The 57,577-nt window shown below is 45.0% G+C and overlaps 1 protein-coding gene, 4 long non-coding RNA genes and 2 pseudogenes across 6 annotated transcripts; all 7 read right to left on the reverse strand.

Moving 5' to 3' along the window:
* Nucleotides 1-3,452: 3,452 nt before the first annotated feature.
* On the reverse strand, nt 3,453-16,803 carry LOC115541318 (zinc finger protein 845-like; annotated as a pseudogene).
* Nucleotides 8,951-11,136, reverse strand: LOC115541322 (uncharacterized). 2 transcript variants are annotated; one of them, XR_003976320.1, is made up of 4 exons: nt 10,855-11,136; nt 10,087-10,180; nt 9,632-9,764; nt 8,951-9,010 (listed from the first exon to the last, which is right to left on the reverse strand). It is a non-coding gene; the product is annotated as an uncharacterized LOC115541322 (long non-coding RNA). The 2 variants fall into 2 exon arrangements; XR_003976321.1 differs by having other exon boundaries at nt 10,101-10,180; nt 10,855-11,134.
* Nucleotides 16,804-29,010: 12,207 nt separating the features above from the next.
* On the reverse strand, nt 29,011-36,290 carry LOC115541764 (zinc finger protein 431-like; annotated as a pseudogene).
* Nucleotides 36,291-42,495: 6,205 nt separating this feature from the next.
* LOC115541319 (zinc finger protein 271-like) lies at nt 42,496-47,771 on the reverse strand. The gene is made up of 2 exons (XM_030353009.1): nt 47,181-47,771; nt 42,496-43,544 (listed from the first exon to the last, which is right to left on the reverse strand). The coding sequence occupies exons 1-2, from the start codon at nt 47,745-47,747 to the stop codon at nt 42,711-42,713; spliced, it is 1,401 nt and encodes a 466-aa protein (XP_030208869.1). The 5' UTR covers nt 47,748-47,771; the 3' UTR covers nt 42,496-42,710.
* A 293-nt stretch (nt 47,772-48,064) lies between these two features.
* On the reverse strand, nt 48,065-48,909 carry LOC115541335 (uncharacterized). Its single transcript, XR_003976335.1, has 3 exons — nt 48,866-48,909; nt 48,621-48,684; nt 48,065-48,103 (listed from the first exon to the last, which is right to left on the reverse strand). It is a non-coding gene; the product is annotated as an uncharacterized LOC115541335 (long non-coding RNA).
* A 141-nt stretch (nt 48,910-49,050) lies between these two features.
* LOC115541328 (uncharacterized) lies at nt 49,051-52,308 on the reverse strand. The gene is made up of 3 exons (XR_003976328.1): nt 52,019-52,308; nt 51,399-51,531; nt 49,051-49,149 (listed from the first exon to the last, which is right to left on the reverse strand). It is a non-coding gene; the product is annotated as an uncharacterized LOC115541328 (long non-coding RNA).
* A 2,638-nt stretch (nt 52,309-54,946) lies between these two features.
* On the reverse strand, nt 54,947-56,029 carry LOC115541325 (uncharacterized). Its single transcript, XR_003976325.1, has 2 exons — nt 55,725-56,029; nt 54,947-55,195 (listed from the first exon to the last, which is right to left on the reverse strand). It is a non-coding gene; the product is annotated as an uncharacterized LOC115541325 (long non-coding RNA).
* Nucleotides 56,030-57,577: the final 1,548 nt, after the last annotated feature.

Below are 57,577 nucleotides of genomic sequence, written 5' to 3' on the forward strand. Positions count from 1 at the left end.
TAAACCGCTCGGCTAGAGCGGTTCCCCGGCAATTTATCCTATGGAGCAGTTCACTCGCCGTGTGCCTAAGCTTTCGTTAGTCCCTCCATCGCCTTGCTCACTCCCGGAGTAACAACATTTACACCCTCTCCATCATTCAACATATGTTTTACTTTGTAACTACTTCCAGGTGCGGAGTGATATGCAAACTTTCACAAAGTGATTGGGCGTCATAGCAGTTATGTATACGCTCATTATACACAACCCGGTATCACCCGGTATTATACAACAGTTAGGTACCAATCATATCGCTGGATTTAAGCCACCCGTTGTATAAAGGCCTAATAATAATCGTAGTTTACCATAAAATGTAGGGTTATATTCTTCCGTACTATTACCAGTTATCTGTATTCACTGTCTAACCCCTACCTGCTGCTTAATCGCATGGGGCTGTATTCACTGTCTAACCCCTACCTTCTCTTTGAATCACATGTATCTGTATTAGCTGTCTACCCCTACCTACTGCTTCATCACATGTATCCTTAATCACTGTCTTATCCCTACCTACTGCTAAATCACATGTATCCTTATTCACCGTCTAACCCTAGCCTGGTTCTACCAGACTCTCATACTTCACTTCATTTCATTTAATTTGTACAGAGTCTGGACCTAATCAATTGACAAACGTTAACTCACTTGAAGGCGGGTGTCTGTTGAAGTTTAAAATGATTGGATCTGCCCAGTGCCACTCTGGATCTGCCATAACCAATCGCTAACGTTTGGTTGTGACGTATGTCATGCGCCGGGAATCACGCGCAGGTTGTACACAAACCAAACACCTTGCGCGTCTGCACGAAAATGTCCGTCAACGACAGCTGCAGGTTTTGTTCATCGAATTTAATTTATCAGGGAAAAATTGCACATTGTAAATCAACTACCGATCTACAACAACAACTCAAACTGGCGCACGACTTTATCGTCATTGTTCTCAGACACGCCCACTGTTCGCTGATTGGGCGCCACTGTGGCGGCACCAGAAAACCAAATTACATACAGCAGGTCCAGACCTAGTACTGGAAGGGAAAAATCAAATTGAGGCGGAAGTACTTTGGCGGGCGGAGCCAGGCTAGTCTAACCCCTACCTACTCCTTGAATCACATGTATCTATGTACTGTAAGTCGTTTTAGGGTGACGGGTCTGAAGGGTATCAACCACCATAGAAACGATCGAAAACGTTAAATTCAAACAATTTTCTGTTGAGATCTGAAAGAAATTAACTGCCTATTGTGATTCAAGGTATGAACTAGGAAAATAATGGCAGTAGAAAGACAGCAATTAGAAAGTCAAAACAAGAGGTAGTTGGCATTAAGGACATGCCAAAAGGTAAGTGAAACGAACACAATCATGTATAATGTGGGGTTTAATTGCAGTCTATTTCACAGGTCAACTTTGCAGGCTTTTTCTAATAACCAAAGGTAGAGGTAACGACAGTGTCGAAATATCAAGCGTAAGTTTAATATATACAATTATATACAAATGATATAAACCCTGTTTATAGAATAGAAATACTTTGTCATTATACAATGTAGAACAATGGCTATGGCGTCCTCCGTTGATCCATTTGATCGATAGGCAAACTGGTGGGGGTCGAAGCTGGGTGGGAGCGGGCTTTAAAGATGAAACTGAGCTGAGATCTGAAGTTTAGTTGATGTAAACAGATGTATCGTCTGCCCTTCTCATTGGTACAATAAATAAAAAGGGCTGAACTTGCTAAAAGAGAATTAAGATTGTCCGGAAAAGGGGTGAAAGTGTTACAGGGCGCCACCATGTTGATTTCAACAATCAGCTACGTCACTGGCATGGTAACCTACTCCTACTCTGTGGCTCTAGCAGCCATAGCTGGTAATGAGTCAGCTCTGAGGCTCGCTGAAATGGCTACGGAAAAGCAAAACACCATGTCTACAGGAGGATCATACTGCATTGCCCCTGGCTTCATTAATGAATTATATAGGCCAAGGCAGCTGGGGTAATCATACATTTCCGCAAGGCTACCTTTGAATAGGAAACCAGCCCTAAATACATGGCTGGCATTCTTAAAAACTGACTAACCCTCTGAGGTAAAATCAAGCCCCTGTCATGTCAATCTCCACAAGCTAGAACTCCGACCATGAAAGTGTATAAACTGATTACTCTGCGATATCACGAGATCTATGTTTCCAAGCTGCTAATTAAACTACGGCGGGTAGTAAACAGAAGTTCCACAAATGTCCCTTTCTACTCACCCTGTTGTTCCGCCGACTTACCCGATTGCCGATCTAGAGGGAGGTTAAACTCGAAGAAGTAGTTTTCATAGTAAGATTTCTCTGTGCAATATCACTCAACATCCCCGAAAGTAACCTCCAACATCCACCTAAAGTAACGTGACACTCGTGAATCCGCCTCGCATCTATTTAATTACTAACTACATTAAAAAGTATTTATACTCAATCTAAAAAGGTTAAACAACTATCTCCGCCTCCACCGTGAAACTTTTTTATACAGCGCGCAGGCTGGATGCGCGCAGGCTTGATGCGCTCCTCTTATTTTTGTGGAGAACCAGCGCCTTGAATATGTAGGTACTACAGCGTTTGTACAGCTCGTTGCGTTTCCGCAATGAGTCCGTCTTTACAGAGATATTCCTCAAACGCATCAAAGGAAAACGGAGGGGGAGATTGTTTTCGCCTTGCTACTTGGTTGCTATTTATGGGGCGCTCCAGTGCTCGTCTCCGCTCGGACGTCCCGTAGAGAGAGCTTGGCCAGCTTCCAAAACCTCTCTCGCCGCACAGCATCCGAGATGCCCTATGCATGGTTATGCAACCTAATCCCACCATTAGAATGGTCAAGGTTGACCGGGACCTCTCTGCAGCAGACCGATTCAATGGCAGTGTCCATGCTCCGCGCGCCTCAACGCACACCAGTCACAACCCACGATGAGCCGAAGGTGAGCTGGAGCCTGAAATTGATCCCTCTCCAACGGTGGCAGTCGGACACTACAGGCATGTCACTCACAGGCCCAAACTCGTAACCAGCCATATTAAAATCACTATTTCAAACCGTGGAGTGAATAAGACATTCGCGAGTCTGCAGCAACGACCTGAGTTGTACCATGGCAAGTGACGTCATCAGCGCTCTAATACTAAAAGGATGCATTATCTTAACCCTAACCCTATCTAAAAAAGAAAGCTACATAAATTTTTTCATTTTTTTATTTTTAGAATGGTCATAACTAAAAACGTTAAACGATGTTGATTATTTCAGTTCAGTTCATCTTTAATGTGGTGAAAGACCAGCCTTTCACAAGCATTTCATGATCACAGGTGTTCGAGCTACTGGGGCGGTAGTAGACACACGCAGGGCTTCTCCCCGGTGTGAGTCCTCAAGTGGATCTTCAGCTTGGAGCCATGACTGAAGCGCCTTGCGCATTGGTCGACCCATGTAGGGCTTCTCCACCGGAGTGAGTCCTCATGTGGCAATTGTCGTGCTCTTGTTGAAAGTAGTTCGAAACGGGTGGCTTTTAACTTACTTTATTTGTTTAAGTATTTCGGTATGGTAACTATGAAGCAAAAGGGAGGGAATTGTATCCAACACTAGCAGAGAGGAATTACCGTGAGCTACTTCGAGCCCCGGGCTTAGGCCCGACTCTCTCTGCGGGGCGCCTATGATTCTCTGACCTCCGCTGGCTCCGGTCGCTGAAAAATGGACCAAGTAGGCGTGGCTTATGTGAAGTGGGCGTGGTCTAGCTCTTAGCTTCAGCTTCCGCGTCTGTCTTAAAGATGTTGCCTTCTTGGTTCCTGGCTGGGCATGCACATTCAGCAGGACCTGACCTGGACAATAAACACCAAGGCGCTTCTGAAAAAGGCCCAACAGAGATTGTATTTCCTAAGGATCCTCAGGAAGAACAATCTTCAGGAGAAAATGCTGATGAGCTTTTATCGCTGCACCATTGAGACTGTCCTAAGGTACGCATCTCGCTGTGTTTGCCAGTTGCCCTGCAGCTGAGAGGAAAGCGCTCCAGAGGGTCATAAAAACGGCACAAAAAGTCATTGGATGTCCTCTTCTCTCTCTTGAGGATGTGTACAATAGACACTGCCTCAGGAGAGCTCATAGCATCCTGAGACTCATCCCACCCAGGCCATAACCTGTTTGAACTGTTGCCCTCTGGGGAGGCGCTACAGGGCAATCAGGTCAAGAACAAATAGGCTTAAAAACAGTTTCTACCCCAGAGCTGTTATTTCTCTAAATAATGCAGAATTATAAATGACTGCATTATCATACCAATCTGACCTTTTAAATTGGCTGATATTTTAAAATGTATTTTTTTTTTTTTTTGAGTTCAACATTCTAAATTTATTTTCAAAAAATACACTCAATTTCTCATTTAGTTTTTGTTTTAAAAGCACTTATTTTGAGAGCCTCAACCCCAATTTCGTTGCACTTTGTGTAATGACAATAAAGAGATTCTGATTCTGATTCTGTGGCTGGGGTAGATATTACAGCTTGTGTGTTCGATCCTGCTTCCTAGTGGCTATGTGGGGGCAGCTTACGTGCCTAAAATACATAACACATGTGGTCCTCCAGGTGCCTTTTCTGACTGAAGAGCTTCGTGCATTTGTTCAGGACCTGTCGGGCTCTCTCCGGTGTGAGTCTTCATGTGGCTCTTCAGGCAGGCTTTATAATGAAGCGCTCCGTGCATTGGTCACACTTGTAGGGCTTCTCGCGGGTGTGAGTCTTCATGTGTCTCTTCAGGCTGCCTCTCTGTCTGAAGAACTTCGTACATTGGTCACACTTGTAGGGCTTCTCGCCGGTGTGAGTCCTCATGTGTCTCTTCAGGCTGCCTCTCTGTCTGAAGAGCTTCGTACATTGGTCACACTTGTAAGGCTTCTCCCCGGTGTGAGTCCTCATGTGGATCTCCAGCTTGTCTTTCCGAATGAAGAGCTTCGTACATTGGTCGCACTTGTAGAGCTTCTCCCCGGTGTGAGTCCTCATGTGGGTCTTAAGGTGGCTTGTCGTTAAGAAGCGCATTGCGCATTGGTCGCACCTGTAGGGCTTCTCCCCGGTGTGAGTCCACATGTGGATCTTCAAGTGACAGTTCAGACTGAAGAGCTTCATGCATTGGTCGCACTTGTAGGGCTTCTCGCCGGTGTGAGTCCTCATGTGTCTCTTCATGCTGGCTATCTGTCTGAAGCGCTTTGCGCATTGTCACACTTGAAGGGCTTCTCCCCGGTGTGAGGTCCTCATGTGGATCTTCAGCTGGTCTTTCCGAACGAAGAGCTTCGTACATTGGTCACACTTGCAGGGCTTCTCCCCGGTGTGAGTCCTCATGTGTCTCTTCAGGTGTCCACTTTGACTGAAGCACTTTGCGCATTGGTCACACTTGTAGGGCTTCTCTCCGGTGTGAGTCCTCATGTGGATCTCCAAGTGTACTTTCCCACTGAAGCGCTTCGTGCATTGGTCGCACCCGTACGGCTTCTCGCGGGGTTTTGTCCTCATGTGAACGACCATATTGTCATTATTGGAAAAAACCTTGCCACACAAGACACCGGGCCGGCCCTTGCGGCCGCCCCGATGCCCAGTCAGCTCCTCAAGGCGGACCAACCGCACGCTGCAGTTCAGGCTCTTGGCCACGCTGCGGTCCACGGACAGCGAGCTCAAGGCCTCCGGTTCTGACGTGGTGAAGAGGGTGTCATGGACGTCCACCGCCAGTGGGCCCTCCCCTTTTCCGTAGGACGCTCAGGATCCGCAGCTCCCCGTTGTGACCGGCCATGTGGGAGGAGCCAGGGGCGTCCACACCCAGACTCTCCGAGGTGTCGCCGCGCTGCGTGCTACAGTCTCTGATTGTCATTGCCGTTTTCTTCAGAGAGGAAAACAAAGACAGAGAAAGTAATGGTTTGAATTCATGATTTGCACAAAGGGATACAGCATGTACTTTTACACACTGATGTATTGGAAGAAGTATATTTTGACACTTTCTTTCTAACTTATTTTTGTTTATTATGCATTTCCCTTGTTCCCCTTGGGGGGTCAAGGGTCAAAGGCTCCAGCTGAGAAGGCACCGCTACGTCTCCACCTTTTAAGGATGTGGGGAGGTCATAAAGACACAACCCAGGTCATCTGTTGTTTCCGATCACCTGCTTTACCAATACTGTAGTTATACTGGGAATCAGAGCGGATTCTGCATTCCTGACACCTGCCATGAAGAAGATGTAAATCATTCTACTATAAACTGTATAGTAGTCCTTGTGTTTTAGGAGGGCTTTGGTCATGATTCTTTTCAAAGAGGACCAGGCTTTTTAGCGTAGTAGAATCGAGTACATTCTCAGTTGGTAGGTCGTTTGCTTGCATGGATGCAATGTGTATTACTAACCTACAGCGGGCATGCCTCCACCAATATCCTCTTCAACCTTGATTGAAATGGTGTCTGGGGTCTCCGGCTTTCCAAAAAGAGGGAAACGCACACACAAGACAAAATTCTTTCATTTGCACAGAATAGTTGTTAATCCCCACCTACGATAGACAGCCTGTTCTGCCGGCGATTTGAATTCGCCCTGTAGAAGGGTCTGGAGAAGATCAATTCATATCTTTCTGCTTTCCGATACGTTTTTGGAAGGAGCCAATCACCAAGTTGGTTAGTTCTCCCCCTGGCGCCCTATTGGCTGGGTTTAACAAAATGACGACAGGGAAGCGAACGGCAAGCAGACAATTTGCGTACAGAGTCAGTTGAACAAGTTGATCAAGCCTCTTGTGCTGAAGACAATGACAGCAGCTTCCCAGACCAAAGATCAATCTACGATTGAGCTTGGTCTGGCAATAGGCAGGCTACACGTACGGAACATTAAATCATAAAGGATTGTGCTTTATAAGGGTGTGTACTGGAGTTGTAACAGAGGAAGCCTCTCATTTGGATGCTGAATAAGAAGATGATTTCCAACCTGCACACTCAGCTCCTCGTGGCAGACCAGCCGCTCGCCGCGCTCCAGGCTCTTGGCCGCGCTGTGGTCCGCAGACAGCGAGTTCAGGGCCTCCACTTCTGACGCGGTGAAGAGGGTGTCATGGCCTTCAACCGCCAGTGGGCCCTCCCCTTTACCGTAGACGCTAAGGATCTTCAGCTCCCCGCTGTGACTGGACATGTGGTAGGAGCCAGGAACGTCCATACCCAGACTCTCCGAGGTGGCGCCGCGCTGCGTGCTACGGTCTCCAAAGGCATCGCAGTCTTCTGCAGAGGAGGAGAAAAAAAATGTGTATTTGTACACATGAAATCAATTATTTAAATGTACCATTGTCACAGAGGGTTTAAAATGTGTACTGCAGACAAAGATTCAGAGTTTTGGAGAGGGATGTCTCCTCCAGCACCCTCCCCCCTAGACTCAAAGCTCAAGCGGGGGCCAGGTGGAGGACACTGAACGAACACCAGCGCAAAAGGATCTGAGCACAACATGACATGCGAGACAAGCACAATCATTCTATTTTGACAATAACAAGCCACAATGTATCCTTCCCTGTAAGCTGATCAGCTAACAGATACATTTTGAAATCATTGATGTTTGAGAATGATAAACCAGCTTATGGGGAATCTGTCTTGAAACCCTTCTGGGCCCTTGACTGATTTCATCTTTGAAATACAACTCCCAAATTTGACTTGTGTTTAACAGGGCGCTGGTCATGATGCTTTTCCAAAGAGGACCAGGCTTTTCAGCGCAGTTAAGTAAGTACATTCTCAGTTTATCCAGGTTGTTTGCTTGCATGGATGCAATGTGTGTTACTAACCTACAGCGGGCATGCCTCCACCAATATCCTCTTCAACCTTGATTGAAATGGTGTCCGGGGTCTGCTGCTTTCCACGTAAAGAAGGAAACACATACAAGACATATTCTTTAATTTGCACAGAATAGTTGCCAATCCCCACTAAGGACACATTATGCATTTTTACAGTGCCAACCCGGTTCGTTCGCGGCTTTGCACGCCCTGCAAATTCATTGTCTTGCCTGTGTACAACAGAGTGGGTAAAATCCCCCTTCGTAACGGAGCCAGCTTTCTTGGTTCACTGGAGATGGCGGGGCTATGCACGGAGAGTACACGTCTTATCAATAAATTGCATACTCCGAATGTCTTTTTTCTTTCGATTCACTCATTCTCGCATGCAAGAATAAGTTGATGAGTGTAGACTAAAACGCGATTCACTATTTACAATCGCAAAATCAACAACATATTCTTTATTTGGCTGACCGCTTTGCTGACCAAGCATCGTAAGGAAAGTTCTTCTGGTATTTTCTCTTAGATCGCACTCTCTCCCCGTCTTCGTTAAATGCGACTGCATCACCTTCCCTCCCATGACGGTCAGCAGCTTGCAGATATCAGTATCCCTCCAGTTATAACTACTCATGTTGAAATCACTGCGTTGTCTCTGTTGTAGAGACAGTGCAGCAACACCTCTACCCAAGTCCCTTCCCTGGAACCTCAAAGCTGTCTAATCACATTTACATCTAAATGAAAAGCGCCAATATGTGTAAATTGGGGTGCGAAATCAAGCCGGTAAATTACCACGGTCAGTGTAAACGCGCGGACCATGCAAGGAAAAAGGTGGGCATAAGACGGGCATATTTGGCAGCGTTTACTGAATCATAAAGGGGTGTGCTTTCTAGGGGTGTGTGCTGGAGTTGTAACAGAGGACGCCTCTCATTTGGATGCTGAATAAGAAGATGATTTCCTACCTGCACACTCAGCTCCTCGCGGCAGACCAGCCGCTCGCCGCGCTCCAGGCTCTTGGCCGCGCTGTGGTCCGCAGACAGCGAGTTCAGGGCCTCCACTTCCGACGCGGTGAAGAGGGTGTCATGGCCGCCAACCGCCAGTGGGCCCTCCCCTTTACCGTAGACGCTCAGGATCTTCAGCTCCCGACCGTGACTGGACATGTGGGAGGAGCCAGGGGCGTCCACACCCAGACTCTCAGAGGTGGCGCCGCGCTGCGTGCTACGGTCTCCAAAGGCATCGCAGTCTTCTGCAGAGGGAGAAAAACAATGACAGAAAGTAATTGTTTCGGTACACTGTTTGCATAAAAGGAGGAACTGTGTATTTGTACATTTTAAACTATTTAAATGTATGGATATACCATTGAGACCGAGGGTTTAAAATGTGTACTGCAGACAAAGATTCAGAGTTTTGGAGAGGGATGTCTCCTCCAGCACCCTCCCCCCTAGACTCAAAGCTCAAGCGGAGACCAGGTGGAGGACACTGAACGAACACCAGCGCAAAATGATCTGAGCACAACATGACATGCGAGACAAGCGCAATTACTCTTTTGACAATAACAAGCGACAACGTGTCCTTCCCTATAAGATAATCAGCTAACATTTATACATTTTGAATTCATTGATGATTGATGATTCATTGAGAATGATTAACAGCTCATGTGATATCAGTCTTGAAACCCTTCTGGGCTCTTGACTGATTCCCTCTTTGAAATACAACTCCCAAGTTTGTCTCTTTGCAGGGCGCTGGTCATGATGCTTTTCCTAAGAGGACCAGGCTTTTTAGGTAGGATCTAGCATCAGCCTAGAGTCTTTGCTGCCTAGAATCTACTACATCAAATGTAAATGTAGACATGGTGGAAAGTACATACCTTTACTTGTGAAGTGGGGCCGGAAAGTCTTTAAGGATAGCTGTGTGCCTACAGTATGTGTTTCCAGGTGGTCTGTATGGCAGGCAACATCCCTTGAGAGAAACACCTGAAAGTTACCAATTGATGGGCTGGCCTGTGTAGAGACAACAAGGTCAAATTAGTACTCAATGTATTGCTTTGTATGTATTCCAGGTGCAAGTTGTAAGAACATATAAGGTACGCATGTTTAGTGAATTACATTAGCCAGATACTTAAAATTAGATATATGAAGTGATCAAATGATGTTACATTCATTTGTTTGCATATTTCATACAACGTAAAAGATCATCTCATCATCTCACTACAATTACATCAAGCTCTGCAGAAGTCTGCTAATAACCCATTGATTTGAATCAGGTGCGAAGGGGAAAATATGAGTGGGCCCTGGAATGGCAGTCCAACCCGCAACTCACTACCTGTGAACTCGTACCAGATCGATGTATAACATTCTGCTGCATCCGGGGACACATTTCAGACCGTAAGTTGCGAGCTGTAACGGAGGTCATCGATCTGGTAGAGGGTTGTGAAAACAAACACGGGTTACGGGTTGCCTGGATCGCACCATATGTATGATTATCTCCTCATCAGTAAAACGCTAGAACTACTGCGGTCACGTCGCTGTTAAAATACAGCTGTATTAGTTTGTAGTAGAGCCCGACCGATATATCGGCAGGCCGATATTAACGGCCGATATTAGCCCTAACCCTAACCCTGGAATAACAGGGCATTTTCTTTTACATAGAATCCAAAATCATATTTAATATGTCTCAGATTGGAATGTTTGGTGGGCTTTTATTTTGAAAGTAAATACCACAACGGCCGTACACTTCCTTTGATAGTATTTGCTTTTATTGACTGTCTTTTTGTATGTACCCGACGAATGCTTTTACTTTAAACTAGTTCCGAGACGCTATTACCGTAATGGCTAGTATATACAGGTACGGCAAAAAACTGGGTCGGCTGGCTTGACCGCCGATCTCGATGAGTGGGCTGGCATGACCGCAGTGCTTGAAGGTAGGTTTGCAATGTTGACACTAGACCGGTAGACCTCGGGAGGTTGGCTATTTGAAAAGTAGATCTTGGGTCAAAAAAGGTTGGGCAGCCCTGCTGTAGAGCTAATGCTAGGGTAACAAGGTAACCATATACAGTAAAGCAACACGATGATATAGCGGTAGTTTACTTACTTGTCCGAGATTTGTCGCTGAGCCGAGGAGTGTTGGTACTAATCCGGACTCCATTTCCAGACGTTCCGCAAGTCCAGCTTTGTATTGGACCAAGTTGAGGAAGCAGTCGTCGGTGAAACTTCCTATATGTAGTGATGTTATGGTTTGCGTCGAGGCATCGGGGCGTGTGTCGAGTACCTCGGCTCCTCCCCCCAGCGAAGCTCCCTATCGAGCAGGCTTCACGTAGGCGAAATGACGTAGCGTGTGACGTTCGAGGCTTCATCTCGGGCTGTGTAAAAGGTAACCTCTCCCCGTATTTTTCTTATTCTTTTTTATTGAACATGTTAATAGATGATAATAAAAAACAAAAGAATGACCGATAAAAAACAAGAAATAAAATAAAAACGAACAAATGAGATCCTCAGGATCCTTAGGTAATACAGTTCAAATAATACTTTTTTTTTTTCATTATTTCCTTTTTGAAGAGTTTTGTTAGATTTGATATAGTGGTACATTTTAACCCTTTGCATTGGTTCTTATTGGACACACACACACACGTCTTGACACACGTTTTTGTTGGAAGAATTACTTTACTACTTTATTACTCTTGTTCCCTGTATCAATACCCGCCAAGACGTCGTACTAGTGCAACTATCTTGCAGTTATTAACAAAGATCCTTTATCAACAGTCTCTGTTAATGTTAAAAGTAACTCGTTCTATCAATCACATGCACATTCTGAGTGCAGAAACTGACGATTGCAGATCGAAAATCTCATCCTAACTTAAGTTAGGATGAGAATTTAGGATTTTTTTCTGTAATGAGGCCCCTGGTGTGTAAAAAGACTAACTCTGCCAACTAGCCACTGTTATTCACAAACGTTAGTAAGTAAACAATGTGGAAATTAGAGTCAACTCGGCTGATACTGTGCTGAATTTCACACACTAACAACATGCCGACAAGCTGTTGCGGTCTGGGATTATACACAGCGTTATAACAAGGATTCAGGAGGTTATTTCTGATGCCCTGTTTACACCTACCCGATAGTGGGCCCCGATGGCTAAATCAGCAGCTATCGTTATAACATCGGCAAATAGCGTGGTTGCATCGGGAAACACCGTTACTCTTCCCGGGAACATCGTTAGACAACGGGAAGAAACGGGAAGAAATGCTCAATGATCGGGCAACAACGGGCAACATCGGCAAAGAACGAACATGTTTGTTAATTTTGGGTCAATCGGGGTAGAATCGGTTACCAGGTGTTGCTATGGGCTAATCGGCTATAATCGGGAATAGAACGGGAGTATAACGTAAGACATCGCAAATCGTTCGGGAATTTTCCTGGGCACATCGGCTATATTCGTTAATCTTCCGCGCTTTATCGTGTTTTATCGTCTTTATATCGGCAACCTCAACACACGAAAGACCCTCGAGAACCCTAGACAAATAACGATTGTGAGTGACCAGATTGTGTTAAGGAAGACCCTCAATCTGCCACTTGTGTATAAATAGGGGGTGATGGATGGATGTCCTACTTTTATAATTACAGGGTACTTCGCCCATTTAGAACCGGCGTTCTATTATTATAAAATCGCTATTGTAATATAAATAAATATATAAATAAATATCAGTCTAAACCAGTCTCCCCTTTGCCTTCTCCCGAAATGACGCCAAATGACGCCAAACGCGTCATTTGACGTGTTTGGCGTCATTCGAAATGACGTCAAATGACGCCAAACGCACTTAGGGTGTCTTCCCTGGCATACATCGTTATGTTATCGTTATAACATCGGGTATGTGTAAATGCTACCCCGATAAATTGACCCGATCATACATTTTTAGCCCGATGTCACCCGAATCACCCCGACTTCCACATCGGTGGTCTATCGGCCATTAGTGGCCATTAGCGGGATGGTGTAAACGGGGCATAAAGGTTTACAAAGGAAAGTGACAGTAAAAGAAAGCCTTCATTTTCATCCAGAGTTACGAGTTGTCTGACATGAGGAAAGTGACGATTTCTCCGTCAAACGAACCGTCCGTCTTTGCTCTTTTTTTTGCCAACCAGTTTACGTGCGGGATTCCAGAATCAAAACGATAACGTTCAACGTGTCTATTAATATGGCCAGCAACATTTTACACCAGTTTTAGAATGTTCACTACAACAGATGTTGAACACCAACATGCTTATGTAAAATCAGCATAGTACCATATTCAGCTATGGACAGATTACATACGGAATGTAGGGAATTGGATGTCCGGCTGGTGTTTTGATCGCGAAGTTTTGCCTTCTTGGGGCCAAAAAAATCGGAAAAAAAATATTTTCTGTGACACATAGCACTTGTAACAAGCTTGACTTTTGGAATTTTCCCGCCACGCACATAGCATTGTTCTGCGTTGTGCGTCATAGCCTTCGTCAGCCTACACAGACTGTCCTAAATAAAATGAAATGCTAATATGATAAATATAACAAAAAGGGTGGATGTCAATAATTTCAAGAAAAATCATGTTGTATGATAAAATTCTATCAAACGTTCTCACTTGCAGTTACAGCCAGGGACCGCCAGGGGGGTACAGCAGCACCCTAAGCACCCCCACTTCCCGCGTCCCTGAACACAGCCAAAGATGACACAGTTTTACGGCTACTGTTGGTGATACAGACAGGAACAGCAACGTCCAAAGCGTTGAACATGCCGCTTCAGCAGCAGCAGCTAGCTGGGAAGTGGCGCTAGGTGAAGACCTGTGAGAAGACGTCAATGACATAGGACTCTGTTATTGGCGGAATTATTGGCAACCCCCTTTACAGTGGTATAATGAGCACATACCACAGACTGAAGTGAGCTATTGCTTTTATTCAACGGTTACTATTATGGCAAAACGAAAGTCACACGGTAGGTAGCCTACATAAAACCGCTCGGCTAGAGCGGTTCCCCGGCAATTTATCCTATGGAGCAGTTCACTCGCCGTGTGCCTAAGCTTTCGTTAGTCCCTCCATCGCCTTGCTCACTCCCGGAGTAACAACATTTACACCCTCTCCATCATTCAACATATGTTTTACTTTGTAACTACTTCCAGGTGCGGAGTGATATGCAAACTTTCACAGAGTGATTAGGCGTCATAGCAGTTATGTATACGCTCATTATACACAACCCGGTATCACCCGGTATTATACAACAGTTAGGAACCAATCAGATCGCTGGATTTAAGCCACCCGTTGTATAAAGGCCTAATAATAATCGTAGTTTACCATAAAATGTAGGGTTATATTCTTCCGTACTATTACCAGTTATCTGTATTCACCGTCTAACCCCTACCTGCTGCTTAATCACATGGGGCTGTATTCACTGTCTAACCCCTACCTTCTCTTTGAATCACATGTATCTGTATTAGCTGTCTACCCCTACCTACTGCTTCATCACATGTATCCTTATTAACTGTCTAACCCCTACCTACTGCTAAATCACATGTATCCTTATTCACCGTCTAACCCTAGCCTGGTTCTACCAGACTCTCGTACTTCACTTAATTTCATGTCATTTGTACAGAGTCTGGACCTAATCAATTGACAAACGGTAACTCACTTGAAGGCGGGTGTCTGTTGAAGTTTAAAATGATTGGATCTGCCCAGTGCCACTCTGGATCTGCCATAACCAATCGCTAACGTTTGGTTGTGACGTATGTCATGCGCCGGGAATCACGCGCAGGTTGTCCACAAACCAAACACCTTGCGCGTCTGCACGAAAATGTCCGTCAACGACAGCTGCAGGTTTTGTTCATCGAATTTAATTTATCAGGGAAAAATTGCACATTGTAAATCAACTACCGACCTACAACAACAACTCAAACTGGCGCACGACTTTATCGTCATTGTTCTCAGACACGCCCACTGTTCGCTGATTGGGCGCCGCTGTGGCGGCACCAGAAAACCAAATTACATACAGCAGGTCCAGACCTAGTACTGAAGGGAAAATCAAATTGAGCGGAAGTACTTTGGCGGGCGGAGCCAGGCTAGTCTAACCCCTACCTACTCCTTGAATCACATGTATCTATGTACTGTAAGTCGTTTTAGGGTGAACGGGTCTGAAGGGTATCAACCACCATAGAAACGATCGAAAACGTTAAATTCAAACAATTTTCTGTTGAGATCTGAAAGAAATTAACTTCCTATTGTGATTCAAGGTATGAACTAGAAAATAATGGCAGTAGAAAGACAGCAATTAGAAAGTCAAAACAAGAGGTAGTTGGCATTAAGGACATGCCAAAAGGTAAGTGAAACGAACACAATCATGTATAATGTGGGGTTTAATTGCAGTCTATTTCACAGGTCAACTTTGCAGGCTTTTTCTAATAACAAAGGTAGAGGTAACGACAGTGTCGAAATATCAAGCGTAAGTTTAATATATACAATTATATACAAATGATATAAACCCTGTTTATAGAATAGAATACTTTGTCATTATACAATGTAGAACAATGGCTATGGCGTCCTCCGTTGATCCATTTGATCGATAGGCAAACTGGTGGGGGTCGAAGCTTGGTGGGAGGCGGGCTTTAAAGATGAACTGAGCTGAGATCTGAAGTTTAGTTGATATAACAGATGTATTGTCTGCCTTCTCATTGGTACAATAAATAAAAAGGGCTGAACTTGCTAAAAGGGATTAAATTGTACTGTAGGAATTCTCTCCGGTGTGAGTCTTCATGTGGCTCTTCAGGCAGGCTTTATAAATGAAGCGCTCCGTGCATTGGTCACACTTGTAGGGCTTCTCCCCGGTGTGAGTCCTTATGTGGACATTTAGGCTGCCTCTCTGTCTGAAGCGCTTTGCGCATTGGTCACAGTTGAAGGGCTTCTCCCCGGTGTGAGTCCTCATGTGGATCTTCAGCTTGTCTTTCCGAATGAAGAGCTTTGTACATTGGTCACACTTGTAGAGCTTCTCCCCGGTGTGAGTCCTCATGTGGATCTGGATCTGAAGGGTGCTTGTCTGTTCGAAGCGCATTGCGCATTGGTCACACTTGTAGGGCTTCTCCCTGGTGTGAGTCCACATGTGGCTCTTAAGGTGGCTTATCGTTAAGAAGCGCTTTGAACATTGGTCACACTTGTAGGGCTTCTCCCCGGTGTGAGTCCACATGTGACTCTTAAGCTGGCTTGACTCTCTGAAGCGCTCTGCACATTGGTCACACTTGTAGGGTATCTCGCCGGTGTGAGTCCTCATGTGGCTCTTAAGATGGCATGTCTGCCCGAAGCTCTTTGCGCAATAGTCACACTTGTAGGGCTTCTCCCCGGTGTGAGTCCACATGTGCCTCTTAAGCTGCCTTGGCTGTCCGAAGCGCTCTGCGCATTGGTCACACTTGTAGGGCATCTCGCCGGTGTGAGTCCTCATGTGGGTCTTAAGATGGCTTGAATGTCCAAATCCCTTTGCGCAATGGTCACACTTGTAGGGCTTCTCCCCGGTGTGAGTCCTCATGTGGCCCGTAAGCTGGCTTGTCTGTCTGAAGCGCTTTGCGCAATGGTCACACTTGTAGGGCTTCTCCCCGGTGTGAGTCCTAATGTGGATCTGAAGGGCGTTTGTTTGTCCAAAGCGCTTTGCGCAATGGTCACACTTGTAGGGCTTCTCCCTGGTGTGAGTCCACATGTGGCACTTCAAGTGCGTTTTCGAATTGAAGAGCTTCATGCATTGGTCGCACCTGTAGGGCTTCTCCCCGGTGTGAGTCATCATGTGACTCTTCAGATGTCCATTTTGACTGAAGCACTTTGCGCATTGGTCACACTCGTATGGCTTCTCGTCGGGTTTTGTCCTCATGTGAATGATCATATTGTCATTATTGGGAAAAACCTTGCCACACAAGACACCGGGCCGGCCCTTGCGGCCGCCCCGATGCCCAGTCAGCTCCTCAAGGCGGACCAACCGCACACTGCAGTTCAGGCTCTTGGCCACGCTGCAGTCCGCCGACAGCGAGCTCAAGGCCTCCACTTCTGACGTGGTGAAGAGGGTGTCATGGCCGTCCACCGCCAGTGGGCCCTCCCCTTTTCCATAGACGCTCAGGATCTGCAGCTCCCCGTTGTGACTGGCCATGTGGGAGGAGCCAGGGGCGTCCACACCCAGACTCTCTGAGGTGGCGCCGCGCTGCGTGCTGCGGTCTCTGATGTCATTGCCGTCTTCTTCAGAGAGGAAAACAAAGACAGAGAGAGTAATGGTTTGAATTCATGATTTGCACAAAGGGATACAGCATGTACTTTTAAACACTGATGTATTGGAAGAAGTATATTTTGACACTTTCTTTCTAACGTCTTTTTGTTTATTATGCATTTCCCTTGTTCCCCTTGGGGGGGGGGGGGTCAAGGGTCAAAGGCTTCAGCTGAAAAGGCATCGCTACGTCTCCACCTTTTAAGGATGTGGGGAGGTCATAAAGACACAACCCAGGTCATCTGTTGTTTCCGATCACCTGCTTTACCAATACTGTAGTTATACTGGGAATCAGAGCGGATTCAGCATTCCTGACGTCTGCCATGAAGAAGATGTAAATCATTCTACTATAAACTGTATTGTAGTCCTTGTGTTTTAGGAGGGCTTTGGTCATGATTCTTTTCAAAAGAGGACCAGGCTTTTTAGCGTAGGTAGAATCGAGTACATTCTCAGTTGGTAGGTCGTTTGCTTGCATGGATGCAATGTGTATTACTAACCTACAGCGGGAATGCCTCCACCAATATCCTCTTCAACCTTGATTGAAATGGTGTCTGGGGTCTGCTGCTTTCCAAAAAGAGGGAAACACACACAAGACAAATTCTTTAATTTGCACAGAATAGTTGTTAATCCCCCCCTACGATAGACTGGGTGCCCCCAGCCTGTTCTGACGGCGATTTGAATTCGCCCTGTGGAAGGGTCTGGAGAAGATCAATTCATTTCTTTCTGCTTCCGATACGTTTTTGGTGGAGCCAATCACCAAGTTGGTTAGTTCTCTCCCTGGCACCCTATTGGCTGGTTTAACACAATGACGACAGGGAAGCGACGGCAAGCAGCCATTTGCGTACAGAGTCAGTTGAACAAGTTGATCAAGCCTCTTGTCCTGAAGACAATGACAGCAGCTTCCCCAGACCAAAGATCAATCTACGATTGAGCTTGGTCAATAGGCAGGCTACACGTACGGAACATTAAATCATAAAGGATTGTGCTTTATAAGGGTGTGTACTGGAGTTGTAACAGAGGAAGCCTCTCATTTGGATGCTGAATAAGAAGATGATTTCCAACCTGCACACTCAGCTCCTCGTGGCAGACCAGCCGCTCGCCGCGCTCCAGGCTCTTGGCCGCGCTGTGGTCCGCAGACAGCGAGTTCAGGGCCTCCACTTCTGACGCGGTGAAGAGGGTGTCATGGCCTTCAACCGCCAGTGGGCCCTCCCCTTTACCGTAGACGCTAAGGATCTTCAGCTCCCCGCTGTGACTGGACATGTGGTAGGAGCCAGGAACGTCCATACCCAGACTCTCCGAGGTGGCGCCGCGCTGCGTGCTACGGTCTCCAAAGGCATCGCAGTCTTCTGCAGAGGGAGAAAAAAAAAGACAGTCATTGTTTTGACACAGTGTTTGCATAAAAGGAGGAAGTGTGTATTTGTACACATGAAAAAACTATTTAAATGTACCATTGACACAGAGGGTTTAAAATGTGTACTGCAGACAAAGATTCAAAGTAATAGTTTTCATACAGTTTGCACAAAAGAAGAAAGTGTATTTGTACATTTGAAACTCTTTAAATGTATGTTTATGTAACATTGAGAGAGGGTTTAAAATGTGTACTGCAGACAAAGATTCAGAGTTTTGGAGAGGGATGTCTCCTCCAGCACCCTCCCCCCTAGACTCAAAGCTCAAGCGGAGGCCAGGTGGAGGACACTGAACGAACACCAGCGCAAAATGATCTGAGCACAACATGACATGAGAGACAAGCGCAATTATTCTATTTTGACAATAACAAGCGACAACGTGTCCTTCCCTGTAAGCTGATCAGCTAACATTTATGCATTTTGAATTCATTGATGTTTGAGAATGATAAACCATCTTATGGGGAATCTGTCTTGAAACCCTTCTGGGCTCTTGACTGATTCCATCTTTGAAATGCTACTCCCAAATTTGACTAGTGTTTAACAGGGCGCTGGTCATGATGCTTTTCCAAAGAGGACCAGGCTTTTTAGCGTAGGTAGAATCGAGTACATTCTCAGTTGATCCAGGTTGTTTTCTTGCATAGATGCAATGTGTATTACTAACCTACAGCGGGAATGCCTCCACCAATATCTTCTTCAACCTTGATTGAAATGGTGTCCAGGGTTTGCTGCTTTCCACATAAAGAAGGAAACACATACAAGACATATTCTTTCATTTGCACAGAATAGTTGCCAATCCCCACTAAGGACACATTATGCATTCTTACACTGCCAAGCCGGTTCGTTCGTGGCTTTGCACGCCCTGCAAATTCATTGTCTTGCCTGTGTACAACAGAGGGGGTAAAATCCCCCTTCGTCACGGAGCCAGCTTTCTTGGTTCACTGGAGATGGCGGGGCTATGCACGGAGAGTACACGTCTTATCAATAAATTGCATACTACGAATGTCTTTTTTCTTTCGATTCACTCATTCTAGCATGCAAGAATAAGTTGACATCTGAGTGTAGACTCAAACGCGATTCACTATTTACAAGCTGAGTAAATGAAAAACAAAAGGTTTACTACACATGAACCCAAACATGTCTTGGTCTCAAATGAAAGGTTACCTTCTGGGCTTTCTTGTGAACCATTTAGATAGCATACCAGATGTTCTGATATGTAATGAGACAAGGATTATCACACAAAAATCATATTTTTAGCTATTCCGCCTATGCAACTTTGACCAAAAAAAGCTAAAACAAAGTGTTTTGGCAATTATTTTTACTTAAAAAGTGCAAACTGCATTGGTATAAAACACCAAAACTGAAATAGTGAAAATACTATATATAACTGTACAAATAAACAAATAAGTAAAATTACAATAACAATGTACAAATAAACAAAAATAACTATTTACATGATTCCCTCCCTCCCTTTATCAACTCCCTCCCCCTCCTTACTTCTCCGGGCGTTTGGCTATCTTTCAAAATGTTCATAAAACCAAACTCAGAATACTAAATAAAAATAAAACCACACACAAGCGCGCAAATCAACCTCCTGCTCCACACTCGCACTCTGGCGATGACGAGCCTGCTACTTTACGCACACCCCTGGCGCATTTGTTTTCTCACTCACACGTGAGAAGGTGTTTGACATGCTGGATATCGTCAGAAAGGTCTCTTCATTAGCTATTAGGATATCTAAGGTCCGCCCCGGAAACTTGCTGTTTGCTGGTGAAGCTGTCAATCAAAGTATACATACCCCGTTTCGATAGTGATCGCCTCATTGGCTTGTAAAGGCTTGTTTACAAGGAAGTATTGGTCTTACGGACATGTGTGGGGGCTCTACGTCATTGTGAGACCCTGGCGAATAATAGCGGAATTCAAACCCTAAATCGCAGTTCTCTTCAAAAAACATTGCAGCGTTTCGGTTTTTCTATTTTTCGGCTGCTTTGTATAAGATGGCTTGTGCATATACACAATGTAATTAGACTAAAATAATATTGATATCCGATTTCTGTGGACCCTTATGAACATTTCAAGACCCAACATGAAGTATAAACTCATTGCTAAGGATATCCACAATGACGATTTTTCTAACCTGTATAGATGACATATCCAGTTAGAAAAGAAGCGTCACTCTCCACGGTCACTAGTAAGTGACACAGATTGATGATGGGAATGACAACGAGGGGGCGGGGAACTCAAGGGGGTTGTCTCAACTTGTCGTTGAGAGAGTTGTCTCAACTTGTCCTGAGGGAGCTGCGGTCACTGCTGAGTCATTAAGTTTGTCGGCCGTTGGGGGGCCCCCTGGCGGCTCGGGGCCCCAAGCAGTTGCCTGCCTTGCCTGTTCACAAGCTGCGCGTCTGACAACATATTCTTTAATTGACTGACGACTTTGCTGACCAAGCATCGTAAGGAAAGTTCTTCTGGTATTTTCTCGTAGATCGCACTCTCTCCCCGTCTTCGTTAAATGCGACTGCATCACCTTCCCTCCCATGACGGTCAGCAGCTTGCAGATATCAGTATCCCTCCAGTTATAACTACTCATGTTGAAATCATTGCGTTGTCTCTGTTGTAGAGACAATGCAGCAACACCTCTACCCAAGTCCCTTCCCTGGAACCTCAAAGCTGTCTAATCACATTTACATCTAAATGAAAAGCGCCAATATGTGTAGGGTCTGAGAGGGTAAATTGGGGTGCGAAATCAAGCCGGTAAATTACCACTTTCAGTGTAAACGCGCAGACCATGCAAGGAAAAAGGTGGGCATAAGACGGGCATATTTGGCAGCGTTTACTGAGTCATAAAGGGGTGTGCTTTCTAGGGGTGTGTGCTGGAGTTGTAACAGAGGACGCCTCTCATTTGGATGCTGAATAAGAAGATGATTTCCAACCTGCACACTCAGCTCCTCGCTGCAGACCAGCCGCTCGCCGCGCTCCAGGCTCTTGGCCGCGCTGTGGTCCGCAGACAGCGAGTTCAGGGCCTCCACTTCTGACGCGGTGAAGAGGGTGTCATGGCCGTCAACCGCCAGTGGGCCCTCCCCTTTACCGTAGACGCTCAGGATCTTCAGCTCCCCGCTGTGACTGGACATGTGGGAGGAGCCAGGGCCGTCCACACCCAGACTCTCCGAGGTGGCGCCGCGCTGCGTGCTACGGTCTCCAAAGGCATCACAGTCTTCTGCAGAGGGAGAAAAAAAAGACAGTCATTGTTTTGACACAGTGTTTGCATAGAAGGAGGAAGTGTGTATTTGTACACATGAAAAAACTATTTAAATGTACCATTGACACAGAGGGTTTATAATGTGTACTGCAGACAAAGATTCAGAGTTTTGGAGAGGGACGTCTCCTCCAGCACCCTCCCCCCTAGACTCAAAGCTCAAGCGGAGGCCAGGTGGAGGACACTGAACGAACACCAGCGCAAAATGATCTGAGCACAACATGACATGCGAGACAAGTGCAATTATTCTATTTTGACAATAACAAGCGACAACGTGTCCTTCCCTGTAAGCTGATCAGCTAACATTTATACATTTTGAATTCATTGATGTTTGAGAATGATAAACCAGCTTATGGGGAATCTGTCTTGAAACCCTTCTGGGCCCTTGACTGATTCCATCTTTGAAATGCTACTACCGAATTTGACTCTTGTTTTAACAGGGCGATGGTCATGATTCTTTTCCAAAGAGGACCAGGCTTTTCAGCGCAGTTAGAATCGAGTACATTCTCAGTTGTTTGCTTGCATGGATGCAATGTGTATTACTAACCTCCAGCGGGCATGCCTCCACCAATATCCTCTTCAACCTTGATTGAAATGGTGTCCGAGGTCTGCTGCTTTCCACATAAAGAAGGAAACACACTCAAGACATATTCTTTCATTTGCACAGAATAGTTGTCAATCCCCACTAAGGACACATTATGCATTTTTACACTGCCAAGCCGGTTCGTTCGCGGCTTTGCACGCCCTGCAAATTCATTGTCTTGACTGTGTACAACATAGGGGGTAAAATCCCCCTTCGTCACAGAGCCAGCTTTCTTGGTTCACTGGAGAAGGCGGGGCTATGCACGGAGAGTACACGTCTCATCAATAAATTGCATACTCCGAATGTTTTTTTTAAAATTTAAGACACTCATGCAAGAATGAGTTTACATCTCAGTGTAGGATAAAACAACAAGTGCAAAAACGACAACATATGCTTTATTTTGCTGACCATGCATCGTAAGGAAAGTTCTTCTGGTACTTTCCCGTAGAAAGTACCATCTTTCCCCGTCTTCATTAAATGCAACTGCATCACCTTCTCTCCCATGATGGTCAGCAGCTTGCGGATATCAGTATGCCTCCAGTTAGAACAACTCATGTTGATATCGCCGTCTTGTCTCTGTTGTAGAGACAATGCAGCAACACCTCTCTACTACGGGTGTAGCGAGACACGTATTTGTACCGAACCGTCACGGTACAGGCACCTCGTGCGGTTACAGAGGTGTACCGCGGTTTGTAAAGGCGGCGTGCATAGCGTTAATATGGTCGGAGTTCCACCCGGACCGTTTAACCAAAGTATACAACTCCGACGCCGTAATACGACTCCGTAACTACGGAGACCCCTCAGCAGTTCTCCGTCGGGATGTCGGATACGCAATGCAATACGCCGCCCGATCTATCTTATATGTTGACTACAGTACAGACCATGTAAGCAGTAACTTCGGACCTTTCTTGGAAGGAATTTTTAGTTACGGGACCTTGTTCAATTTTATAGGCGCGTTGTCTTTTTTTACAGTTTAATAAAATGTTTACAACCCTCCAGCTCTCGTTGTGAAGTCACCATGCCATTCGTTCAAATGGGAATAGTGACGGTATATAATTTCAACATAAAATGTACATATTTGTAATTTCAAAGCCGTACCAGCCTTTATACCACAGATACTATAGGGTCTATAGCATATAACTGCGTTTTCCGATTACAGTTTAATGCATTTTTCAAAATTTACCAGCTCTCATTTTGAAGGCAGTGTTAATTTTGCCATCCATTGTAGATTTAGTCTTGGGCTGCACAGGGTTCTGTTTATGAGAGCATAAAACACCCGGGACCCCCACCATCATTGCTAAATCAAGTCTAGTATCTTGCTGATATGTTAAACATTCAATAATCAACTACACTCCCAATCCCGCTTTGTTTGGTTAAAGTTATAATGTCGACGATTGAGAATGAGAACGAGGGAGGAGCTGAGTTTGAGAACCGTGCATTCCTTGATTCGATTCACCGCTACCGGAAAGTCGACTGAACGAACGAACGATTCCCGATCGACTCGTCTTGGCGAACTGACCGAAGCGAACTGAATCACGGAAACGAATCAATACTAAATCCCCCACTACCCGTGAACAGGCAACACACAGCCTCCGAGTGGTTTGCAAAGTCACTGCCGATGTTCTCGACTTCGGCTCCTTATATATCCAATCCTTACCCAACATTATTGATTTACATAACATGATTTTTTCCAGGTCAGAGCGTACATTGATCACAATGCATGCAGAACACACGAGCAGCGTTGGTGTGTGTAGTGTGTGCTTGTCAGCACATTTTTCAAAGTGCAGCCGAAGTTGGAAGTCTGTTCATCTTGACCCCTTGGACCCTACACCTGGCAGTAGCTACACAAGATAGGAACAGAGGAACCCGACTCCGCTGCGCCGTTTAAAACCTAATTTCCACTGTTAATGTATTTATATGATATAGGCCTGATAATAATCATAGTTTGTTAATTTATTCAATATGAGCAGACATTCTTAAAGATTCGAGACATTCTTAAAGATTCGGGACATTCTCTTGGTATCCAAGCAGTAGAGATCAGTGCCTGTACCCCCTTTGCTAAACTTTGCCCATTCTCGTGTGATCCCCCTGGTTTGCAGAGGTGCCCACTCAGACAGAACGGTTATCCAAATAACAAAGAAGAGTACAACACTTGCATTACAGTGTGTGTATTCAAACACATACCCGATACCATCTACCTTTGCATTAGACAGTGAAACAGTAGCTGGGCTGTTAGCTGTAGAGCTAATGCTACAACAACATTATAAGGGTAACAAAGTAATATACAGTAAAGCAACACAATGATATAGCGGTAGTTCACTTACTTGTCCGAGGTTTGTAGCTGAGCCGAGGAGAGTTGGTACTGAACCGGACTCCATTTCCAGATGTTCCGCAAGTCCAGCTTTGTATTGGACCAAGTTGAGGAAGCAGTCGTCGGTGAAACTTACTATGCGTGCTGAGCTCACGCGGTCGTAGCTCATTTTCTCATGGGCGGTCGGGACAAATTCTCTGGGCGGGCAAAGTAGAGAAAGGGGAGGTAACCTCTCCCCGTATTTTTCTTTTCTTTTTTATTGAACATGTTTATAGATAGTACAAACAAAAGAATGAGCGATAAAATGCAAGAAATAAAATAACAAATGTAATGAGGATCAATGAGATCCTCAGGATCCTTAGCAACAAATATAAGGTTAGGTAATACAGTTCAAATAATACATTTCTCTTTCATTATTTCCTTTTTGAAGAGTTTTGTTAGATTTGATGTAGTGTTAAATGTTAACCCTTTGCATTGGTTCTTATTGGTGGTTGGTTGAAGGAACCACTAGGGGGGCGCGCGCGCGCACACACACACACACACACACACACACACACACACACACACACACACACACACACACACACACACACACACACACACACACACACACACAGCGGCGGTCTTGACATAGAGGCATAGGCCATCTCACTAATGGTCACTTAAATGTATTTAAGCTCACCATGTCCAGTATTCAGAATTCAAAGCATTCACACATTTGCCAAGCGGAGCCGACAGTCCTGTGCTAGACTAGTATGCAAATTAGCCATGTGCGGCATACAGAAGATAGAAGCAATGTATAGAACTGAGCCCTGTTTCAGGTAGCTGGTTTTGAGGCAACCCCGAGTTTGTTCGCTCTGAGTTAGTGGAAACTCTGGGTTTTCCGTTTCAGGTAGCAGGTTCAGCGCAACCGAGAGTTAAGGCGGCTGCATGCTTCAGCGTTGGTGTTACGTTGTTGCGCAAAATTTACTCAAAGCAATTCATGCTCCCTTTTAGGTTGCGCGTGTTGCGCGTGTTGCCAAGCAATTTACCGCCAGAACAGTAGGTGGAGTAATATGTGGAGTAAAGTTTTTCGTTGAAGACGACCTCGAGAATGACGTCTTTGTCTGTGGGAGTCGTTGGTTTGTTTATGTGCCAAAGTTTGATGATCTCCTTTCGCGAGTCATCCGAGGCCTGTTTCAGGTAGCTGGTTTAACATGCTCTGAGTTTAATCCTGCGCTCTGAGTTGGTTGACTCAGAGTTCAGGGTTGAAAAGCAACTCTGGGTTTTCGGTTTCAGAACAGGTGATCAGCGTTGGGTTAATCAACTCTGAGTATGTTCACTCTGGGTTGAGGGCGTGCCTGTTGACTATGAAAAGCCATCATCAATGGATCTCTGATAACATGATCAAACATGGACCAAAAGCGTAGATCCACTTACTTTTCCCCCACGGAATTGGAAATTCTAATGAACGTGTATGCCGAGCAGTTACCCATTTTAACAAAAAAAAAGCAATACCGCCGCGGCAGCGAGAGCGCGAGAGAGAGCTTGGCAGGAAATAGCTGAACAAGTCAATGCGTGAGTCAAATAAATTAGTAAAATAAAATAAAATAAGAGGAAAGTTTAATATCTTCCACTTATTCAATATGTAAATTGTGTGTGTGTGTGTGTGTGTGTGTGTGTGTGTGTGTGTGTGTGTGTGTGTGTGTGTGTGTGTGTGTGTGTGTGTGTGTGTGTGTGTGTGTGTGTGTGTGTGTGTGTGTGTGTGTGTGTGTGTTTCAATTTACGCAACCCCGAGTTGCCCCACGAGGACTTGGCAGCAAATGAAGTACAAAAATATAGTTTAAACAGGTAAACTAATGTTTAATTGAAATCAAATCAATTGTGCTGTTTTGCCTGCTCTACCTAATTTAACAGCTATGTTCAACATGTATTAGGCTATATATTTGTATACTATATTTAAGCAGTAAATGTAAGTAGTAGGCCTACATTTCCCAGCCACCCCTACACTGCCAATATTTAATAGGATTTAGATGTATTAGAAGGCTACACCTAGGCAAAATGCATTATAAATATATGTGTCTTCAAAATAGCGCTTACTGAATATTAGGGTAACATTTTCCTCCATGTTAGCAAATCGAAAAAATGCAGAGGCCCGGCAGACTGGAGGGGGTCCACCACCTGCAGCCCTCAGAGGCTGAGGAGATGGCCCTCAGCCAACAGAGTATGCGTCCTGTGGCTGAGGGCATCCCTGGGGGGAGCTCCTCTGATCCCCCCCACCCCCCAGGATAGAAGTGCCTTTACAGTATAAGAGGTTGGTCATTCAAAATAATTAAATATGTACACGCAACCCAGCACGTTGCAAATTAGATGGGGCAATATTCTGGCTCAAGTAATAATTGCACTGTCTAATCATCTTCTTCCAGTTACTGATGGCGTCATCGCCCTACTTGAACCAGATGCCCTCACCAACCTCCATGCAATTGTAACAATTCAAAAGATGCAAAAGGATGCTTTGGAGATCCAAATTTTGGAACATAAGTTATAGGTGGTGCAAACTGGGATAGGCTACTGTTCCCTGCTCTAAAAACATACCCAATATAAAATACTTTTTTTTTTGTGCTTTCAGGAAATAAAAAAATCCTCATAATAAGTAGATTGTCTTTATTAGAACACGGGCTGTGGTGGGACAAGTTATTTTGTTGAACAGTTTACTAAAAGGGTTTTACTTCAGTGAACAATGCAGACGATTTTGCTGAGCATGTGCATGTAGAGAAGAACAGCATCTGGTTAAAAGCAGTACCAGGGTCTTTTCTGCCTTGCATTCTTAAAATGAGTTTCTTGACTTGCAGCAGTTATAGGTCCGTGGTTAGTCAGCTACTCTGATCATGGGAAAGCCACAACGTTGAAGTGACTGTAGTACAGAGCGGGTGGGATGCACGGGGCGGATCATTCTGCACATGCGTTAATTGCGATAAAAAATAAAAAAATAAACTTAAAGCATGCCCCCGGTGCGTTTGACAGTTAACATGGGGGCTGAGAAGGTGGTCTAAATAAATGATAGATTGCGCTGAAAAACGATAGCGCTCGTGAAGAAAATTATCAGGAAAATAAAGTATATCCAACCGGGGTCTTAATAATCGTTCCTCACGGAGATTCCTTCTGAGGATCGCAGCCTCTACGTCCACAGGCTCTCGTAGAAAAGGACATGCCATTTCTAACACTTCCTTCTGTCGGAGAGCTGCCTTCAGCCTTATAGACAACAAACTCAGAGTAGGTCTAACCACCTCCCGAGCAGGTTAGGTCCACGGCGTGTGTGTGTGTGTGTGTGTGTGTGTGTGTGTGTGTGTGTGTGTGTGTGTGTGTGTGTGTGTGTGTGTGTGTGTGTGTGTGTGTGTGTGTGTGTGTGTGTGTGTGTGTGTGTGTGTGTGTGTGTGTGTGTGTGTGTCCAAATTTGACTCAGATTATCTTGTTCGCCACCTACAGAGCTGCTATGTACGATGAGGGAACCGGAGCCTCGGATGCGGGACTTACTCTTCAGAGGTCTATTGTTTTTCATATTTTATTAACACCAAATGATTGGACCATTCAGCGAATCAATCAAATAGGCTACCTCCCTCAGTAGCAATCGCGCAACACAACTGCATGCAGAGAAAAGAGATAGATAACTAGCAGAGAGTTGCAAATTACAACTCTGCTAGAGTTGTAGCAGAGAGTTGTAAATTCTCTGGTGGGTGGAAAGGAGCTTTTCCACCCATTTCAGTGGAGGAATTGGACTCCCAAAGAACTTAAAACGGGCAAGTAAGTTACATATTAATTTAGTCTTTTGGCCCATAGCCTATAAACAAAGTGAAGCAACAATCCCATACTTCTAACTGCATTTGAAGTAGACATTGAGACTCACAAAAAAATGGAGGCTATAGGACAGTGATCATGATATGCCTCAATATCAGAATAACAACCTTTGGTCAAATAGCAATGGCTAGTGGAAAAAACATAAAATGGCCATAAAGTATAGGTCTGTATTTGCAGTGTAAGCTTGTCCAGGCCCTGCAAGTCAGGGTGTAGGCTATGATTTTTAAGCTAGTGGGCATCTCAAAAATGCACCAGAATACAGAAAATAAAATGTACCAAATTCAAAATTGTCTACCCCCGTTCATTACTGCACCCATCCCACACATTTGATCACCAGCCGCCACGGCAAACAAGGAGTGAAGGGTGACCAATGCTCGGAATCTTCCGACTCTGTCCCCTGAGAATAATGCTGCACTCTAGGAGGACCGGCATGAACTGACTCAAGCATCACTGAGATCTAGACATTTAACCAGGGACCTTTTTAAGTGGATCCTCTTCAACCACGATTGCCTATTGTGGTACAAGATATGAAATAGAAAATAATGGCAGCAGAAAGACAGCAATTAGAATGTCAAAACAAGCGATAGTTGGCATTAAGGACATGCCAAAAGGTAATTGAAACAAACACAATCATGTATAATGTGTGGGGTTTAATTGCAGTCTATTTCACAGGTGAACTTTGCAGGCTTTTTCTAATAAAAGGTAGAGGTAATGACATACTTGTGGAAATATCAAACGTAACTCCAATATACAATTGTATACAAATGATATAAACCCTGTTTATATAATTAATCAATTTAAAGTAATTTATATACATTCTCCTTGGACCTAGAGATACCTCCCGTCCCCTCTAATTAAAAGGCATTAAGATAGTTTGCATTTGCAACTTACTGAACGAATGCTTGGTAAATTTGCTGCCTGTTTCTTCCCATGATTAAGCTCTAAAAATAAATCAAATGTTTTGCAGTCAGAAGTGTCCTAGAACTAAGTCATTCTTCATCACAGACATCATTTCTCAAAAATAAAAACATGGCGAATCAAAGTTGGAAAGCATTTAATCATGATGAAAAAAAAGCAGCACCTGGATACAGGTGTGAAAGCATCCCTTTAAAGGGGTAGTTCCGAATTTTGGACAAAGGGCCTGATTCTCATAATGTTAGAAATAGAACTAGCCTCGCATTAGAAATTAAACTTCTAGCCGGTGTGAGTCTTCATGTGGACTTTCAGGGACGAGCTCTGGCTGAAGCGCTTCGTGCATTGGTCACACCCGTAGGGCTTCTCCCCCGTGTGAGTCCTCATGTGGCTCTTCAGGTGGTTTTGCTGACTGAAGCGCATCGTGCATTGGTCACACCCGTAGGGCTTCTCCCCCGTGTGAGTCCTCATGTGGCTCTTCAGGTGGTTTTGCTGACTGAAGCGCTTCGACGCATTGGTCATACCTGTAGGGTTTCTCGCCGGAGTGCGTACTAATGTGGCCCTTCAGGTGTTCTCTTTGACTGAAGCGCTTTGTGCATTGGTCACAGCTGTAGGGCTTCTCCCCGGAGTGCGTTCTCATGTGCTTCTTCAGGACGTTACTTCGACTGAAGCTCTTCGTGCATTGGTCACAGCTGTAGGGTTTCTCCCCGGTGTGAGTCCTCATGTGGTTCTTCAGTACGTTTAGCTGACTGAAGCTCTTCGTGCATTGGTCACAGCTGTAGGGCTTCTCCCCAGAGCAAGTCCTCATGTGGATCTTCAGGAAGTCTTACCGTATGAAGCGCTTCTTGCGTTGGCCACACCCGTACGGCCTCTCGTCTGGTCGGGTCCTCATGTGTACGATCATATTGGCATTGTTGGGGAAAACCATCCACCAACCATCCACCGCCAGTGGGCCCTCCCCTTTTCCATAGACGCTCAGGATCCGCAGCTCCCCGTTGTGACTGGCCATGTGGGAGGAGCCAGGGGCGTCCACACCCAGACTCTCCGAGGTGTCGCCGCGCTGCGTGCTACAGTCTCTGATGTCATTGCCGTCGTCTTCAGAGATGAAAACAAAGACAGAGAAAGTAATGGTATTAATTAATTATTTGCACAAAGGGATACAGCATGTAGTTGCACACACTGATGTATTAGAAGAAGTATATTTTGACACTTTCTAACGTTTTTTTGTTTATTATGCATTTCCCTTGTTCCCCTTGGGCAGGTCAAGGGTCAAAGGCGTCAGCTGAGAAGGCACCACTACGTCTCCGCCTTTTAAGGATGTGGGGAGGTCATAAAGACACAACTCAGTTTACTAGCTAAATTCAATACATTACAAATATAAAGTAAAAAAAAGTGTTGTCTATTATTTACTGTATTATTTACAGTCATTTCTTCTTTGGCAACATCAGCGCGAAAGTTTTTTGAAACCCGCCTAGCAACGGGACAATCGTGTCGAAGGATGACGCAATGTTTCGAACGCGAATTACGTAGGTGGTACAATTTTCACCCCCGGTACAATTTTGGTGCGACAGCGCCAATCAACTAGTTGGCCTCTCCCCCTGGCGCCCTATTGGCTGGTTTAACACAATGACGACAGGTAAGCGACGACAAGCAGCCATTTGCGTACAGAGTCAGTTGAACAAGTTGATCAAGCCTCTTGTGCTGAAGAAAATGACAGCAGCTTCCCCAGACCAACGAGTCTGGAAATAGCCAGGCTACACGTACGACTAATTAAATCATAGAGGAGTGTGCTTTCTATGGGTGTGTGCTGGGGTTGCGACAGAGGAAGCCTCTCATTTGGATGCTGAATAAGAAGATGATTTCCAAGCTGCACACTCAGCTCCTCGTGGCAGACCAGCCGCTCGCCGCGCTCCAGGCTCTTGGCCACGCTGTGGTCCGCAGACAGCGAGTTCAGGGCCTCCACTTCTGACGCGGTGAAGAGGGTGTCATGGCCGTCCATCGTCAGTGGGCCCTCCCCTTTTCCGTAGACACTAAGCTGATCAGCTAGCATTCATGCATTATGAATTTATTGATGTTTGAGAATGATAAACAAGCTCATGTGGCATCTGTCTTGAAACCCTTCTGGGCGCTTGACTGATTCCATCTTTGAAATGTAACTCCCAAGTTTGACTCGTGTTTTAGCAGGGCGCTGGTCATGATGCTTTTCCAAAGAGGATCAGGCTTTTTAGCGCAGGTAGAATCAAGTACATTCTCAGTTGATCAAGGTTGTTTTCTTGCATAGATGCAATGTGTATTACTAACCTCCAGCGTGCATGCCTCCCCCAATATCCTCTTCAACCTTGATTGAAATGGTGTCTGGGGTCTGCTGCTTTCCACATAAAGAAGGAAACACACACAAGACATCTTCTGTCATTTTCACAGAATAGTTTTCAATCCCCACTACCGACAGATTAGGCGGTTTTACACTGCCGAGCTGGTTCGGTCGCGGCTTGGCACGCCCTGCAATTTCAATGTCTTGCCTGCGTATTTTTTTTTGTGGATTCAAGAACCCTCGCATGCAAGAATGAGTTCACATCTGAGTGTAGGTTAAAACGCGATTAACTATTTACAAGTGCAAAAATGCCAAAATATTCTTTATTCTGCTAACCACCAGTTCCTCACTGTGACTGGACCAGTGGGAGGAGCCAGGGGCGACCACCGCCAGAATCTTTGAGGTGGCGCCACGCTGAGTGCTACGGTCTACAAAAGGCATCTCAGTCTTCTGCAGACGGAGAAAAAAAGGAAAAAGTAATTGTTTTGATACATTATTTGCATAAAGGGAGGCATTGTGTATCTGTACAAGTTAAATAAACTCTTTAAATCTATGCAACATTGACACAGAGGGTTTAAAATGTGTACTGCTTGCTGACAAAGATTCACAGTTTTGGAGAGGGACGTCTCCTCCAGCACCCTCCTCCCTAGACTCAAAGCTCAAGTGGTTGGCCAGGTTAAGGACGCTCAACGAACACCAGCGCAAATTGATCTGATTGCAACATGACATGCTAGGGAAGCACAATAATTCTATTTGGACACTAAAAAGCAACAATGTGTCATTCCCTCTAAGCTGTTCAGCTAACATTCATACATTATGAATTCATTGATGTTTGAGAATGATAAACCAGCTCATGTGGCATCAGGCTTGAAACCCTTCTGGCCTCTTGACTTGATTCCATCTATGAAATGCAACTCCCAAGTTTGACTCGTGCAGGGCGCTGGTCATGATGCTTTTCCGAAGAGGACCAGGCTTTTTAGCGCAGATAGAATCTAGCATCAGCCTAGAATCTATGCTGCCAAGAATCTACTATATCAAAGAAAAAAAATACTCAATGAGGAAAGTAAACACCTTCATTTTTAAAATGGGGCTGCAAAGTCTTTAAGGATAGCTGTGTGCCTACAGTATGCGTTTCCAGGTGCTCTGTCTGGCAGGCAACATCCCTTGAGAGAAGGGATAAATCCCATGAATTTAGGATGAGTTTAACAGGTCAATCTCCTCATCAGTAAAACGCTACAACTACTGCGGTCCAGTGGCCGGTAGAATACAGTTGTATTCGTTTGTTGTATGGTGAGCAGACATTGTAAAACATTGCATTCCCTTGGTGTCCAAGCAGTAGAGATCAGTTCCTGTAGCCCCTTTGTTGAATTGTGCCCATTCTCGTATGATGCCCCTTGCTTGCTGAGGTGCACACTCGAGTTACAGTGCGTGTATTTATAGTTATGAATGGGCGTCAATGTATTAGTCCGCTGTCCTTTCTTTAATAGGTCCATGGTATTTACACACAAAACTGATGCTATCTACCTTAACATTAGCGACAGTAGCTTGGCTGTTAGCTGTAGCGCTAATGCTAAAGCAACATTATAATGCTAACAAGGTAACCATATACAGTACAGCAACACAATGATATGGCGTTAGTTAACTTACTTTTTCGAGGTTTTGTACATCCAAACACTGAGCAACTGCGATGATTCGCTCGTTTGCAAGCCACGGTGTCTCTCAAGCAAAGAACTGTGTACACGTTCATAACTCATTTTCTCATGGGCGGTCGGGACAAATAATGTGGGCGGGCAAAATAAGAGAAAGGGGAGGTAACCTTTCCTCGTAATTTCCTTTTTTTTTTATTAAACATGGTTCAAAATAATACAAACAGAATAAATTCAAGAAAAAATCCTAAGCAATAAATAATTAAGTTCAAATGATAGCTTTTTTATTATCATGATGGTGTTCAGCTCGTTTGTTAAAAGAAATCAAAGCTTTTGGACCAAACAATTTTAAGCCTATTGCATTGGTTCAAAGTTTCCCTCTGGTTTAGGAACTTTCCACACACACACACACACACACACACACACACACACACACACACACACACACACACACACACACACACACACACACACACACACACACACACACACACACACACACACACACACACACACACACACACACACACACACACACACACAAATAATTACTAAACAGAAAAAGAAGAGACAGACCCGACACAAACCCAACCCCTGTACATGAGCATACGACATAAGGAACGATTAACACTTGACACTACACTGTGTCTTAGTTTCTACTCATTGTAGTAATTTGGAGCTGATTGGACCATTCAGCGAATGAATCAAATAGGCTACCTCCCTCAACGGCAATAATGCATTGCGCAACATAACTACATGCAGAGAGAAGTGATAGATAGTTAACTAGCAGAGGGTTGTAAAGGCACTTTCTACCCATTTCAGTGGAGGAATTGGACTCCTCAATCACGCAATGTTATACTTAAAAGGAACAAGTAAGTTACATATCAATTAAGTCTTTTGGCATGTAGCATATTAAAAATATATATACAACGGTCCCAAACTGCATTTGAAATAGACCTGGAGACTCCGGTAAAACACTATAGGACATTGATCATGATATGCCTCAATATCAGAACAACAACCATGGGTCAAATAGCAATGGCTAGTGGAATGAAAGTGAAAGCAGTGCAGGCTTGTCCAGGCCCTACAAGTCAGGATGTAGGCAATCAATCAGAATACATTTTTAGATAGTGGGCATCCCAGAAACCTATTCTATATTTTCTTGGGGAGGACCCCCGTCCATTACTGCACCCCACCCACGAATTGGATCACCAGCCGCCGCTGCAAACAGGGAGTTAAGGGGGACCAATGCTAGGAATCTTCTTACTTTGTCCCGTTAGAATAATGCTGCCTTCTAGAGGGAGGACCGGCCTAAACTGAGCATAACTGAGATCTAGACATTTAACCAGGGACCTTTTAAAATGGATCATCTTCAACCATGATCGCCTATTATGACAAAATCCATCCAAGGTAGTTAGCATTAAGCGCAGAGAATGGAAAGGTAAGTGGAATGAACACAATCATGTATAATGTGGGGTTCAATCGCAGTCTATTTCCCAAGTGAACTTTGCAGGCTTTTTCTAATAACAAAGATAACGATAATGACAATGTTGTGGCAATATCAAGCATAACTTTAATATACAAATTATATGAACCCAGTTTGAATAATTTGTCAATTTCAATGAATTTCTATGCATTCTCCATGGACCTAGAGGAACCTCCCGCCCTCTCTAATAGAAAGGTGTTAAGATAGTTTGCATTTGCTAGTGGGGGCACCAAGTTTGATAATGAGGCCCATCCAGACTTCTTTGTTGTGTAGATTCCTTTAACTGTCTTGCAGCCATGTCCACTTCACCCATATTGTGAATTGCAATTTAACTTGGTCTCTCCTCTGGCCAATCCTAAACTCCACGAAGGCCCCTCCCCCTGACCTTTGTTTCTTTTGTATTTACCCACGATGTGAACGTTTCCTATAAGAATCAAGTACACCCATCGTCTCATTGACTGTATGCTTGGTAACTTTGCTGCCTGTATCTTCCCCTGATCAAGCTCTACATTAAATCAAATATTTTGCTGTCAGAAGTGTCCTAGAAATAAGTTATTCAACACAGACATCAATTAATAAAAACAGAAAGTGAATCGAAGGTACGAAGCGTTTAATCGTGATGAAAAGAAAAACTAAAAGCAGTAATTTAAACCAATACCAGACAGAGGTCTCAATCAAAGCGTCCCGTTAGCCCGTGCCAAAGTGTGCTTGAGCATGTGCACTCGCAAACCGCTTGGGTCGCTGTAGCTGGCGTTGCACTGCAGACACACGCTGGGCTTCTCCCCAGAGTGAGTCCTCAGGTGGATCTTCAGGTTGCAGCCATGACTGAAGCGCTTCGTGCATTGGTCACACTTGTAGGGCTTCTCGCCGGAGTGAGTTCTCATGTGGATCTTCAGGGTGCCTGTCCGACTGAAGCACTTCGTGCATTGGTCACACTTGTAGGGCTTCTCCCCAGAGTGAGTCCTCATGTGGCGCTTCAGGAGGTTTTTCAGACTGAAGCACTTCGGGCATTGGTCACACCTGTAGGGCTTCTCGCCGGTGTGAGTCCTCAGGTGGTTCTTCAGGTCGCAACCATGACTGAAGCGCTTCGTGCATTGGTCACACTTGTAGGGCTTCTCGCCGGAGCGAGTTCTCATGTGGCTATTCAGGTGGCCTTTCAGACTGAAGCACTTCATGCATTGGTCACACCTGTAGGGCTTCACCCCGGAGTGGGTCCTCATGTGGACGATCATATTGGCATTGTTGGGAATAACCTTGCCACCCAAGACACCGGGCCGGCCCTTGCGGCCGCCCTGATGCCCAGTCAGCTCCTCAAGGCGGACGAGCCGCACGCTGCAGTTCAGGCTCTTGGCCACGCTGTGGTCAGCGGACAGCGAGCTCAAGGCCTCCAGCTCTGACGCCGCAAAGAGGGTGTCATGGCCGTCCACCGCCAGTGGGCCCTCCCCTTGTCCGTAGACGCTCAGGATGCGCAGCTCCCCGCTGTGACTTGACATGTGGGAGGAGCCAGGGGCGTCCACACGCAGACTCTCCGAGGTGGCGCCGCGCTGCGTGCTGCAGTCTCTGATGTCATTGTCTTCTTCAGAGAGGAAAACAGAGAAAGAGAGAAAGTGATGTTTTTAATTAATCGTTTTCACAAAAGGTATACAGTATGTACTTTGTACACACTTGTGTGTTGGAAGAATTATATTTTGACATTCTTTCTAACTTCTATTTGTTGATTATGCATTTTCCTTGTCGCCCTTTGGATGGTTAAGGGTTAAAGGCTCCTGCTGAGAAGGCAGATTCGAGTACATTCTCAGTTTATAAAGGTTGTTTTCTTGCATAGATAGATGCAATGTGTATTACTAACCTACAGCGGGCATGCCTCCACCAATATCCTCTTCAACCTTGATTGAAATGGTGTCTGGGGTCTGCTGCTTTCCACATAAAAAAGGAAACACACACAAGACATATTCTTTCATTTTCACAGAATAGTTGTTAATCCCCACTAACGACAGATTAGGCATTTTTACCCTGCCAACTGATAAAATCCCCCTTCGTCTCGGAGCTGGCTTTCTTGGTTCACAGGAGAAGGCGGGGCTACACACTGGAGGACTTTTTACAATGAATTGCAAAAAAATATATGCATAATTTTTTTGATTCAAGACCCTCGCATGCAAGAATGAGTTCACATCTGAGTGTAGGCTAAAACGCGATTACCTATTTACAAATGCAATAATCCCAACATATTCTTTATTTTGCTAACCACTTTGCTGACGAAGCATTGTAAGGAACGTTTTTCTGGTACTTTCTCTTAGATCAACCATTTTTCGTCTTCTTTAAATTCGACTGCCTCACCTTCTCTCCTATGATGGTCAGCAGCTTGCGGATTTCACCGTCTCTCCAGTCACAACTATTCATGTTGATATCGCTGCATCGTCTCTTTTGTAGAGACAATGCAGCAACACCTCTACCCAAGCCTCGCCCCTAGAACCACAAAGCTGTCTTATCGCATTTACATCAACATAAAACCGCCAATATGTGTAGGGTCAGAGAGGGTTAATCGGGGTGCGAAATAAAGCCTGTAAATTACCTCGGTCAGTGTAGACGTGCAGATCACACAGGGGAAAAGTTGGGCATAAGACGGGCATATTTGGCGGTGTAAAAACGTTTACTGAATCATAAAGGTGTATGCTTTCAATGGGTTTGTTTTAGAGTTGTAACGGAGGAAGCCTCTCTTTTGGAGGGTGAATAAGAAGATGATTTCCAACCTGCACACTCAGCTCCTCGCGGCAGACCAGCCGCTCGCCGCGCTCCAGGCTCTTGGCCACGCTTTGCTCCACAGACAGCGAGTTCAGGGCCTCCACTTCTGACGCGGTGAAGAGGGTGTCATGGCCGTCCGTCGCCAAAGGGCCCTCCCCTTTTCCGTAGACGCTCAGAATCTTCAGTTCCTCGCTGTGGCTGGACATGTGGGAGGAGCCAGGGGCGTCCACACCCAGACTCTCTGAGGTGACGCCGCGCTGCGTGCCGCGGTCTCTGATGTCATTGTCTTCTTCAGAGAGGAAAACAGAGAAAGAGCCCCTTTGGATGGTCAAGGGTTAAAGGCTCCTGCTGAGAAGGTAGATTAGAGTACATTCTCAGTTGATCCAGGTGGTTTTCTTGCATAGAAGCAATGTGTATTACTAACCTACGGCGGGCATGCCTCCACCAATATCCTCTTCAACCTTGATTGAAATGGTGTCTGGGGTCTGCTGCTTTCCACATAAGAAGGAAACACACACAAGACATGTTCTTTCATTTTCACAGAATAGATGTCGATCCCCACTACCGACAGATTAGTTGGGCATAAGACGGGCATAATTGGCAGTGTAAAAACATCTACTGAATCATAAAGGTTTGGGCTTTCTATTGGTCTGTTTTAGAGTTGTAACAGAGGAAGCCTCTCTTTTGGAGGGTGAATAAGAAGATGATTTCCAACCTGCACACTCAGCTCCTCGCGGCAGACCAGCCGCTCGCCGCGCTCCAGGCTCTTGGCCACGCTGGGGTCCGCAGACAGCGAGTTCAGGGCCTCCACTTCAGACGTGGTGAAGAGGGTGTCATGGCCGTCCGTCGCCAGTGGGCCCTCCCCTTTTCCGTGGACACTCAGAATCTTCAGCTCCTCGCTGTGACTGGACATGTGGGAGGAGCCAGGGTCGTCCACACCCAGAATCTTTGAGGCGGCGTTGCGATGAGTGCTACGGTCTCTAAAGGCATCGCAGTCTTTTGCAGCGGGAGAAAAAAAGGAAAATCTAATGTTATGATACATTATTTGCATAAAGGGAGGAATTGTGTATTTGTAAACATGAGAGAAACTTTTTAAATGTATGCAACATTGACACAGAGGGTTTAAAATGTGTACTGCTGACAAAGATTCACAGTTTTGGAGAGGGACGTCTCCTCCAGCACCCTCCTCCCTAGACTCAAAGCTCAAGTGGTTGGCCAGGTTAAGGACACTCAACGAACACCAGCGCAAGTGATCTGATCACAACATGACATGTGAGGCAAGCACAATAATTATATTTTGACACTAAAAAGCAACAACGTGTCCTTCCCTCTAACCTGATCAGCTAACATTCATACATTATGAATTCAGTGGTGTTTGACAATGATAAACCAGCTCAGGTGGCATCTGTCTTGAAACCCTTCTGGGCTCTTGACTAATTCCATCTTTGAAATGCAACTCCCAAGTTTGACTCGTGTTTTAGCAGGGCGCTGGTCATGATGGTTTTCCAAAGAGGACCAGGCTTTTTAGCGCAGGAAGAATCTAGCATCAGCCTAGAATCTATGCTGCCTAGAATCTACCAAATCAAAAAAAAAAATACTCAATGAGTAATGTACACACCTTCACTTTTAAAATGGGGCTGCATAGACTTTAAGAATAGCTTTGTGCCTACAAATATGCGTTTCCAGGTTTTCTGTCTGGCAGGCAACATCCCTTGAGAGAAGCTGCTGAATGTAAGCACTTGATGAGCTGGCCTGCGTAGAGACAACAAAGAAAAATCAGTACTAAATTTTTTATCTTATGTCTAAAAAATACGTATGTATTCCAGGTGCAAGTTGTAAGAAGATAAAAGAGAAGCATGTTTAGTGGATTACATTAGCCCAATACTTAAAATGTGTTCTTTGAAATGATATTACATCCTTGATTTGTATACATATTTTATAGTTCATCTCAACAACCCAATACCATGACATCAAGCTCTGCAGAAATCTGCTAATAACCCTTTGATTTGAATCAGGTGTGAAGGGGAAAACATGCCTATAATAGTGCGTTCCAGGTACACTTTTTTGCCCGTTAATAACCAGCTATATCTGGGAGTACAAGAGGGTAGAAGGGGGCGAAAACACGGGTTCCCAGGAACGCACCATATGTATTTAGGGTGAGTTTAACAGGTCAATCTCCTCATCAGTAAAACGCTACAACTACTGCAGTCCAGTGGCCGGTAGAATACAGTTGTATTCGTTTGTTGTATGGTGAGCAGACATTGTAAAACATTGCATTCCCTTGGTGTCCAAGCAGTAGAGATCAGTGCCGTAGCCCCTTTGTTGAATTGTGCCCATTCTCGTATGATGCCCCATGCTTGCTGAGGTGCACACTCGAGTTACAGTGCGTGTATTTATAGTTATGAATGGGCGGCAATGTATTAGTCCACGATCCTTTCTTTAATAGGTCCATGGTATTTACACACATAACTGATACTTAACATTAGCGACAGTAACTTGGCTGTTAGCTGTAGCGCTAATGCTAAAGCAACATTATAATGCTAACAAGGTAACCATATACACTACAACAACACAATGATATGGCGTTAGTTAACTTACTTTTTAGAGGTTTTGTATATCCAAACACTGAGCAACTGCGATGATTCGCTCGTTTGCAAGCCACGGTGTCTCTCAAGGAAAGAACTATGTGAACACGTTCTTAACTAATTTTCTCATGGGCGGTCAGGGCAAATAATCTGGGCGGGCAAAATAAGAGGAAGGGGAGGTAACCTTTCCCCGTAATTTCGATTTTATTAAACATGGTTAAAAAATAATACAAACAGAATAAATGCAAGAAAAAATCCCAAGCAATAAATAATGAAGTTCAAATGATACCGTTTTTTATAATTATCATGATGATGATGATGTTCAGCTCGTTTGTTAAAAGAAATCAAAGCTTTTGGACCAAACAATATTTGAACAGATGAACCGAAACCATCAAACAAGAAAAGAAAAACAGAAATTCACTAGTCCAGCTCAGTTTCCCTCTGGCTTATGAACTTTCCACACACACACACACACACACACACACACACACACACACACACACACACACACACACACACACACACACACACACACACACACACACACACACACAAATAATTAGTAAACAGAAAAAGAAGAGACCCGACACAAACCCAACCCCTGTACATTACCATACGACATAAGGAACGATAAATCATGGTAGGTTTGTTATCCTACCAAGAGTATTAAAGAAACACTGTCAAGGACCGCCACACTGCTTTCAGGTCAGGAGATAGGGCTCAGTACAGCACAGCCAGAGCGAACCTAAAGAGGGGCATAACGGTTCCGCTAAGTTAGCATATAAAAGGAAAATAGAGGGCTACATCATGGACAAAAACCCTCGTCAAGTGTGGCAGGGAATACAGCACATCTCTAACTATAAGGGCCACAACATCACAACTACCAACTCTAATGCTACAAGGGCAGAGGAATTAAACAGTTTCTTTGCCCGGTTTGAGGCGGATAGTCAACCAACGCCCCCCCCCCCCCAGCCTTCACCAACACCCCGCTGACCATCCAGGAACATCAGGTTTGAAGGACACTGAGGAAAGTGAACCCGAGGAAGGCGGCAGGACCCGACGGCGTACCGGCAGGGCTCCAGAGTGCGCCTAATTTGGGCGTACATGCGCCTAGAATTCGGGGTAGTGCGACCATATATTTTATTTGGGCGCACCGGTGCGACTGAAAATGTATCTGCTATAATTATTATTATTTATTTTTTACACAGCAGTCTATTCATAATATTGTAATAACCACGGAAGAGGCAGTGAATGAAGTATTGATTAGACAGCGATTTATAAACCTTTGGAACACGCAAGACCGGTAACAATAGAAACGCCGGGTAACAAACCCGCGAAGCCCAATCCAGGGGCCTGTACTACGAAGCTCGATTAGAGGGTTAGCGAGGTATGTTGAGCTGAAAGCCTGGGTTAGCTGTACCATGAAAGTCGATCTCTTTAAGCGTCGCTGTATCACCATGGTGACTTGCGCTCGCAACCAAACCTGGTCGGGAGCAGCTTTCAGCGAGTCTACCCGGAGATCGGCTACTTATATCGGCGTGCGCAGCTTCCTAGCCCCTCCTCCGCTAATGGCGTCACCATTTGTGGGTGTTCCCATGGACCTCGACGCACTTATCGTTCAGGCGTCTCTCAGGAGACGGAGGGTTTTTCGGGACAGAACCGATCCCTTTGCATTGTCTGACGATATTCTTCATGAGAGATACAGATTCGGCATTTATTTAAGGCATTTATTTAATGGTGAAGATATTAATCAATGGCGTAAATATCGACGGTGCAACCGGTGCAGCTGCCCGGGTTCCTCATTATGCTTACCTTCCTGGACCTGCTGCTATTTAGATATATGTGGGCAGAAGGGGTTGTTGGTTGTAGCCATAACGGTAATGACAATGTCGTGGCAATATCAAGCAGAACTTTAATATACAAATTATATGAACCCTGTTTGAATAATTTGTCAATTTCAATGAATTTCTATGCATTCTCCATGGACCTAGAGATACCTCCCGCCCTCTCTAATAGAAAGGTGCTAAGATAGTTTGCATTTGCAACTGTGGCCACCTAGTTTGATAATGAGGCCAATCCAGACTTCTTTGTTGTGTAGATTCCTTTAACCGTCTTGCAGCCATGTCCACTTCACCCATATTGTGAATTGCAATTTAACTTGGTCTCTCCTCTGGCCAATCCTAAACTCCACGAAGGCCCCTCCCCCTGACCTTTGTTTCCTTTGTATTTACCCACGATGTCAACGTTTCCTATAAGAATCATGTACACCCATCGTCTCATTGACTGTATGCTTGGTAACTTCGCTGCCTGTATCTTCCCCTGATCAAGCTCTACATTCAATCAAATATTTTGCTGTCAGAAGTGTCCTAGAAATAAGTTATTCAACACGGACATCGATTAATAAAAACAGAAAGTGAATCGAAGGTACGAAGCGTTTAATCGTGATGAAAAGAAAAACTAAAAGCAGTAATTTCAACCCGATTAGAGGGTTAGCGAGGTATGTTGAGCTGAAAGCCTGGGTTAGCTGTACCATGAAAGTCGATCTCTTTAAGCGTCGCTGTATCACCATGGTGACTTGCGCTCGCAACCAAACCTGGTCGGGAGCAGCTTTCAGCGACAGACAGAGGTCTCAATCAAAGCGTCCCGTTACCCCGTGCCAAAGTGTGCTTGAGCATTTGCACACGCAAAGTGCACGGGTCGCTGTAGCTGGCGTTGCACTGCAGACACACGTAGGGCTTCTCCCCAGAGTGAGTCCTCATGTGGGTCTTCAGGTGGCTTGTCTGACTGAAGCACTTCGTGCATTGGTCACACCTGTAGGGCTTCTCCCCGGAGTGACTCCTCATGTGTTTATTCAGGTTGCCTTTCCGACTGAAGCGCTTCGTGCATTGGTCACACTTGTAGGGCTTCTCCCCGGAGTGAGTCGTCATGTGGTTCTTGAGGATGTTATTCTGACTGAAGCGCATCGTGCATTGGTCACACTTGTAGGGCTTCTCCCCAGAGTGAGTCCTCATGTGGATCTTCAGGTTGCATTTCAGACTGAAGCACTTCGTGCATTGGTCACACTTGTAGGGCTTCTCCCCGGAGTGAGTCGTCATGTGTTTATTCAGGGTGCCTTTCTCACTGAAGCACTTCGTGCATTGGTCACACTCGTAGGGCTTCTCCCCGGAGTGAGTCCTCATGTGGTCCTTCAGGTTGCTTGTCTGACTGAAGCGCTTCGTGCATTGATCACACTTGTAGGGCTTCTCCCCGGAGTGACTCCTCATGTGTTTATTCAGGGTGCCTTTCTCACTGAAGCACTTCGTGCATTGGTCACACTCGTAGGGCTTCTCCCCGGAGTGAGTCCTCATGTGGTACTTCAGGTGGCTTGTCTGACTGAAGCGCTTCGTGCATTGATCACACTTGTAGGGCTTCTCCCCGGAGTGACTCCTCATGTGTTTATTCAGGTTGCCTTTCCGACTGAAGCGCTTCTTGCATTGGTCACACTTGTAGGGCTTTTCCACCGCCAGTGGGCCCTCCCCTTGTCCGTAGACGCTCAGGATGCGCAGCTCCCCGCTGTGAATTGACATGTGGGAGGAGCCAGGGGCGTCCACACGCAGACTCTCCGAGGTGGCGCCGCGCTGCTTGCTGCAGTCTCTGATGTCATTGACGTCTTCTTCAGAGAGGAAAACAAAGCCGGAGAGAAAGTAATGGTTATAATTCATTATTTGCACAAAGGGATACAGTATGTACTATGTACACACTTGTGTGTGCATTGGAAGAATTATATTTATATTTCTTTCTAACTTCTATTTGTTGAATATGCTTTTCCCTTGTTCCCCTTGGGGGGGGTCAAGGGTCAAAGGCTCCAGCTGAGAAGGCACCACTACGTCTCCGCCTTTTAAGGATGTGGGGAGGTCATAAAGACACAACCCAGGTCATCTGTTGTTTCTGATCACCTGCTTTACCAATACTGTAGTTATATTGGGAGTCAGAGCTCATTCAGCATTCCTGACATCTGTTTGCCATGAGGAAGATGTAAATCATTCTACTATGAACTGTATAAGTAGTCGTTGTAATGCATTCATAGTGACTACACTTGAGATAAATATTTATAGTTTTCTTTTATCACAGACACATATACTGGCAGATGTTCTTTTCTTTACCTTGAAATGTTTCGACGGATATACTTCCGTCTTCATCAGAAGGTCACACGGGTGTATTAGTGTGACGCGTTCTCATCAGCTGATGTTAACGGAGACGTGATCCACCCGTCTGTTTTTTTTGACTGGTGGGCCACACCCCCAGCTGTCAGTCTACCGCCCCCAAGGACGGCACTCCAAGTATGGGAGAGCATATATGCTCCCTCGTACCGTCACACTAATACACCCGTGTGATCTTCTGATGAAGACGGAAGTATGGGTGCAATGTGTATTACTAACCTACAGCGGGCATGCCTCCACCAATATCCTCTTCATCCTTGATTGAAATGGTGTCTGGGGTCTGCTGCTTTCCACATAACGAAGGAAACACACACAAGACAATGACATTCTTTCATTTGCACAGAATTGTTGTTAATCCCCACTAACCACACTTGCCATTTTTACACTGCCAAGCTGGTTCGGTCGCGGCTTGGCACGCCATTTTATTTCACTGTTTTGCCTGTGTGAAACTGAGGGGGTCAAATACCCCTTTGTCACAGAGCCGGCTTTCTTGGTTCACTAGAGAAGGCGGGGCTGCGCACGCAGAGTACCCCCTCTTTACAAATAATTGCATACTCCTTTGCTGACACTTATTTTTATCCCGGAAAAAGCATTGTAAGAAAAGTTCTTCTGATACTTTGTCGTAGATCGCACCCTTTCCCCGTCTTCGTAAAATGCTATTTTTAACAATATTAGTGGTTCAAAAATGACGATTTGGAAGCGAAACTCAATGCCCCAAGCCAATAAATAACATGGGCGCCAAACATTGCGCCGGGTAAACGCTAATACTCGATTTTCAATGAAAACTTTGTGCTGGAGGTTTAACAGAGGAAGCCTCTCTTTTGGAGGGTGAATAAGAAGATGATTTCCAACCTGCACACTCAGCTCCTCGCGGCAGACCAGTCGCTCGCCGCGCTCCAGGCTCTTGGCCACGCTGTGGTCCGCAGACAGCGAGTTCAGGGCCTCCACTTCTGACGCGGTGAAGAGGGTGTCATGGCCGTCCACCACCAGTGGGCCCTCCCCTTTTCCGTGGACACTCAGGATCTTCAGCTCCTCGCTGCGACTGGACATGTGGGAGGAGCCTGGGCCGTCCACACCCAGACTCTCCGAGGTGGCGCCGCGCTGCGTGCTACGGTCTCCAAAGGCATCACAGTCTTCTGCAGAGGGAGAATTTTTTTTACAGAAAGAAATTGTTTTGATACACTGTATGCATAAAAGGAGGTGTGTATTTGTACACGTGAAACAAACTCTTTAAATGAATGCGTATATAACATTGACTAGGGGTGCAACGGATCACAACGCTCACGGTTCGGATCGGGTGACGGTTTTTGAGTCACGGGTCGGATCATTTTCGGGTCAACAACAACAATAAAGATAACAAGACAAATGTGACTTTTTTTTAGTTTGGTAGCAAAATACAGTTTCTGTGGTGTTTTATTTGGCATTTTGTAAATCCATTGATTTCGGTTGGGAGACTCATGCTCATTGCAAGGGGGGTTGGTTGTAGTCTTTTCGCTCGGTTCTAGCCCTACTGTTGATACAAGAAAAGACTACAACCAAACCTAAAGACGTCCGGTTCCGGTTTACGTTTCAATGGGATTTACGGAACGCCAAATAAAACACAACAGAAACTGTATTTCGCCACGATACTTGATGTTGTTAATACCGGAATTGTCCTCTAAACATGCGCTGATCACGTCAACGCACAACTTTTCTTTTTAATCAGCCGATCCGCGGATCACTTGCGTCCCGAACCGTGATGGTTGATCCGTACGGATCACGGGAAACCCGTGAACCGTTGCACCACTAACATTGACCCAGAGGGTTTAAAATGTCTACTGCAGACAGAGATTCACAGTTTTGGAGAGTCTCCTCCACCACCCTCCCATTGTCCCGTTGACTCCCGCCGGAGCCCCCCCACCCTGAGGCACCACCGCTGCAGGCTGGTGGTGCCTCGGGGCTCAGACGGGAGACAACCGCCGGCAACAATCCCTTTCTCCTCCATGTCATGGTTCATGTACTTCAGGGAGTCAAAGCCATAGTTCCTTTCCCCCCCCCCCCAATTCCTTATCAACCATGGCTGAGATAACCCCCACTACGAGTCTCGTTGTGGAAATACCAGAGACGAGAGACATGTTATGCGCCATAACACCAACAGCAGAACGGTTATCCAAATAAAGAAGTGCACCACAGTCGTGGCTCATTGTCGGGCCGAATTCTCTGGGCGGGCACAGCGGAGAAGGGGCGGTAACCTGGCCCCTTATGACGACATATGGGGCCAAAATGGTGGAGCGGTATACCTAGTGCTCGTTTTACACCTAACGCCTTTTCTAGCTACTGGGGGATCATAGGCAGGCTAGGGGAACCTTTCAATCTTAGAAAACCTCATAAAGTGACATTTTCATGCCATGGGACCTTTAAAAAAATTAATGTTTTTGCAATTGTGTAATTAATTTTCTGATAAATGCACAGAATTTTGACTTTTTACTTTACAGTGTTAGATCAGTTGGTGTTTTTTTTTTTTTAAACAGACCTGAAAAGCTGAGACCAAACTGCACTTGCTGTCTTTGAATCAGAGTTAAATCTATACACACACACACGAGGCCTCAGACATTTAAAATGTCTTCTTGAATAAATCACTTTGATTTTAAAAATACATACAAAAATTGTCTGAGTCACTGCTGATGTTTTTGGATGTATAATAAAAAATGAACTCATAAATAACAGCAACAAATTGATAAAATAAAAGCGAATTTGACAATTCCACCACTGTCTGAATTAAAATTATGATGTTGAGTTCCAGCGTGCCTTTAATATTCCCTCCATTGCAAGATGCCTTATATCATGTTAAGATTTATGTGCCACCCTATAATAATCTCTGGTCTCACCCTGGCCATCCAACTGAAAATGTTCTTGCTCCGCCACTGAGCGCTTCATGCATTGGTCGCACCCGTACGGCTTCTCGCCGGTGTAAGTCCTCACGTGGATCTTGAGCTTGGAGCTCTCTCCGAAGCGCTTTGTGCATTGTTCACATCTGGAGGCCTTCTCGTATTGGTCACACTTGAAGGGCTTCTCCCCTGAGTGAGACCTCATGTGGAGCATCAGGTAGCTTTTCCGACTGTAGTGCTTCGTGCATTGGTCACACTTGTAGGGCTTCTCCCCAGAGTGAGTTCTCATGTGGATCTTCAGGATGCCTTTCTGACTGAAGCGCTTCGTGCATTGGTCACACTTGTAGGGCTTCTCCCCAGAGTGAGTCCTCATGTGGAGCATCAGGTAGCTTTTCTGACTGAAGCGCTTCTTGCATTGGTCACACTTGTAGGGCTTTTCCCCGGAGTGAGTCCTCATGTGGCGCTTCAGGTTGCCTTTCCGACTGAAGCGCTTCTTGCATTGGTCACACTTGTAGGGCTTTTCCCCGGAGTGAGTCATCACGTGGCGCTTCAGGTGGCTTGTCCCACTGAAGCGCTTCATGCATTGGTCGCACCTGTACGGCATCTTGGCTTTCGGCTTTTTGTTGGGAATAACCTTTCCACACAAGACACCGGGCCGGCGCTTGCGGCCGCCCTGATGCCCAGTCAGCTCCTCAAGGTGGACGAGCCTCACGCTGCAGTTCAGGCTCTTGGCCACGCTATGGTCAGCGGACCGCGAGCTCAAGGCCGCGAGTTCTGACGCAGCCAAGAGGGTGTCATGGCCGTCCACCGCCAGTGGGCCCTCCCCTTGTCCGTAGACGCTCAGGATGCGCAGCTCCCTGCTGTGACTTGACATGTGGGAGGAGCCAGGGGCGTCCACACGCAGACTCTCCGAGGTGGCGCCGCGCTGCGTGCTGCAGTCTCTGATGTCATTGCCGTCTCCTTCAGTGAAGAAAACAAAGACAGAGAGAAAGGAAAGGTTTTAATTCATTATTTGCACAAAGGGATACAGTATGTACTGTGTACTGTGTGTATTGGAAGAATTATATTTTGACATTCTTTCTTTCCAACGTCTTTTTGTTTATTATGCATTTCCCTTGTCCCCCTTGGGGGGGTCAAGGGTCAAAGGCTCCAGCTGAGAAGGCACCGCTACGTTTCCGCCTTTCAAGGATGTGGGGAGGTCATCAAGACACAACCCAGGTCATCTGTGGTTTCCTGTCAGCCGTTTTACCAATACTGTAGTTATACTGGGAGTCAGAGCTCATTCACCATTCCTGACATCTGCCATGAAGAAGATGTAAATCATTCTACCATGGACTGTATAGTCCTCGTGTTTTAGCAGGGCTCTGGTCATGATGCTTTTCAAAAGAGGACCAGGCTTTAAAGTGCAAGTAGAATTGAGTACATTCTCAGTTGATCCAGGTCGTATGCTTGCAAAGATGCAATGTGTTTTACTAACCTACAGCAGGACTGCCTCCACAAATATCCTCTTCATCCTTGATTGAAAAGGTGTCTGGGGTCTGCTGCTTTCCACATAAAGAAGGAAACACACACAAGACACTCTTTAATTTGCACAGAATAGTTGTTAATCCCCCACTTACGACACATTGAATCATAATGGTGTTATATATCCAAGAGTGTATGCTGGAGTTGTAACAGAGGAAGCCTCTCTTTTGGATGCTGAATGAGAAGATGATTTCCAACCTGCACACTCAGCTCCTCGCGGCAGACCAGCCGCTCGCCGCGCTCCAGGCTCTTGGCCGCGCTGTGGTCCGCAGACAGCGAGTTCAGGGCCTCCACTTCAGACGCGGTGAAGAGGGTGTCATGGCCATCCGTCGCCAAAGGGCCCTCCCCTTTTCCGTAGACGCTCAGGATCTTCAGCTCCCCGCTGTGACTGGACATGTGGGAGGAGCCAGGGGCGTCCACACCCAGACTCTCTGAGGTGGCGCCGCGCTGCTTGCTACAATCCCCAAAGGCATCGCAGTCTTCTGCAGAGGGAGAAAAAAGACAATAAAGAGTAATTGTTTTGATACATTATTTGCATAAAAGGAGGAAGTGTGTATTTGTACACGTGAAAGGAACTATTTCAATGTAAGTGTATGCAACATTGACCCAGAGGGTTTAAAATGTGTCCTGCAGACACAGATTCACACTTTTGGAGAGGGACATCTCCTCCAGCACCCTCCTCCCTAGACTCAAAGCTCAAGCGGGTGACCAGTTGGAGGAAACTCAACGAACACCAGCGCAAAATGATCTGAGCACAACATGATATGCGAGACAAGCGCAATTACTCCATTTTAACAATAACAAGTGACAACGTGTCCTTCCCTGTAAGCTGATCAGCTGACATATACAGGTGCTGGTCAAATTATTAGAATATCATGAAAAAGTTGATTTATTTCAGTAATTATATTCAGAACGTGAAACTTACATATTATATCAATTCATTACACACAGAGTGATATATTTGAAATGTTTATTTCTTTTAATTTGGATGATTAGTACTGACAATTACTGAAAATCCCAAATTCAGTATCTCAGAAAATTAGAATATTAGTTACGACTAGTACAAAAAATGATTTTTTAGAAATGTGGGCCAACTGAAAAGTATTAACATGGAAAGTTTCAGCATGTATGGCAATCAATACTTAGTTGCAGCTCCTTTTGCCTGAATTGCTGCAGCAATACGGCGTGGCATGGAGTCGACCAGTCTGTTGCACTCCTCAGGTGTTATGAGAGCCCAGGTTGCTTTAATAGTGGCCTTCAGCTCTTCAGCATTGTTGGGTCTGGCATCTCGCATCTTCCGCTTCACAATACCCCATAGGTTTTCTATGGGGTTAAGGTCAGGTGAGTTTGCAGGCCAATCAAGAAGAGGGATACCATGGTCCTTAAACCAGGTACTGGTAGATTTGGCACTGTGTGCAGTTGCCAAGTCATGTTGGAAAATGAAATCGTCACCTCCATAAAGTTGGTCCGCGGCAGGCAGCATAAAGTGTTCTAAAACTTCCTGGTAGACTGCTGCATTGACCCTGGACCTCAGGAAACACAGTGGACCAACAGCAGCAGATGACATGGCACCCCAGACCATTACTGACTGTGGAAATTTTACACTGGACTTCAGGCAACGTGGATTCTGTGCCTCTCCTGTCTTCCTCCAGACTCTGGGACCTTGATTTCCAAAGGAGATACAAAATTTACTTTCATCTGAAAACATAACTTTGGACCACTCAGCAGCAGTCCAGTCCTTTTTGTTTTGAGCCCAGGCGAGACGCTTTTGACGTTGTCTCTTATTCAAGAGTGGCTTTACACGAGGAATGCGACAGCTGAAGCCCATATCTTGCATACGTCGGTGTGTGGTGCTTCTTGAAGCACTGACTCCAGCTACAGTCCACTCTTTGTGGATCTCCCCCACATTTTTGAATCGGTTTTGTTTGACAATCCTCTCCAGGGCGCGTTTATCCCTCTTGCTTGTACACTCTTTTCTACCACATCTTTTTCTTCCCTTCGCCTCTCTATTAATGTGCTTGGACACAGAGCTCTGGGAACATCCAACCTCTTTGGCAATGACCTTTTGTGTCTTGCCCTCCTTCTTTAAAGTATCAATGGTCATCTTTTGGACAGTTGTCAAGTCAGCAGTCTTCCCCATGATTGTGTGTCATACAGAATCAAAACGAGTGACCATTTAAAGGCTTTTCCAGGTGTTTTGAGTTAGTTAGCTAATTAGAGTGTGGCACCAGGTGTCTTCAATATCTGACCTTTTCACCATATTCTAATTTTCTGAGATGTTGAATTTAGGGTTTTCATTGGTTGTCAGCTATAATCATCTTCTTTTTGGCAAAAAACACTTATAATGTATCAGTCTGTTTGGAATGAATGTATACATTCTACAGGTTTGACTTTCTAAATGGAATTAATGAAATAAATCAACTTTTTCATGATATTCTAATAATATGACCAGCACCTGTATACATCGTGAATTCATTGATGTTTGAGAATGATAAACCAGCTCATGTGGCATCTGTCTTGAAACCCTTCTGGGCTCTTGACTGATTTAATCTATGAAATGCAACTCCCAAGTTTGACTCGTGTTTTATCAGGGCGCTGGTCATGATGCTTTTCCAAAGAGGACCAGGCCTTTTAGCGCAGGTAGAATCTAGCATCAGCCTAGCCCTAGAATCTATGCTGCCTCGAATCTACCACATCAAAAGTATATGTACTCAAGTTTGAAAGTACACACCTTCACTTTTAAAATGGGGCTGCAAAGTCTTTAAGGATAGCTGTGTGCCTACAGTAGGCGTTTCCAGGTGGTCTGTCTGGCAGGCAACATCCCTTGAGGGAGGCTGCTGAATGTAAGCACTTGATGAGCTGGCCTGTGTAGAGACAACAAGGTCAAAATAGGACTCAATTCATTACTTTGTATATATTCCAGGTGCCTGTTGTAAGAAGATATAAGATAAGAAAGTTAAGTGAATTGCATTAGCCTAACATCATTTATTCGTTTACAAAATGTATGCATCTTAAAAGCTAATATCACTATCTCAATACAATGACTTCAAGCTCTGCAAAAATCTGCTTATAACCCTTTGATTTGAATCAGGTGATCCCCCTGGTTTTCAGAGGTGCACACTCATTCAGAACGGTGATCCAAATCACAAAGAGGTGGAAAACACTCGCGTTACTGTTCGTGCGTGTGTGTGTGTGTGTGTGTGTGTGCACAAATACCTGATGCCATCTACCTTTACATTACCAACAGTAACTGGGCTGTGCTGTACAGCCATTGCTTCACCAACATTATAATGCTAACTAGGTAACCATATACAGTAAAGCAACACAATGATATGGCATTAGTTAACTTACATTTTCGAGGTTTGTAGCTGAGCCATGGAGAGTTGGTACTGATCCAGACTTGATTCTCAGACGTTGAGCAAGTCCAGCTCTGTATTGGCCCAAGTTGAGGAAGCAGTCGTCAGTGAAATGTTTGGCGCAGACGGACGCATTTCCAGAAACAATAAAATTAATCCACTGGTTCTTCAGAGGCTCGGATGAAGGAACTAAAAATACAGTTTTGTGTTCATTTGAGCATTCAAACACTGAGCAACTGCCATGCTTCGCTCGTTTGTGAGCCATGTTGTCATCCTCTTCTTCTTCTGAATTTATTGGCGGCTTGCAAAACGATATGGAGCATTACCGCCACCTACTGTTTGGTTTGGAGATTCTTCTTCTTCTTCTTCTTCTTCTTCTTCTTCTTCTTCTTCTTCTTCTTCTTCTAATTCAACTTAATTTCTTTAAGATTCAATATCAGTTCCCTTCTCTCAGCATCATATTTTTGACAATTATAAAGCATAACATGTTCTAAAGTTTCTTCTTCATTACAATATTCACATCTTCCCGGATTGTGTTTTCCTATTTTAAATAATGTAGGCCTACTGTTTAATCTTGCATGAACAAAGCCTAACCTGGATATTATTGTTTCCTCTTTCCGGGTTCTCCCCGTGCTTCTCATCACGCATACTTTTCTTTGAATTCTGTGTAACCACCTTCCTTTTCTCTCTTCTTCCCGCTGCTTTTGCCACCTTTCTTCCAATTAATAGGCTACTTGATTGAAGATTTAATTTCCGTTTTATTAAAGGGAACCATGATGTCAATATGATTCCTTTTCGTTGCTTCCTTTGCACATTTGTCAGCTACTTCATTTCCTTTGATTCCTATATGCGCCGGTATATTATACTTAGTCCCATCATTTGAATTTTATGTACCGTAATGTTTGCTGCATTTCCATTAAAACATCTGGTCTTCCCTCTGATTTGTTATTACTTCAAGCTGATTAATGAAGAACTGGATTCAGAGCATATTACATATCAAAGGTCTCACCTCTTCAACCCATTGTAATGCGAACAAATTTACCGTCATCTCTCCTGCATACACCAACAGTCCATCACTGATTCGTTTGGAAATTTTAATGCTGAACTCTGGAACCGAATTTGTTAGCCGAGTTCTTTGTAGCATCTGTATAAATTAGATCCCAACTATAATAGTTACTATCTATATATGTCTTTATTACTTGTGGGTGTAAAATAAATTCCTTATATTTGTTCTTTTTGTCAAGCAATGTGAGATCACCAATAGGATCAGAAATTATCCATGGATGTATTACTGAGAGTGGTACCCTTGGACGAATATTTATTTCATTAACATCAAGTTATTTTGCTTTCTGCTCAATTATTTATCCAAAACTTTTTGTTTCTCTTCTCTTTTTCCCAACATTGTTTCAGTATATCTTGTATCGGATGATCTTCATTTTGACCTTTTAAATTAACCCAGTAGTTTACAGATAGCTGTGTTTTCCTTAATTCCAGTGGCATTTCTCCCATTTCCACTCGTAATGCTGATGTTGCGGTCGTTCAAATAGCACATGAGAATAGTCTCAAAGCCTGATTTTTAATATTATCCAACCTTTTCAGAGATGCGTTTGCTGCAGATCCAAACTCTATGCAACCAGAATCTAATACTGATCTGGGGCCGTATTCACAAAGGATCTTAGGGCTAAAAGTAGGTCCTAACTGGCGAATTTAGGAGTAACTCCTAAAAATAATGGGCGTGTCACTCTTAAATTTAGGACTCCTAACTTTTTTCACTAAGAGCAATTCACAAAGTATTTTAGGCCTAAAAGTAGCAGCCAAGTCCAGGAGAGCTTAAAAGTCCTCAAGAGGACTCCTAACTCAGTAAGACCTATTCACAAAGAATCGTAAATGCCTGCGAGACGAAATGTTAGGGTATTAAACTTGTTGTGGAGTTAATCGCAATGCAATAACATCCAGACTAACAGGAATAATCAGATTAGTCCCGAAATAAAATGTTTGGCCACACTACGTTATTTAGCAACAGGGGAAATGCAACTTTGCAATGCCGACGATTTAAAAATATCGCAACCATCAGTCAGCCGTGCCATAAACTTTCCTTTGGACATTCAACAATTACACAGGATCAAAGCCAACTTGATGGCAATTGCAGGTATGCCCGGTGTGGTCGGTGCTATTGACGGGACGCACATAAAAATAATTTCGCCATCAAAAGACGAGGACGTGTTCGTCAATAGGAAGAAAGTGCATTCCATCAACACGCAGGTTGTTTTTGATGCAAATTTGAACATAGCCTACTGGATGTTGTTGCAAAGTGGCCTGGATCTTCAGCTACCCATGATTCGCGCATTTTAATGGGGAGCGGTCTGAGGCAGCTTTTTGAGATGTACCAGTTGGGTGTCACTTGCTGGGAGACAGTGACTATCCATGCAAGACGTGGCTCTAGACACCCTACCTCAATCCACAACCGGGAGCACAGTTAAAGTATAACATGTAAGTGATTACACATATTACGCTTAGTCCTACGTGTAAAACACATCGTATTGGCTCTTTGACGCCTTTTATTTGTTGAATCCATATTTATTATTGTTCACTGATTTCTTCCATACATGCTAGAGCACACAATTACACGAAATGTTGTGGAGAGAGGAATTGGGCAGATGAAACGTTGGTTCATGTCCTCCACGCCAAAATACGCCTCACCCCAGAGAGGGCAAGCACAGTCATTACTGTATGTGCCATTCTACACAACCTCTGCAAGCGGAGGAACATTCCACAGCCAGACGATGATGACGATGACGATGACGATGACGATGACGATCAACATGACAATGAATTTGGCCGTGTGGAACCGAGTGGAAAGGCATTTAGGGATCACTTTGAAGACACATTTTAGGTAAACACCTTGGCACAAATCAGTCAACACTTGTGTAGTTCATGACATTTATTTTCTTTTAAATTTTACGTATTGTTATTGTTTGCTTTCTTTCTCTCTTGAACATGCAGGCTACACCGCCTACCATCGCCGGTGGGCCCTCCTCTTGTCCGTAGACGCTCAGGATCCGCAGCTCCCCGCTGTGACTTGACATGTGGGAGGAGCCAGGGGCGTCCACACGCAGACTCTCCGAGGTGGCGCCGCGCTGCGTGCTGCGGTCTCTAATGTCACTGCCGTCTCCTTCAGTGAAGAAAACAAAGACGGAGAGAAAGTAAAGGCTTTAATTCCTTATTTGCACAAAGGGATACAGTATGTACTATGTACTGTGTGTATTGGAAGAATTATATTTTGACATTCTTTCTTTCTAACTTCTATTTGTTGATTCATGCATTTCCCTTGTCCCCCTTGGGGGGGGGGGTCAAGGGTCAAAGGCTCCTACTGAGAAGGCACCGCTACGTCTCCGCTTTTAAGGATGTGGGGAGGTCATAAAGACACAACCCAGGTCATCTGTTGTTTCCCATCACCCGTTTTACCAACACTGTAGTTATATTGGGAGTCAGAGCTCATTCACCATTCCTGACACCTGTTTGCCATGAAGAAGATGTAAATCATTCTACCATGGACTGTATATGTAGTCCTCTTGTTTTAGCAGGGCTCTGGTCAATATGCTTTTCAAAAGAGGCCCAGGCTTTAAAGTGCAAGTAGAATTGAGTACATTCTCAGTTGATTCAGGTCGTTTGCTTGCATAGATGCAATGTGTTTTACTAACCTACAGCGGGACTGCCTCCACCAATATCCTCTTCATCCTTGATTGAAATGGTGTCTGGAGTCTGCTGCTTTCCACATAAAGAAGGAAACACACACAAGACACTCTCTCATTTGCACAGAATAGTTGTTAATCCCCACTTACGACACATTGAATCATAAAGGTGTTATATATCCAAGAGTGTGTGCTGGAGTTGAAACAGAGGAAGCCTATCGTTTGGATGGTGAACAACAAGATGATTTCCAACCTGCACACTCAGCTCCTCGTGGCAGACCAGCCGCTCGCCGCGCTCCAGGCTCTTGGCCGCGCTGTGGTCCGCAGACAGCGAGTTCAGGGCCTCCACTTCTGACGCGGTGAAGAGGGTGACATGGCCGTCCTCCGCCAGTGGGCCCTCCCCTTTACCGTAGACGCTCAGGATCATCAGCTCCCCGCTGTGACTGGACATGTGGGAGGAGCCAGGGCCGTCCACACCCAGACTCTCTGAGGTGGCGCCGCGCTGCGGGCTACGGTCTCTGAAGGCATCGCAGTCTTCTGCAGAGGGAGAAAAAAGACAATAAAGAGTAATTGTTTTGATACATTATTTGCATAAAAGGAGGAAGTGTGTATTTGTACACGTGAAAGGAACTATTTCAATGTATGTGTATGTAACATTGACCCAGAGGGTTTAAAATGTGTCCTGCAGACACAGATTCACACTTTTGAGAGGGACATCTACTCCAGCACCCTCCTCCCTAGACTCAAAGCTCAAGCGGGTGACCAGTTGGAGGAAACTCAACGAATACCAGCGCAAAATGATCTGAGCACAACATGATATGCGAGACAAGCGCAATTGCTCCATTTTAACAATAACAAGTGACATGTGTCCTTCCCTGTAAGCTGATCAGCTAACATATATACATTGTGAATTCATTGATGTTTGAGAATGATAAACCAGCTCATGTGGCATCTGTCTTGAAACCCTTCTGGGCTCTTGACTGATTTAATCTTTGAAATGTGACTCGTGTTTTATCAGGGAGCTGGTCATGATGCTTTTCCAAAGAGGACCAGGCCTTTAAGCGCAGGTAGAATCTAGCATCAGCCTAGCCCTAGAATCTATGCTGCCTCGAATCTACCACATCAAAAGTATATGTACTCAAGTTTGAAAGTACAAACCTTCACTTTTAAAATGGGGCTGCAAAGTCTTTAAGGATAGCTGTGTGCCTACAGTAGGCGTTTCCAGGTGCTCTGTCTGGCAGGCAACATCCCTTGAGAGAAGCTGCTGAATGGAAGCACTTGATGAGCTGGCCTGTGTAGAGACAACAAGGTCAAAATAGGACTCAATTCATTACTTTGTATATATTCCAGGTGCCTGTTGTAAGAAGATATAAGATAAGAATGTTAAGTGAATTGCATTAGCCCAGCGTCATTTATTTGTTTACAAAATGTATGCATCTTAAAAGCTAATCTCACTATCTCAATACAATGACTTCAAGCTCTGCAAAAATCTGCTTATAACCCTTTGATTTGAATCAGGTGATCCCCCTGGTTTTCAGAGGTGCACACTCATTCAGAACGGTGATCCAAATAACAAAGAGGTGGACAACACTCGCGTTACTGTGCGTGTGTGCGTGTGTGTGTGTGTGCACAAATACCTGATGCCATCTACCTTTACATTACCAACAGTACCTGTGCTGTGCTGTACAGCCATTGCTTCACCAACATTATAATGCTAACTAGGTAACCATATACAGTAAAGCAACACAATGATATGGCATTAGTTAACTTACATTTTCGAGGTTTGTAGCTGAGCCATGGAGAGTTGGTACAGATCCAGACTTGATTCTCAGACGTTGAGCAAGTCCAGCTCTGTATTGGCC

Source organism: Gadus morhua, chromosome 4 (genome assembly GCF_902167405.1).
Source record: "Gadus morhua chromosome 4, gadMor3.0, whole genome shotgun sequence".
Taxonomy (NCBI): Eukaryota; Metazoa; Chordata; class Actinopteri; order Gadiformes; family Gadidae; genus Gadus; species Gadus morhua.

Coding starts and splice junctions, on each gene's coding strand:
- LOC115541319 (XM_030353009.1), bottom strand. CDS start 47,747: ATGCCGTACAGGTGCGACCAATGCATGAAGCGCTTCAGTGGGACAAGC. Junction 43,545..47,180: donor ACCAATGCATGAAGCGCTCA/GTGGCGGAGCAA, acceptor GACCAATGCAAG/AAGCGCTTCAGTCGGAAAGG.